At 42.6% G+C, this 72,089-nt stretch overlaps 1 protein-coding gene and 1 long non-coding RNA gene across 7 annotated transcripts; one reads left to right on the top strand and one right to left on the bottom strand.

Moving 5' to 3' along the window:
* The first annotated feature begins 29,527 nt into the window (after positions 1–29,527).
* Positions 29,528–61,244, top strand: LOC112235812 (liprin-beta-2). Of its 6 annotated transcripts, none has more exons than XM_024404335.2 (24): positions 30,955–31,320; positions 33,785–33,871; positions 36,199–36,312; positions 38,505–38,636; positions 40,189–40,476; positions 40,838–40,930; positions 41,730–41,838; positions 42,061–42,093; positions 42,701–42,762; positions 50,725–50,800; positions 52,473–52,597; positions 52,833–52,900; positions 53,019–53,079; positions 53,226–53,267; positions 53,463–53,586; positions 54,789–54,924; positions 55,089–55,217; positions 56,926–57,076; positions 57,774–57,885; positions 58,060–58,148; positions 58,767–58,889; positions 59,047–59,172; positions 59,368–59,556; positions 59,734–61,244. In XM_024404335.2, exons 1-24 carry the CDS (start codon positions 31,273–31,275, stop codon positions 59,935–59,937), a joined length of 2,721 nt encoding a protein of 906 aa, XP_024260103.1. In that variant the 5' UTR covers positions 30,955–31,272; the 3' UTR covers positions 59,938–61,244. The 6 variants fall into 6 exon arrangements, with proteins under 6 accessions (XP_024260107.1, XP_024260103.1, XP_042177041.1 ...); XM_042321107.1 differs by lacking the exon at positions 30,955–31,320 and adding an exon at positions 33,497–33,708; XM_024404339.2 differs by lacking the exons at positions 30,955–31,320; positions 40,189–40,476; positions 42,061–42,093 and adding an exon at positions 29,528–29,758.
* On the bottom strand, positions 46,239–56,588 carry LOC112235813. Its single transcript, XR_002951127.2, has 5 exons — positions 55,930–56,588; positions 52,783–52,871; positions 52,438–52,592; positions 47,069–47,240; positions 46,239–46,659 (listed from the first exon to the last, which is right to left on the bottom strand). It is a non-coding gene; the product is annotated as an uncharacterized LOC112235813 (long non-coding RNA).
* Positions 61,245–72,089: the final 10,845 nt, after the last annotated feature.

The following is a 72,089-nucleotide window of genomic DNA, read 5'->3' as shown; positions in this document are numbered from 1 at the left end:
TTCTGAAACTCGTCAGCCTATTCTTGTTCTGAGAAATGAAGGCTATTCCATGTGAGAAATTGCCAAGGAACTGAAGATCTCGTACAATGCTGTGTACTACTCCCTTCACAGAACAGCGCAAACTGGCTCTAACCAGAATAGAAAGAGGAGTGGGAGACTACGGTGCGCAACTGAGCAAGAGTACAAGTACATTAGAGTGTCTAGTCTCGTTGTCATCCTGTCCACCACAGATTAAGATTTTTACATGGCCATTTGGGGCTTCTTTACACTCCACCTGCCACACAGTGATGATATCTCTGTTAACTCATCCCACCTAGGGAGGCCAATGGAAATGTATTTTTTCTTCCATGATTTTTACTGTATCATTATATCAAGGCAAGACATTGCCTTTTACTTCAGGTCCCACATCCCATGGGATATAAAACACACCATCTCATGGTCTTACTGCTTTAACGCAGCTCGTCAATACTGCTCTTTCACAGGTCATTAACATACGACTTTTACACAGCCATACACTATGCTGTATAGCACATAACACTGCTAAGCAGGGCATTAACATGGACCACCATAAAGAGAGAGTGTGTATCACCTCTACCAGTAGTGCTGGGAACAGACAGAGACTGGTGCTACTGCACTGCTACTGCACTGTAGAACATCCTCTTCCATATCTGCTCCCCATTACATTCAGCTAGCTGCAGTCTGTTTCTTTTTTATTGTCCATGATCCCTGTCTTCTCCTCTGTATAGCATATAGCATCACTCAGGCCAATGGTTAGAGTTGCTGTGATGTAGATAAGGCCTCTCATCCCTGACTGATATAAACCAGGCCATTAGCTAGCTGCGCTGCTGTTGGATGTTGCCGTGCTACAGATGAATAATTTAGTTACCATTAGTATGCGCAGTGTCACAGGTCTCTCTGAGCACCTTTATGACAGCCAGCCTGCTGTCGCCTCTCGTCTGGTTAACAACCATGACCCATGGTCCCTCAGTCCACCTACACCAACCATTACTGTATGACAATAGGGTGTGTGGTTGTGACGCATCTGTCTGTCTCTGTCTCTCTCTCTCTCTCTGTGTGTGTGTGTGTCTCTCTCTCTGTGTGTGTGTGTGTGTGTGTGTGTGTGTGTGTGTGTGTGTGTGTGTGTGTTTGTGCGTGCATACCTGCAAACCTCTCGTTAGGGGTCTGAGTGAAGTGGATAAACTACTGTGATCCATCCAGGTGCCTACAGAGGTGTTAGCCTATCATGTTGTGTGAGCTTTTATCACTAATCGCCTCAGCGGATGACACACAGAGTAATTATCAGGCTGACATGTAGCACTTAAAAGCTGACACTAACAGGCGCTGAGCCAGGGAGGCTTGCTATCTCTTACGCTACATGTGGCGGCGATTTGCTTTTAATAGTGCAGACATAGAGGAGGTATGAATAGACGTGTTGCCATGACTCTTGCCCACTGGGCTGCATGTATTCACTGAGTCGACTCCTGGACTACAACAAGCATTTATTCTGATTGCCAACAGTAGTAATCTGTTGAATGTGGCACTTGATAATCAACTGTATAATCATACTCATTGTGGAGTGATTGACCTGTGCTCAGCCACCCTCTCCTTGCAACATGATGCAGGCAAATGATGAGAAAATAAACTGCTGCAATAGGGTGAAGGCAGAGGTTGAAAATGAGTACAGGCAGAGAGAGAGAGGTATAGAGAAGGAAAGAGAGAGACATACATACATAGTTGTAGGATTTTAACTTGAGCCAGTTTGCTACAGCAGGAAAATAATTCTGCAGCAACAGGAAATGTGAATTATTATGTTATAATTATTATAATTAAGTAAGATTTTTTTGTGGGGGTTGATACATTGTTTATTTGTGCAAATCAAGTCTGACCTTTTAAAATGGAAATTACAAACTTACAAAGCCTTTTGTAATACAATACATCTTCGCATTTCTTGTTCTGGAGTACAATTCTCAGAAACAAAAGAATGATCAAATTAAGATCCTTCATCTGTACAGACAGACAGACATACAGGCATACAGGCAGACTAGGTCTATAGAAATAAGCTGTTCCAGTGTTTTGGGTGGATATGCGGATAGGTAACTAACCTGATGATGTCACAATGCCCCTTTACCAGGGATGGAGCACTAGTTATTATAAGGGAACATTATGAGGTAACATGTTGCTACGGAACCACACTTATGTCATAATCTCGGACCACATTAAAACTGTCAGACAAGCTCAGGTAGAGGCATTAGCTACATTTGAACGATCTCTCGAATAATAAGTGATCTGATTGATTACAACAGTACACTACCCTGGCGTGACATGGGTCAGAGACTAAGTGACCCTGTCTCTGAGGTATCCCATAGGGAGAAACCAAAGGAGACCCAGGAACATAAAGATAAACCCAAGGAGAAGAGGATCCCTCCAGCCCTGAACTTTCTTCAACTGTTTACGCTGCTGAGCTGCGTCAAGGTGAAGAAAACACCCTTTGATCCCTCCCAGAGTGGTGAGGGGAGAAGGGGAACAACGATAAACGATACGAACAACAATAATGACTCTGATACTGGTGAGTGTTAGGAGGTGTATATTGATTAGTGCTGCTACGTAGTACAATTACTTAGGCTTCACTTGGAGAAAAAAACACATCATGTGTCTTCGAAATGTTTCACTTACAGGCTTGGACAACGCTGCAGGTGATGTGAAAAGGATCAAGGACCAGAGTAAAGGAAAGGTTGGGGGAGAGAAATATTGCATTGAATCTCAGGACCACAAATGCAGACAGCACTAACACTAGTTATTAGGGTGTAACATTTGGACATGGAAACACACTTATCAAATCATATTTGCTGCTAATCAAGCTAGAGCTCATTTGCTACGTATATTCAACATTGATATTGTAGTTTGAAATGTCAGTAGAGTTCTAACTGATGTACTGATTGCGACACTGAGGTCTTCCCTGAGGAGCAAGCAAAGGAGATCCAGCAGAAAGAGAAGAAGAAGTGCATCCACCCAGCTGTGGCGGCCCTGCAGCTGTTCACTCTCTTCTGCTGTGGTGGGAAAGTCAAGCTGAGGAAGACTCGTCCCTCTCAGAACAGACAGAGTAGAAAGGACCAGGACAAAGATAATGCATCTGATACTGGTGAGTGTTATGGGGTGTCTGCTGATTAGATATAGAATGAGATTGGCTCCACTTGGAAGAACGTGTCTTCAGAATCAAAATGTCTATTCTACACAGGTTCAGACTTGTCTGGAGGTGATGTTACAACCAAAAGGGTCAAGGACAAGAGTAATGGAAAGGTGGGGAGGGAGAAAGACCGGACTGAAGTTCAGCTGTTGAAATCATCTCAAGACCACAAACCCAGAAGTACAACACCAGAAACAGACAAGGGAACTAGTTCGGGACAAAGACCTAACTCTGTGAGACAACCAAACATGCTGTATCATATTTTACTTTGAGTAAAAGAACCTTCCCATAATGCTGCATTATCGTTGGGTGTTACAATTGTCTTATGCAGATAAATCGAAGGACACCACGGCAAGTGAAGACCCCTGTGGAGGAAATGTACATAATACCTGACTCTCCAACTTTACCACGTGCCCACGTAAGTTACTGAAACCTTAATTACTATGCGGACAGACAGAGATTCAAACATCCAGACAGTTTCCCCTCTGACCTCAACCTAACCCCCCTTTTCCTCCGCGTAGAGCTCCCTCTCCCAGTTTTCCCTGGCTAGGAACCTGGCCGTCCTCCCGCTGGAGTGGCAGCTACCTGGAGTCCCTCTCCCCACCTCGTCTATGGCAACTAGGACAGAGAGAACGCCATCCTCTACCAACACTTCGACACAGGCACAGACGGAAACACAGACAACAGATATGAACACAGACACACAGACTACTGCCACCTCTCAGAGCCAGATCTCCATGGTCTCATTGAAGACCATGACAGAGGTTCACACATCAGAACCCCTTACCCAGACCTCCACTCCTGACATGGCACTGACTCCTGAGAGCACTACTGATGAGGATGTGAAGGATGACTCTGCTAAAGATTTGATCTCCACCCTAACAGACACCTCTTTGGAGAAATCCATCAGTGAGACCAGCCTGAAAGACCTCATCGCTGAGGATGAGGAAGATGACAATGAGCTGAAGGATATGGCTGCCTCCGCTACCCCTGTTACTGATAATGCTAATGAGGATGCAAAGCCGCTGGAGCTCGCAGCACTTTATGACTACATGTTGACAGCAGAGACCGAGCTGCCTCTGCATCTCTGAAGAGCCAGTTGGCCTACTGAACATTTCAATATAGCAAAAGCTATACTATGATCAATTAATAAAAACATTTTTTCTGCAGCAAATTTTCACTACTGTTGATATGTGAAGCAACTTGTTTAGATTAAGCCTATTTGTTTGAATTCACCAAAAATAATAAATATTACTGGGAACAATCAAACCACTACAGGTAGGGGAGAGTGAATACATCAGCATAGAGTTCATTTGGACAATAATGATCCATAGGCATATTGCATTCTGTACTGTATGAAATAACATTCACCCACAGCAAAATCAGATGTGTTCTATTTTCTCCCTCTGTCCTTCTCTCCCACGTCCTGATGAGGTTTAGATTGTTGTGTCATCCAGCCCTTAAACTCAGGGCCTAATTACCTTTGTTTCACATCAAAGAGAGTCCTCCTGTCACCACATATCTGAGCCACCTGAAGATGCTGTGTTACTGGTCGGTTTCCAACAGACTACAGGGAGATTGGTTAAGTAAGTCAACCTAAATAAGGATGGTGGGAACATCCTCATACTACAGCACATCATTCTCTTTGCTTATTTTACAGGAGGGGAGGACATATTGGTGTCATCAGAGTAATTGATTAGCACACATACCGTGTGTGCCTCATGTTTTCACACATCATGACGTGGTCCCTGTACGATAACTCTGGAGCGGGATCTTGTCGTTTTATCACCTTGACTGGTGACAGAATAGAGAGCTTTGAAACTATTGAATTAAGTGTTAAAAAACCAGGTGAAAAATGCTCCGTTAGAAAATCACTTTGAGAATTTAGGTATTTTACGAATTCTCGCAGGTAAGATTTCTGTCAAACTGCACTTTTCTGTCTCTGTCATGCCTGCGGTCGCCAGCTGTACAGCCTCCCCAGAGTTGCATATTCCAGTGGCCTACATGCAATGATAATGAGATGAGAGAAGTAGTAGCAGCACATGGTTTAGGGCTACAGCCAAGCTGTCTTTCACCTGAGAAACCCCCTAGTTGTACATGAGTGCACACTCCACAATAAAGATCAGCCTGACATCAATATACTGTTGACAAAGTAGATGTGGAATTAAATCAACATAACATAGATACTGTACATGTATGCAATTAAACATAGCGTTTTTGATGATTGTTAATCTAGAAAAGATGCAGAACATATTAACTCTGAAAGGGGAGGGAAAGAATAGAGAGGGGGATGAATGGGGGAATATAGAGGAGAGACAGTAGGGGGGATGGTGAGATGTATCCATCTGTGAATTCCAATATTAATCTACCCAATAAGGAGATCAACGTGTCTCTCACTCAGGTGTACACACAGACATGTAGGTACACACACCTACACACACAAGAACACACACACACGCTCACACCCAGTCCTCTATCCAAATGAAGTGGTCAGGGCATCACAGTGATCTAGTTACAAGAATATTGAGAGAAGCCATTTCTTTCCTCTAGAGACTAACATTGATGAGGTTCACTGGACACACAAACACAACTCCAACAAGTCCGTGAAACAAAAGATTACATCATCATTTTACAGTTTTTTACAATCACTAGGACCCATTTCTCGATACTTAGGTCACTTTTTCAAAACTCTTCGCACAGTTCTCCTCCTAACCTTCAGCTTGGCACAGCAGTTAATTTCACATTCAAATTGCCCTAAAACTACCAAAACACAAACTCAAAGAACAATGACCTAAACAACACTAACAACTGGTAGCATTACACAATGTTTTCTTTACAAAACAAGAATGACACCTCTCTACTGTTTAGAATTCACTGCAGTTTATGTTACAGGAATGTATCAGACATGATGCAATATGCTTCAATATGTTTTATGTCATTTTCTGGCATTGAGTGATTCCAAAATACAAGAATGTGTACATCTACTGATACAGATACAGTAGCAATACTAGTCAATACTGTCTTCTGCATTTGGCCACAGGTGCTCATCCACATCACATCTTATGTCATCTTGGGCAATACACCTAGGAAATAATCTTTTGGCATGCCTGATCCATCCCTGGCAATCTTCTGCAGATATGTCCAGGCATCCAGCATTCATTGCGTCCAGGAGGGACATTTGATCATGTGGATGGTGGTCATAAACCTTCATCCTCCATGAGTAAAATAAGTCCTCTATGGGGTTGAGGAATGGAGAGTAAGGAAGGAGGAAAAGTGACATCATCCTGGGATGGGCTGCAAACCACTCTGACTGCACGGCAGTGATGAAATGCCACATTGTCCCATACAATTACAAACAATGACTGATTTCGCCTCACTGCAACCCTTTCCTCACCTGGCACAACCCTTCCATAGAGGTCACCCAGGAATGAAATGAGACGCTCGGTGTTGTACGGCACAACCCTTCCATAGAGGTCACCCAGGAATGAAATGAGACGCTCGGTGTTGTATGGCCCAATTAGCGGTTTGCAATCCATCAGAGGATTTTGCTGCACACGTTGTGATGTTGTCACCCCTCTGGCCTGGGACATCCACTGTGGCTCTTTTCCCAATCACATTCCTTCCTCGCCGCCGTGTTTTGGCCAAGTTGAAACCAGCCTCTTCCACAAAGATGAATATGTGGGGTGTTTGCCTTGCTTCAATCTCCATGACTCTCTCAAATAAATCCACAAGGCAACACAAGAGTTAGGCTATTACGGTAGTTTACATTATACCTAAAAACATGCCGTTGTGTGCCTCTGCCCTGTTTGTTTTTTTTCAAAACCAGTTCTGTATTTTATAGTCATCTTACCTGGACTTATTGGTTCCTGAGTTGCTTGACTCGTTCAGAGTTCCTCTCAAAAGGGACAGTGTACAACTGCTTCATCCTGACTTGATGTTGTTTCAGGACTCTAGAAATATTTGTTATGCTTACATTGTCTGCCAACATTCGTCCAACACTTTCCTGCACAGCAGTGAAAATCCTACCTCTCCCACCTGTAGGAAGGAGGTAACCGTTGGGTCCTAAGCAGAAAAACAAAAACATTTACATTTACACACAAGTAGGTTTGGAGGCTTTGCTCAATTGACTTCTGTAATGTGCAGTTCAGTCAGATGCCCTTGCAGAATACACGTCTAACTGTTGTTTTGACGGACATTTCTCAGAACAGATGCCACTGTTGAGCGTTGCAGATTTGGCTGCACTCTCAGACCAGCCTCTCTCATTGATAGATCATGATTTATTACATGATTAATTATGGTAGCCCTTATCTCAACTGAGAGGACAGCTCTTGATCTTCCTCTCAGTCTTCCTCCACCACACATACATACTCCTCTCCCTCTCCCACTCCCAGCCACTCTTCTTCCTCTGTCAGCCACTTCTCTGTCTCTGGCTGGGTCCATGTTTACATTACAGTACAGCATTATTCCTAAAAATGTCCTCCAATGTATAGATGGTAATGTAATTGAAAGACTAACACCTGTGTAGGTGTTCAGCTACAATGGGAATCAGCTGTGGTTGGTCTAACTGTTTTGATAGTATTTCATTTTTTAGATTTGGAATATATTTCAATACAGTATTATTGTAGAAATGTAGCAAATGTATGTCTTATTCAATTTTGTGTTATTTTTAGGTTTTGAACTTAAGTTTAACAGTTTTGAAAAGAGTATGTCAACATGTGCAAAATGGCCTGTAGGTACATAGAGTTTTGCTGGTGGTTGTGTCTGAGTGAGAAAAGAGTTCATGAAAATTCATAGATGTAGTCATTGCATTTTGTGCCAAAGCACTGAAAAATGATCCATAGTTTAGCCCACATGGCCTGCTGTTATGCTCACTGTGTGAAGGGTTTGAAAAGGTGACCTAAGTATTGCGAAATGGGTCCTAGCGATTGTAAAAAACTATAATTCAAGTACTTTTCATATGACTGCACAGTTAGATACATATTACTACAGTGAGTACCATTAATAGAGATCCACACTCTTTTCACACTTCGGTAGGCTATCTATGCCAGGGGCTATTCTAGATCCTGAGCTATGAGTATCCATTGACCTGGCCCATCATGGCTTTAAGTGACCAGTCTATCCTCAGGGGGATACTACTGACAACACACTGACAGCCAGGCTCTATTAAGATCTGTCAGCTGCTGTTTTTGCTGTCCCTGTCTTTACCCTGATGGACATGATGGATAGTGTGTGTGTGTCCATATCTGCATTAATGTGTGTGTGCATGCGTTCCTATGCATGCACGCATGGTTGCAAATACATATCTCTCTGTGTGTGTGTGTGTGTGTGTGTGTGTGTGTGTGTGTGTGTGTGTGTGTGTGTGTGTGTGTGTGTGTGTGTGTGTGTGTGTGTGTGTGTGTGTGTGTGTGTGTGTGTGTGTGTGTGCGCGCGCGTGCGTGCGTGCATGTGTGTGTGTTTTGTAGTGTACAACTGAGGGTTGGAAACAGTCAACTGTTTCTCAGTTGCGCCTAGATGCAGAGGGAGAGCAATAAGACACTGATGTTTGAATATTCCGTTAGCAGTCAGAGACATTATAAGCCATCATGGGAAGAAACAGGGGAGAATATATACAGCTTGGTACGAGACACCTATACAAAAAATGGAAGTTATACTCTACTACAGTGTTTCCCAACTCCGATCCTCGAGCACCCCCAACCAGTGGAGGATGCTGAGGGGAGGACGTCTCATTTTGTATTATTTTTATTATTGAACCTTTATTTAACTAGGCAAGTCATTTAAGAACAAATTAATATTGACACTGATGGCCTGCACCAGCCAAACCCAGACGATACTGGGCCAATTGTGCGCCGCTCTATGGGACTCCCAATCACGACCAGTTGTGATACAGCCTGGATTTGAACCAAGGTGTCTGTAGTGACACCTCTAGCACTGAGATGCAGTGCCTTAGATCGCTGCGCCAGTCGGGAGCATAATAATGGCCGGAATGGAATGGTATCAAACGCATCTTCATCTGTTTGATACCATTCCATTCACTCCATTCCAGCTATTCAGCTCCATTCCAGCCATTATTATGAGCCGTCCTCCCATCAACAGCATCCACTGCCCTCAACTACACACATTTTTGTTGTGGCGCTGGCAAGCACACCTGATTCTAGTTGTCAACTAATCATCAAGCCCTTGACAAGTTGAATAAGGCGTTTTTGTCCAGGGTTATAATACCAATGTGTACTGTTAGTGGTACTGGAGGACTGGATTTGGGAACAACTGCTTTGCTACAAAACTATTGAACAAATAAGTGATTGTGAAGCTGACTTCTTGTGATAATATGATACTATTTGATACTGATACTCTTTCTCAGCTCTATCTTTCTCCCTTCCTCTGAACCATAGAGTTGTATTGTTAATTACACAGACATTGCTCTGTCAGTGAGAGCGCATGGAACAGACATAGCATCTTTCCATCCCTACACTGGGGAGTAGGGAGCCCTGAGGACCTACTTTGAAGTTCTCCACAGACTAGTTTATTGGTGGAGCACACTGATGGAAGGTAGAGGGATAGGAGGAGGTATGGAAAGAGAGAGAGGGAGAGAGAGAGCGAGAGCAGCCAATGGAATGTCAGTTCATCGCTCTGATAGGATTATTATAGGACGATGATAGAGATATTAAAGTAATCCACCGGAAGAGCTAGTGTTTTTCCACACCTTCCACTCCTGTTACAGGAAGACACAGTGAGTGAGATTGAACAGGTTGGCAGTATTAAACCCCCATCTCTTTAAATCCTCCTCATCAACAGCAAACAGCCATTCTGAGACACACTTAGATCATTCCTTTGATGATACAGCAGTAGCAATAGAAGGATATAACATCTATAGAAGAGACAGGAATGCTTATGGAGGAGGTGTTGCTATATATTTTCAGAGCCATTTCCCTGGTCGTTTGTCAAGTGTTATTGAAATGTTATGGTTGCAGGATCACTTTGCACATCTAAAGCCTTTCCTCTTGAGGTGCTGCTATAGGCCACCAAGTGCTAACAGTCAGTATATAAATATTTTTTGTGAAATGCTTGAGAGTGTATGTGATGTAAACAGAGAGGTCTACTTTCTTGGGGACCTGAATATTGACTGGTTTTCATCAAGTTTTCATCAAGTCCACACAAAAGGATGCTTCTCACTGTAACAAGTGCCTGCAATCTGGTTCAGGTTAATAATCAACCTACCAGGGTGTTTACAAACACCACAGGAACAAGATCATCCACATGTATTTATTATTACATTTTTACTAATACTGTAGAACTTTGTTCTAAAGCTGTATCCATACCATTTGGATGCAGTGGCTATATCCAGGAAAGTTCCAAAAGCTGGTCCTAAAATAATGTATAAGTGATCATACAAAAGATTTTGCGGTGACTATTACAGGTAAATAGTAATAGTAAATGATGTTAAAAATATCTGTTGGTCTGATGTGATTCATAAGGAGCATCCAGATGCTGCACTTGATGAATTTATGAAATTGCTTCTTCCAATGATTGATAAACATGCAACTGTTAAGAAACTGACTGTTAGAACTCTATGGATTGATGAAGAATTACAAAACTGTATGGTTGAAAGAGATGGGGAAAAAGAAGTGGCTAATAAGTCGGGCCGCACATCTGATTGGCTGACTTAATGCAAATTGAGAAATTATGTGACATGTAACTTGTACTGCTATGACACAAATTATTGATGATTGGTTTAAAGCAATTGATAATAAGAAGATTATGGGAGCTGTACTGTTAGATTTCAGTGCAGCCTTTGATATTATTGACCATAACCTGTTGTTGAGAAAACGCATGGCTTTTCATCCTCTGCCATATTGTGATTCAGAACTATCTATCTAATTGAACTCAGAGGGTTTTCTTTAACCTCTTGCAGCCCCCCCCCCCTACTTTGTGCAATTTCCGCCTGAAGACATACCCAAATCTAACAGCCTGTAGATCAGGCACAGAACCAAGGATATGCATATTCTTGGTACCATTTGAAAGAAAACACTCTGAAGTTTGTGTAAATGTGAATTGAATGTTGGAGAATAACACAAAATAGATCTGGTTTAGATAAAACAATGAAAGAAACCATACATTTTTCTTTTTCTTTTTGTATCATCATCTTTAAAATGAACAAGATAAAACAAACATTCAGATAGGATGATGGGGACAATTTCAGTAAAAAATATAAAAGGGCAACAGTACTTGTGGAAAGTTTCAGAATGATAACTTCCAAAATGAGTGTGCTACATGACATTTATCATGAAGTCACCCAGGTTTCCCACACAAGTAGCCCAAATGTACCCAAGTGGCCAAATTGGTGAAGGTATACATTTTAAAACAAATAACTATATACAAAATACCAAAATGTTATTCTAACACACACCCCCCCCCAAAAAAATAGAGAAAATAAAAAAAAGAGAAAAAAAAAGAAAAAAATATATATACATTTACAAAATAACATGGGTAACTATTTACACACTTTCAATATTTGGAAGACCCTCAGTCCTCTATCAAATCAAATCAATTTATATAGCCCCAGCCTAAAACCCCAAACAGCAAGCAATGCAGGTGTAGAAGCACGGCGTCTAGGAAAAACCCCCTAGAAAGGCAAAAACCTAGGAAGAAACCTAGAGAGGAACAAGGCTATGAGGGGTGGCCAGTCCTCTTCTGGCTGCGCCGGGTGGAGATCACAGTGGTTGTAGAGGGTGCAACAGGACAGCACCTCAAGAGTAAAAATGAACAGTTTAGGGTTCCATAGCCGCAGGTAGAACAGTTGAAATGGAACAGCGGCAAGGCCAGGTGTACTGGGGACAGCAAGGAGTCATCATGCCAGGTAGTCCTGACGCATGGCCCTAGGGCTCAGGTCCTCAGAGAGAGAGAAAGAGAGAATTAGAGAGAGCATACTTAAATTCACACAGGACACCGGATAAGACTCCCATTCGGAGTCAGTGTCACTGTGAAAGAAAATGTTCAGTTAGAATAGTTTCACATATGAGCCCTGTATCAACAGGTATAATAAACAGATATATATAGAGAGTTGAAGGTAGAATATATTATTATATTATTAATACCTGCTAGATCTACTGTCTCTTTTATATTATGACATTTCAGCTAGATCTACTGTCTCTATTATATTATGACAGACCAGCTAGTTCTACTGTCTTTATTATATTACAACAGACCAGCTGTATCTACTGTCTCCATTTCACTTTGGCCATTGATGTGGTCTTGCCCTCTCCTTAACAGCCTTAAATAGGCTATTTCATGTGGGTTGGGGTGGGGCGGCAGACACACGCATCTCACATTTCATGACATTAAATGTTTATATATTGCTTCTAAAAATCACAAATAATATTTTATATTATCAATTTCAAACAAGGGCATTAGCATAATAAGAACTTACCAGTCCAAAACGATGTCCTCTCCCATTCAAAAAATATTCCTCCACAATCGCTAAATGAAGCGTCCTACAACAATCTCTGTCTCACCTTCCCAATCAATTTATTCTAAAATTGTGTGTACATCTGTATATCTAGACTTGACTTAGTCGCCATAATGATTGATATATAAACAGCTGAATCTGCGCGTTCACCAAACAATGCAATGCGTAACATGTGTTTCTCCTTCAATAGCTCATGACTCTCTTTACGCTGGAGCTTACTACATGGGTTGGTCTTGCAACACATAAACATGGCGTATTGCCATATAGCTCAGCTCATTGGCTATCTGCCCAGCTAGATTTCAAGACGATCAGTGGTCATTGGGTTAAAAGACAGTCAATCAACGAAACAGCGGGCAAATCATTGGTGCACAATGATGTCATTACTTGTTGTCTTCAAATCGGTTTCTTTCAGTCAATACATCCCGCGAAATGGCCCATCAGGTTTGATTGTGTTACAAACAAACCAGTTGATTGCAGTGAAACCAAACATGACTGGAAAAGTCACGTTCTGTGTGGGTGATTTACCTGGAATGTGTCGTCGAAAATGGAATGAGACGGAATTCACTACACAAGCGGTTCACAAAATATTTTGTGTTAGGCTATAAAAACGGATTTTATCAAACAAAAGATCATTCACTGTGTAACAATGAGCATTGGAATTGCAAAAAGACGAAGATCGTCATAGGTAAACTATTTATTTTAATGCAGTTTGTGATTATGTTACCCCTGTGCTGGTTAATTTTATTTTATTTTATGGGGCTCTATGCTCAGATAATCGCATCATATTCTTTCACAGTAAATCCTTTTTTGAATCTGACAACGCAGTTGGATTAACAAGATTCTAGGCTTTCGATACATGTGAGACTCTTGTATTTTCATGAATGTTTAATATGACTATTTATGTAGCGATCACCGTATGTTGTGGAATTTCAGCCCGCTACCGTGCGCAGAGAGGTTAATGGATGCTTCTCTAATGTCAAACATGTCAATTGCAGTGTACCGCAGGGCAGCTCTCTAGGCCCTCTCACCTTCTTCTATTCATACCAATGACTTGCCACTGGTGTTAAACAAAGCGTGTGTGTCCATGTATGCTGATGATTCAACAATATAAGCATCAGCAACCACAGCTAATGAAGTCACTAAAACCCTTAGCAAAGAGTTGCAGTCAGTTTTGGAATGGGTGTTCAGTAATAAACTGGTCCTGGACATCTCTAAAACTAAGAGCATTGTATTTGGTACAAATCATTCCCTAAGTTCTAGACCTCAGCTGAATCTGGTAATGAATGATGTGGAGGTTGAACAAGTTGAGGAGACTAAATTACTTGGTGTTTCCTTAGATTGTAAATTATCATGGTCAAAACTTATAGATTCAATGGTTGTAAAGAAATGTCTACTATTTTGACACCACACTCCACAAAGCAATTCCTGCAGGCTATAGTTTTATCTTATCTTTATTATTGTTCAGTCATATGGTCAAGTGCTGCAAAGAAAGGCCTAGTTAAGCTGCAGCTGGCCCAGAACAGAGCAGCACATCTAGCTCTTCATTGTAATTAGAGGGCTAATATTAATACGATGGATGCCAGTCTCTCTTGGCTCAGGAAATGCTGACTGCATCACTTCTTGTTTTTAAAAGAAACATTCATGTGTTGGAAATTCCAAATGATTTGTATAGTCAACTTACATACAGCACTGACACACTTACCCTACCAGACATATCAACAGCTTTTTTAAAATACATTTCCCGGGTCCAGACCTATTTCAAGAAAGCGTACAGTATCATACAGAGCCATGAGTGCATGGAACTCCCTTCCATCTCAGATAGCGCAGCTATAGTGAACAGCAAACCTGGTTTCAAAAAACAAGTAAAGCAAAACCACTTGGCAGAACTCCTCTCCTGCAACTACACACACATACGACATGTTCATATTTCTAAATTTATTTTGTCTGTAATATCTTGTTCGTTATATGTCGGAACCCAGTAAGACTAGCTGTCGCCATTGGTGTCGGCTAATGGGAAAACGAATAAATCAAATCAAGAGGTGATACGCTGTGCTCAGTGCAGCAGTCAGTAAACTGACCATGGTGAACCAGTCCACCTCCTGTCCTGACTGAGCAATTGATTTCTCCACTCTCTGGGAACTGCATTAGCCAGAACACATTGGTGGAGAGAAGGTCAGTGTCATCATGAAGACGGAACGTCAAGTTCACTAAACCCAGCAGTCAATCACACAGGCGTACGCATGCACGTACACACAAGCACAAACACAGGCTAATAGGCAGGAATGACTGCATGCCCATACACATATACAGTGCCTTGCGAAAGTATTCGGCCCCCTTGAACTATGCGACCTTTTGCCACATTTCAGGCTTCAAACATAAAGATATAAAACTGTATTTTTTGTGAAGAATCAACAACAAGTGGGACACAATCATGAAGTGGAACGACATTTATTGGATATTTCAAACTTTTTTAACAAATCAAAAACTGAAAAATTGGACGTGCAAAATTATTCAGCCCCCTTAAGTTAATACTTTGTAGCACCACCTTTTGCTGCGATTACAGCTGTAAGTCGCTTGGGGTATGTCTCTATCAGTTTTGCACATCGAGACACTGAAATGTTTTCCCATTCCTCCTTGCAAAACAGCTCGAGCTCAGTGAGGTTGGATGGAGAGCATTTGTGAACAGCAGTTTTCAGTTCTTTCCACAGATTCTCGATTGGATTCAGGTCTGGACATTGACTTGGCCATTCTAACACCTGGATATGTTTATTTTTGAACCATTCCATTGTAGATTTTGCTTTATGTTTTGGATCATTGTCATTGTTCCCATCAATTTTAACCATCTTTCCTGTCCCTGCTGAAGAAAAGCAGGCCCAAACCATGATGCTGCCACCACCATGTTTGACAGTGGGGATGGCGTGTTCAGGGTGATGAGCTGTGTTGCTTTTACGCCAAACATAACGTTTTGCATTGTTGCCAAAAAGTTCAATTTTGGTTTCATCTGACCAGAGCACCTTCTTCCACATGTTTGATGTGTCTCCCAGGTGGCTTGTGGCAAACTTTAAACGACACTTTTTATGGATATCTTTAAGAAATGGCTTTCTTCTTGCCACTCTTCCATAAAGGCCAGATTTGTGCAATATACGACTGATTGTTGTCCTATGGACAGAGTCTCCCACCTCAGCTGTAGATCTCTGCAGTTCATCCAGAGTGATCATGGGCCTCTTGGCTGCATCTCTGATCAGTCTTCTCCTTGTATGAGCTGAAAGTTTAGAGGGACGGCCAGGTCTTGGTAGATTTGCAGTGGTCTTATACTCCTTCCATTTCAATATTATCGCTTGCACAGTGCTCCTTGGGATGTTTAAAGCTTGGGAAATCTTGTTGTATCCAAATCCGGCTTTAAACTTCTTCACGACAGTATCTCGGACCTGCCTGGTGTGTTCCTTGTTCTTCATGATGCTCTCTGCGCTTTTAACGGACCTCTGAGACTATCACAGTGCAGGTGCATTTATACGGAGACTTGATTACACACAGGTGGATTGTATTTATCATCATTAGTCATTTAGGTCAACATTGGATCATTCAGAGACCCTCACTGAACTTCTGGAGAGAGTTTGCTGCACTGAAAGTAAAGGGGCTGAATAATTTTGCACGCCCAATTTTTCAGTTTTTGATTTGTTAAAAAAGTTTGAAATATCCAATAAATGTCGTTCCACTTCATGATTGTGTCCCACTTGTTGTTGATTCTTCACAAAAAAATACAGTTTTATGTCTTTATGTTTGAAGCCTGAAATGTGGCAAAAGGTCGCAAAGTTCAAGGGGGCCGAATACTTTCGCAACGCACTGTATTTGTGCATTGATTCTGTTATTACAACACCTTGCAACATTCACTGAGATAACACCTCTAGACCAAAGTCCCAAGGTACTGTATATGATTCCCCACCCTAACTAGTTCTGCTTGGTTTCATGTTTGAAGTTAAAATGTTGATCCTGTGACCACAGTGGTGGAGGTCGTAACACAGAGACATGCCTTTATTTGTTTAGCTAATGGCCATCACTAAAAGGAATCCAATAAGCCATCAGGATACACCCTGTGGCCATACAAGTGTCTAGGGGTCTGAAAGGAAGACTGGGTAGAGTGCATGAACACACTGACAGACACACATAGAAGAAAACACACATCGTCCCTCTACAAAACACTTCCTACCAACACACCCACATGTACATAAACCCTATGAAACACATACACACACCCTGCATTTATCTGGCCGCTAATGGTCTTAGCTGGAGGGTGAAGGCATTTGTTATGGTATTCAGGAGAGGCCAAGGTTTGTACATCATCCCTACCCAGGAGGCACCACTCTGATCTCTCCGCGCCAGTCTTTGTGTGCAGCTCTCTGAGGATTCACCCAGGCTCACTGCCCTGAGAAGCAATCTAATCTTCACTGGACTGTATGAGCCTTTCTGCCTTTACAGAGAGCTGCATGGCCAAACTGCAACCGAACACTGAACTAGCAGTTTTGATCATTTTCAAATTAATGGCAACATTAATGATCTTAACTGTCATTGGATATAAAACATATTACACGTGTAACAGTCTTGGGAGGGCAAAAGACCCTGCAACCATTTAAAAGAGAGCGAGAGTGAGAGAGAGTGAGAGAGAGAGAGAGAGAAAGAGAGCGAGAAAGAGAGAGAGAGAGAAAACACGAGGAATCAATGGATAAATGGACTGACATTTTTAAGCGAATCAATTCAGTTACCCCACTCCATCTTGCACTTGTGTGTAGTCTATGTTATGATGTGTAGCCTATGTTAACATGTGTTTACTATGTTATGATGTGTAGACTATGTGTGTAGACTATGTTATTATGTGTAGATTATGGTATGATATGTAGACTCTGTTATGATGTGTAGCCTGTTATGATGTGCAGTCTGTGTTATGATGTGCAGTCTATGTAATGATGTGTAGACTATGTTATGATGTGTAGACTATTTTATGATGTGTAGACTATGTTATGATGTGTAGCCTATGTTTTGATGTGTAGACTATTTTATGATGTGTTTTTTGCTAAACAGTATATTAGACAGAACACCATTCATGATTGCCATGCGTACAACATTTGGTCATTGACATAGTGTATCTAGTCATTTGATGCTCTCTGGTGGCCTTGTAAGGCATAGCAGCACATCACTGCCTCCCCATGCTCTCCTATACAGATAGCAAAGATGGTAGATAATGAAGATGCTACATAAAGACTGTTTGCCATAAAAACAAAAAGATCAAGGTTCCTGTCTGTGTAAGTGGGCGTTCCCTTTCTTACGTGAGAATGCTTTCCGGCATTCATTCTCAAAGATGGTCACAAACGAGAGGCACAGCCCACTTACACAGACAGGAACCTTCACAATTGTTTTCAACAGTGTAACATAAACGCTCTATTACAAATGAATCGGCAACACAATACCATTTCAATTGGGTTATGTGAACACATTACACTAAAGAAGATAAACAGATCCACATACAGTATGTCGCGGTAGTGTGTAATGTACCATTAATTGTAGCAGCCCGCTGGCTAAATGTACATTATAACACTGTTAATGAGCCCTCCTGCCCCCAACAGATGCTACCCATGGGGCAATATCACGGCGAGTGAACATTCTCCCGACGGCATATGTCAATGTAGGTCAAATCAAATACAAATGATGCATTTCAGTCAATACCGAAGACAGATTCATGGATGCAGTGTATGGAATGGGATTCAATTTAAAAACCTGTACTTACTTGAAAGGAAGGAAACTCAACTGGAGATGTAACAGCAGAAGGTATGTTTTGTCGAGGCTACGAGGCCGGAGAGGGGAGAGGACAGGGAAGGGATAGAGCAGGTGGTAGGGGAGGGTGTGTCGATAATATCTCAAATTCTCCAAGTGTAGAACAATGTTATGATGCCGTCTTCCCCACTATAACAGCTATCTGAGCAGTGTTTGTCACTGGACATCCAGAAGGTTGTTTCTTTCCTCTTGGATTGTGTTGAGCGGTGCAGAGGTTTGTGGGAGCAAACACAGTGTATGTACCATATAATTAAAGTGCTTTTGTAATTCCCTGGACAGAAATAAAAGCATGTATTTAGCCAACAACCGAATGGCTGTGACTAAAATAGGCCTACAAGTCAAAACGTTCAGAGTGGATGTCATTATAGACTCTTAGAAAAAAAAGTTCAAAAAAGTGTTCTTCGGGCTGTCCCCAGAGGAGAACCCTTTTATGGTTCCAAGTAGAACACTTTTGGATTATGTGTAGAACCCTCTGTGGAAATGGTTCTAATTGGAACATAAAGGGTTCTTCGAAGGGTTCTCCTATGGGGACAGCCAAATAACCCTTTTAGGTTCTAGATAGCACATTTTCTAATATACCAAAGACCTTGAATTAACTATAAAATAGGATGGTAGGATGATGCAGCACTCTGGTTCTGGTCAAGGACTTGATAAAATCTGACTAATCTGATAGATAAGTTTTGTTGTGGTGCAGTTCAGTTGGTAGGTTATCACTCCTCCAGTGATTGCATCTCTGCCACTATGGAGCCAGAGTGCTATGAAGTAACAACCTTATCTGTGATTCAGTAAGCAGTCTACGTATTGACCCTTGGATGTGTGTGATTACAACACATTGGCAAACAACAGTACCGGTCAAAAGTGTGGACACACCTACTCATTCAAGGGATTTTCTTTATTTTTATTATATTCTAAATTGTAGAATAATAGTGAAAACATCAAAACTATGAAATAACACATATGGAATCAAGTAGCAGCCAAAAAAGTGTTAAACAAATCAAAATATATTTAATATTGAGATTCTTCAAAGTAGCCACCCTTTGCCTTTTCTTAACCAGCTTCAACTGGAATGCTTTTCCAACAGACTTGAAGGAGTTCCCACATATGCTGAGCACTTGTTGCCAACTTTTCCTTCAGTCAGCACAGGTGCACCTTAGCCACGCTCAAGGTACTAAACGATATCATAACCGCCATCGATAAAAAACAGTACAGTACAGTACTCTTCATCGACCTGGCCAAGGCTTTTGACTCTGTCAATCACCGTATTCTTATCAGCAGACTCAATAGCCTTGGTTTCTCAAACTGCCTCGCCTACTTCACAGATAGATTTCAGTGTGTAAAATCGGAGGGCGTGTTGTCCGGACCTCTGGCAGTCTCTATGGGGGCGCCACAGGGTTTAATTCTCAGGCAGGCTCTCAGACTCTTTTCTCTGTATATATCAATGATGTCGCTCTTGCTGCGGGTGATTTCCTATGCTGACGACACCATTCTGTATACATCTGGCCCTTCTTTGGACACTGTGTTAACTAACCTCCAAATGAGCTTCAATGCCATACAACACTCATTCTGTGGCCTCCAACTGCTCTAAAACGCTAGCAAAACCAAATGCATGCTTTTCAACCTTTTGCTGCCCACACCCGGCCGCCTGACTAGCATCACTACTCTGGACGGTTCTGACCTAGAATACGTGGACAACTACAAATACCTATGTGTCTGGTTAGACTGTAAACTCTCCTTCCAGAATCATATCAAACATCTCCAATACAAAATCAAATCTAGAATCGGCTTTCTATTTCGCAACAAAGACTCCTTCACTCATGCCACCAAACTTACTCTAGTAAAACGGACTATCCTACCGATTCTCGACTTCGGCGATGTCATCTACAAAATAGCTTCCAATATTCTACTCAGCAAATTGGATGCAGTCTATCACAGTGCCATCCGTTTTGTTACCAAAGCACCTTATACCATCCACCACTGCGCCTTGTATGCTCTAGTCAGCTGGCCCTCGCTACATATTCATCTGCAGACCCACTGGCTCCAGGTCATCTATAAGTCTATGCTTGGTAAAGCTCGGCCTTATCTCAGCTCACTGGTCACGATAACAACACCCACCCTTAGCACGCGCTCCAGCAGGTATATCTCACTGGTCATGCCCAAAGCCAACATCTCTTTGGCCGCCTTTCCTTCCAGTTCTCTGCTGCCAGTGACTGTAACGAATTGCAAAAATCGCTGAAGCTGGAGACTTACATTTCCCTCTCTAACTTTAAACATCAGCTATCTGAGCAGCTAACCAATCGCTGCAGCTGTACATAGTCCATCTGTAAATAGCCCACCCAATCTACCTACCTCATCCCCATGTTGTTTTTATTTACTTTGCTGCTCTTTTGCACACCAGTATCACTACTTACACACCATCACCTGCTCATCATCATCTGCTCATCTATCACTCCAGTGTTAATCTGCTAAATTTGAATTACTTTGCTACTATGGCCTATTTATTGCCTTACTTCCTCATGCCATTTGCACACACTGTATATAGACCTTCTTTTTTTATTTGTGTTATTGACTGTACGCTTGTTTACTCCATGTGTAACTCTGAGTTGTTGTTTGTGTCGCACTGCTTTGCTTTATCTTGGCCAGGTCGCAGTTGTAAATGAGAACTTGTTCTCAACTAGCTTACCTGGTTAAATAAAGGTGAAATAAGGTGAAATAATAAAAAACTCATTGTCCAACTCATCCCAAACCATCTCAATTGGGTTGAGGTCAGGTGATTGTGTAGACCAGGTCATCTGATGCAGCACTCCATTACTCACCTTCAAAAAGCCTTTACAAAGTCTGGAGGTGTGTTGGGTCATTGTCCTGTTGAAAAACAAATGTCCCACTAAGTGCAAACCAGATGGGATGGTGTATCGCTGCAGAATGCTGTGGTAGCCATGCTGGTTAAGTGTGCCTTGAATTCTAAATAAATCACAAACAGTGTCACCAGCAAAGTACCACACCATCATACCTCCTCCTCCATGCTTCATGGTGGGAACGACACATGCAAAGATCATCCTTTCACCTACTCTGCGTCTCACAAGGATATGGCGGTTGGAACCAAAAATCTCAAATTTGGACTCATTAGATCAAAGGACAGATTTCTACTGTTCTAATGTCCATTACTCGTGTTTCCTCTTCTTATTGGTGTCCTGTAGTAGTGCTTTCTTTGTAGAAATTCGACCATGAAGACCTAGTTCATGGAGTCTCCTTTGAACAGTTGATGTTGATATGAGTCTGTTACTTGAAGTCTGTAAAGCATTTATTTGGGCTGCAATTTCTGATGCTGTTAACTCCAATGGACTTATCCTCTGCAGAAAAGGTAACTCTTGGTCTTCCTTTCTTGTGTCGGTCCTCATGAGAGCCAGTTCCATCATAGCACTTGATGGTTTTTGCGACTGCACTTGAAGAAACTTTCAAAGTTCTTAAAATATTCCGTAATGACTGACCTTCATGTCTTAAAGTAATGATAGACTTTCATTTATCTTTGCTTATTTTTATCTGTTGCTGCCATAATATGGACATTTAATAAATAGGGCTATCTTCTGTATATCACCCCTAGCTTGTCACAACACAACTGATTGGCTCGTTAAGAAGGAAAGAAAATTCACAATTGAACTTTTATCAAGGCACACCTGTTAATTGAAACCCATTGCAGGTGACAACCTTATGAATTTAGTTGAGAAAATGCCAAGAGTGTGCAAAGCTGTCATCAAGGCAAAGGGTGGCTACTGTGAGAAATCTCAAATAGTAAATATATTTAGATTTGTTCAACACTTTTTTTGGTTACTACATGATTCCATTTGTGTTATTTCATAGTTTTGATGTCTTCACTATTATTCTACAATGTAGAAAATAGTCGAAATAAAGAAAAACCCTTGAATGAGTAGGTTTGTCCAAACTTTTGACTGGTACTGTATGTGTTCATTTAGTTTATAGTAGCCTACTGCAGTAGTGGATTTCACTCTGCAACATAGTGGGGGATGCTAGTACAACAGACTGTATAGTGCCAGAACAACAATCTCTCCCTCAATGGGATCAAGACAATGGAGCTGATCGTGGACTACTGGAAAAGGAGGGCAGAACAGCTCCCTATTCACATCGACGAGGCTATAGTGGAGCGGGTCGAGAGTTTCAAGTTCCTTGGTGTCCACATCACCAACAAACTATCATGGTCCAAACACACCAAGACAGTCGTGAAGAGGGCAGGACAACAACTTTTCCCCCTCTGAAGACTGAAAAGGTTTGGCATGGGTCCTCAGATCCTCAAAAACGTATACATCTGCACCATCGAGAGCATCCTGACTGGTTGCATCACCGTCTCTGGTATGGCAACTGCTCAGCACCCGACCGTAAGGCACTACAGAGGGTAGGGCATAAGGCCCTGTAATCACTGGGGCCAAGCTTCCTGCCATTCAGGACCTCTATACCAGGTCAGAGGAGGGCCCAAAAAATTGTCAATGACTCTAGTCACCCAAGTCATGGACTCTTCTCTCTGCTACCACAAGGCAAGCGATACACTTTTCTAGGTCCAAATGGTCCCTTAACTTCACTAGGGTAGGGGACAGCATTCAGAATTTTGGATGAAAAGCGTGCCCAAAGTAAACTGCCTGCTACTCAGGCCCAGAAGCTAGGATATGCATACAATTGGTAGATTTGGATAGACAACACTCTAAAGTTTCCAAACCCGTTAAAATAATGTCTGTGAGTATAACATAACTGATATGGCAGGCGAAAACCTGAGGAAACACCATCCAGGAAGTGCTTTTATTTTGAAAGGCTGTTTGTCCATTGAAAGCCTATCCACCATACAAAGACTTAGGACCCAGTTCATGATCTCTATGGCTTCTTCTACATCTGGCCAGTCTTTAGGCATTGTTTCAGACTTTGAAAAATGAGGGAGATACAGCACTTTCAATGAGTGGACAGTGGACATTTCCATACATGAGTCCAGCGTGTGACCGGAAGCGCGCCTTTCTTGTTTCTCATGGAGTCTTCGGAGTGCAACCATATGAAGATCATCAAAGGTAAGTGATACATTGTATCGCTATTTCTGACTTTTGTTACTCCTCTTCTTGGCTGCTAACTGTGTGCAATGATTTGTCTGCTGGGCGCTGTTCTCAGATAATCGCATGGTTGCTTTCGCTGTAAAGCCTTTTTGAAAGCCTTTTCTGACACAATGGTTGGATTAACAATAAGTTTATCTTTAAGCCCATGTATAATTAACACTTGTATGTTTCATGAATTTTTATAATGAGTATTTCTGTTTTTGAATGTGGCGCACTGCAATTTCACTGGATGTTGGCCAGGTGGGACGCTAGTGTCCCACACCCCCTAGAGAGGTTAAGGATCGAACCCTTACCTTCAATTTTCTCCTAAAATGATATACCCAAATCTACCTGTAGCTCAGGACCTGAAGCAAGGATATGCATATTCTTGATAACATTTGAAAGGAAACACCTGGAAGTTTGTGGAAATGTGAAATTATCATTGCATAATTTAACACACTAGATCCTTGAAAAAGAGACTCTGTGTCCCATTGGGCTTTTCCTGGTTAAATAAAGGTGAAATATATATATTTTTAAATAAGATAATGTTTTTTTCCCCCATCATCTTTGAAATTTAAAGAGAAAGGCTAATATATGATTTAGGAATCTAGGTGCAATTTAGATTTTGGCCACTAGATGGCAGCAGTTTATGTGCACATTTTTAGACTGATCCATTGCATTGCATTTCTGTTCATAACGTTGCATCAAGACTGCCCAAATGTGCTTAATTGGTTTATTAATATATTTTCAAGTTCATAACTCTGCACTCTCCTCAAACAATAGCATTGTATTCTTTCACTGTAATAGCTCATGTAAATTGGACAGTGCAGTTAGATTAACAGTAATTTAAGTTTCCTGCCCATATCAGATATGTCCTGGGAAATGTTATTGTTACTTACAATCTCATGCTAATCACATTAGCCTACGTTAGCTCTACCATCCCACGGGGGGTGTTCACCTTTTCTTTCACATTTTCAAATATATTTTCCAACAGGGCTGTACATTTGGGTGAAGCTTGAAAGATGTTTTGGACACTACAGTTAAAATGGTTAACTTTATTAAAGCAAGGCCCCTGAACTCTCGTGTATTTTCTGCACTATGCAATGATATGGGCAGCGACCATGTAACACTTTTACAACATGCAGAAGTGCGTGTGGTTATCAAGGGGCAAAGTATTGACACCTTTTTTTTAATTGAGAGAGTTTTCTTTAAAGATCATAATTTTCACTTGTATGATGAAGATTTTCTCACGTGACTCGCCTATGTGGGTGATGTTTTTCTTGGCTGAATGATCTGAATCTCAGATTACAGGGACTCTCCGCTACTATATTCAATGCATGGGACAAAATTGAGGCTATGATTAAGAAGTTGGAGCTCTTCTCTGTCTGCATTAAAATGACAATACAGGTCTTTCTGCAATTGTAGGATTTTTTGTGAGCAAATTAATTCAAGCTTACAGACAATGTCAAATGTGATATAGTTGGATATATAGTTGTAAATGAGAACTTGTTCTCAACTAGCCTACCAGGTTAAATAAAGGTGAAATAAAACAAATATTTAAAAAAATAGCGAAGCACCTGAGTGAGTTGGGTGCGCAATTACGCTGGTACTTTCCTGAAACGGATGACACAAACAACTGATTCATTATCCCTTTCATGCCCTGCCTCCAGTCCACTTATTGATATCTGAACAAGAGAGCCTCATCGAAATTGCAACAAGTGGTTCTGTGAAAATTGAATTTAATCAGAAGCCACTGCCAGATTTCTGGATTGAGCTGTGCTCAGAGTATCCTGCCTTGGCAAATCGCGCTGTTAAGACACTGATGCCCTTTGCAACCATGTGCCTATGTGAGAGTGGATTCTTGGCCCTCACTAGCATGAAAACTAAATACAGGCACAGACTGTGTGTGGGAAATGATTTAAGGCTAAGACTACAATACAACCCAACACTGCAGAATTATGTGAATCCTTTCAAACACACCCTTCTCATTAACCTGTGGTGAGTTATTCACAATTTTCTAAATAAAGGCCAAAATTGTTGATTTTTGTTGTATTATTATTTGTGCCCTGGTCCTCTAAGAGCTCTTTGTCTCTTCCCACGAGCCGGGTTGTGACAAAAACTTACACTCATTCTTTTGTTTAATAAATTTATCGTATAGTGTGTGTGTGTGGCCGGCTTACAATGATGGCAAAAACAACATTTGAGAGTGCGCTGATCCTGGTGCTAGAGGGGGTACGCAGATGGAGGTTGAATGTTTGAAGGGGTACGGGACTATAAAAAGTTTGGGAACCACTGGTGTAGAGGAAAACAGTTTCTACCCCCAAGCCGTAAGACTGCTGAACAACGAAACAAATGGCCACCCAGTTATTTGCATTGACCCCTCCCCCCCTCACTGCTGCTACTCTCTATTTAATATCTATGCATAGTCATGTTACCCTTACCTACATGCACAAATGAGCTCGACCATTCTGTACCCCAGCACATTGACTCAGTATCGATACCCCTGTATATCGCCTCATTATTGTTATTTTGTTGTGTTACTTTGTATTTTATTTTTTACTTTAGTTCATGAAGTAAATATTTTCTAACTCTATTTCTTGAACCTTATTGTCGGTTAAGGGCTTGTAAGTCAGCATTCCACGGTAAGGTCTCAACCTGTTGTATTCGGAGCATGTGACACATACAATTGGATTTGATTTGGAAATAGACCAAATAAGAGGATTACACGATTACATCTGTGAACAGAGGATGTAATACAATGTGGCAATGTGCATTAGGTTTAAAGATGTATATACATTTCCCTGTGAGTAGGTTTGTGTGTGTGCGCGTGTGCGTTTAATTATACAGCAAATAGTCCAAAACAGGTTGTAGTGACAGAGATGATGGCTCTCCATTCTGTCTACAACATCCATAGGGTTTTCACTTGGACTTTGTTATGACAGCCACTGGTCCATGTTTGCATTGGTTATCAGTATCCAACTGTCTGTCATCCTGTCCTCCTACAGTATGTCCGTCTGTCAGTACAAGGCTCTTATGTGTCCTCCAAATAATGCCCTGGTTGTGCTACCCTAGTGTAGCCAAGCTTGACAGCTCTTTAAAATCATGGTATTCTGTGTTGTGTCTGACTGTCTGATTGACAGTGACATAAGGTAAACTGTGGATGCTATACAGAAATGATTGTGACTGAGTCCTGCTGGTCAGTACCATATTTATACTGATTCAACCTTGTTTCCAGTAAGGCAGTATTTTATAACTTCTGTATTCTCAGGCTGAGGTAAACATAAAAGCCATAAAAATCATACCAGCCATGAAAAAATAAAGAAACACAAGACAATTAAGAAATATAGAAATATTAGAACGAGCAATGTCAGTCCAGAATATAAGTATCTAAGGTGTAGGCAAGAGTACTGGGTGGTAGCCGGCTAGTAACAGTGACTAAGGTTCAGGGCAGGGTACTGGGCAGAAGCCAGCTAGTGGTGACGATTCAACAGTCTGATGGCCTGGAAATAGAAGCTGTTTTTCAGTCCGTTGGTTCCAGCTTTGATGTACCTGTCTCCACCTTCTAGATGGTAGCAGGGTGAACAGGCTGTGGCTTGGGTGGCTGAGGTCCTTGATGATCTTCTAGGCCTTTCTGTGACACTGGCTGCTGTAGATGTCCTGAAGGGCAGGCATTGTACCTCCAGGGATGCGTTGGGCTGACCGCACCATCCTCTTGAGAGCCCTGCGGTTGTGGACGGTGCAGTTGCTATACCAGGCAGTGATAGGACAGCGTGCAGTGTGAATGTGCACCCGGCCCGCCACAGGAGTCGCTAGTGCGCAATGGGACAAGGACATCCCTGCCAGCCAAACCCTCCCCTAGCCTGGACGATGCTGGGCCAATTATGTGCCTCCCCATGGGTCTCCCGGTCGCGGCCGGCTGCGGCAGAGCCTGGACCCGAACCCAGAATCTCTAGTGGCACAGCTAGCACTGCAATGTCGTTTTTTGGGAGGCCCATAAAAACACAAACAATGCTAAGGTTGGTATTCCATCCCAAGTGGAATGGACTGCTGACAATGGCAAGAACTCCGCCCGCAAAATGAGAGGAACATTTAAAGCCAAAAGCCACATCCATGGAGGATATTTACATGGGAAAAAGGGCTGGGGCAGCTGTTGTTGTTGTGCTCTAACTTTGATCTAAGAGGTAAAGAGTACTCCCTAAAGCTCCAGTCATCTGAGTGCTGATTAGAATCTCTTTGACTGATTTTACATTTTAGTTCATGATTGAAAACTGTCCCATCTCTTACTCGCCTCCATTCGGCTCCTTCTGCCCCTCTCTGTCTCTCTCAAACCCTCCTCTCACCGGCTCTACTCTCACTCGCCGCATCCGCATCCACCTCCTCCTCTCTCTATTTCAATTTCTACTAGTGCAAGGTGATCCAGTGAGTAACAGTGTATGAAGTAGCCCGTTGCCATGACGTCAGATGCCAGCCACATGCTGGAGGCAGCCTTGGAGCAAATGGATGACATTATCGCTGGTAAGTTTCCATTTTATTAAGACCTCCTCAAAGACAACCCGGCTTGCAATTACTGCTCTCTCTAGACTGGTATTTGACAATGTCTTGAAGGTTTCAATGAGATTTAAGTAGATTAACTTAGGAATGTTACATTGTGTTCAGTTCTTTCTAAGCATAATCTAAAAAATGGTTTTACTTTAGATTTGACATGAAATGAGGAAAGGAAAGTTCCTCTTGTGATCTTGAAGTTTGAGATCCTGGGATTGAGTTTGTTTCCATCTAGAGCAGATTTTACCGGGGGAAACTCGCAGGTTTTGATTAGATGGTCCTTGTCAGTAGGCTACTGTATATCAACCTTTCTGCTAGTTTTTTAAGCTGCTTCTCTTCTTCCCCCACTTGATCTATTCCATTCATACTCTATCATTTTTATTAGGTTTACATTTAGATCATTTAGCAGACACTCTTATCCAGAGCAACTTACAGTCAGTGCATTCAACTAAGGTCCATAAATCCACATGTCACAGTCATAGAATGTAAAAACTTCCTCAGTAAAGCAGCTGTCAGCCAGATCGGTGCTAGAAAGACAAATACAACAGTAAGGTTTGATTTATTGTCTCTTCATCCTTGTCTGTAGTTGTCCACTTTGCTCTATAACTAGCTCTCTCTCCATGTTGTTCAGCTCTCCCTGTTTTCTTACAGGGGTAATACATTCAATCACCACTGTTTGTCACAACCACAGCAGTATATCTGATGACTCTGTTGGGGTTCCTAATAATAGAGATAGCATAGTGCTAATGACCCACAGCACACTGCTCTAAGACTGAGAAGATAATGACCTCACCCATAGAGATAGTCATACAGGCTAGCATAATGCTAATAATGAACATTCTAGCAATTCCCATAATAGGCATGCATCTAAGGTGACATGAGATCATGAATATCTATATATGTGCAGACTAGTGCAATATTTAAAAGACCATCAGAGCACAGCATTTTGACCCACTGCCTTTACTCATAGAGGCGGTCAATACAACATACAATGTCTTTACAATATCCCAATAGAGAACACTTTCTTAGCTGACAGCATTCAGGCACTGTAGAAGATAGCATTGTAGTGGGAGTGTGCCCTCTAGTGGTCTGGCTAGGTAGCAGTTGGGTGTTTTCAATTATTTTACACAGTATGTTGATGTATTCAGTGACTCGCTTTGGAAATTCAAACTGACATGAGACATTCATCAGCACGCGGTACTTTCACTCAGCAATCCTGACAGCCTGTTTGTGGAGCGGTCACATACAATATATTCAACTCCGAACAGCTTATAGTAATCCGATTTCAGAAAATCAAAACAAGTCCAAATGGATTGCTAGACTCTTGGAGAGCTAGCGTTAAGGCTCTGATGGCTGTATCGCCACTATGATCTTTGCCCTAACCCTAACCATAACTCTAACTTAAATTATTTCATTTTATTGGCAGGAGGGTTCTGCGAGGGCTTCTTGAAGTTTGGGGCCCAGGGTTATCCCTCCCAGGTTTCGGACTCTGCCCTCATTCCTGCCCTGACCTCAGCCATTACCCCCGACATCAGGGTGCTACAGCTGGTAGAGGATCTCAGGGTAGCCCTGGAGGGCCAGGTGGACCAGGAGTCCATGAGGAGACAGGTCCCCATAGACACAGCACACACCCTGTTAGAGTGGCTGGAGAAGGGAGGGGTGAGTACCGGCAGCTATTGAATCAAGCTCACTTCCAACAGCCAGAAGGGCAGCAGGTAGCCTAGCATTTAAGAGCGTTGGGCCAGTAACTGAAAGGAGGCTTGAGCAAGGTAGATAACCCCCAGCAACTGTTCCCGGGCGCTGGTGTCATGGATGTCGATTAAGGCAGCCCCCTACGCCTCTCTGATTCAGAGGGGTTGGGGTAAATGCGGAAGACACATTTCAGTTAAATGCATTCAGTTGTACAACTGACTTAGGTATCCCCCTTTCCCACATAGAGAGCCTATGATTTCTGAGAACTCTACCTGCAAATAATGTAATGTACAGTAGGAGGCCAGGCAGAATTGCTGGGTGAAAAACTATAGGTCATGTACAGTATTTATAGGGTACATGAAGGCATAAGGTCTGTTTTGTGGTGGTCTTTATTCAGGGGTGGATGCCCCCTCCCATCTCCTCTCCACCCAGAAGTAGGAGCCAGAGCAGGGGTCTCTCATCTGCCACTTGTAATGAGATCCAGAGGTAGCTGCTGCTGCTCAGACTGGGAGCAGTTAGTTCCCCTCCTCCATCCCTTCCTCCTCTTTCTTCTCCTTATCCACTCCTTCCTGCTTGCATTTTGATGTTGGTTTTATTTGCACATAAACTTTATCACATACTTACTATGCACATTCAGGGTAAGGAAAGGAACATCTGATACTCTCCCCACCTAACTCCACTTCAACTACTCTATCCCCCTCCCTCCCCTTCCTATTCTCCCTTTCATCCTCCTCACCTACCCTCCATCCCTTCCCTCCCGCCTATTTAATCTCCTCTTTCTCTTCCTCCTCCCCCTCCTCTTTGTCTACCTACCTTTCTTGGTTCGTACCACATCTGTGACAAACATGTATAGCAAAATGCTCCCTCTCTACGGTGCCCCTTTAGAGAGATCACAAAAGTAGCTACATCGAGGGGTACTTCAGAGAGAGAGAGAGAAAGGGGGGATACAGACAAAAAGAACCAAGTGATAATGTTTGTGTATGAGACGGAGAGGGAGAACGATGAAAAGAGAGAGATGGACAGCAAGAGAGAGAGAGAGAGGGAGTGTGTTTGTTTGTGTGTGTGTGTGTGTGTGTGTGTATGTGCGTAAGAGAGAGAGAGAGAGAGAGAGAGAGAGAGAGAGGAGGAGAAGAATACTAGTCACTTCTCAGCCTGCCTCTGTCTGGGCTCCAAACCGCACAGCCAGGGTCCGAACCAGACACAGCACACCACAGGGTCCCCACTACAGTCTCTCTGCAGCAAGAGAGAGGGAAGGAGGGGAAGAGGAAAAAGATAGAAGGAATCAGGGAGATCAACAGTGATAAAGTATCTTTCTTCCTGAGCTCTACTCTATTAATCAATCTCTTGTCTATCGTGCTCTTGCTTCCTTTTTTGCTCTCTCTCTCTCTCTCTCTCTCTCTCTCTCTCTCTCTCTCTCTCTGGATAAGTTACAGTGTAGAGTTTGAGGGAGGATATAGTCAAAGCTACAATGGGCCAACAGAATGGAGTATAACATAGATTTTTATAAGCATTTTGCCTGGCTGAAAAAGGTAAGAGACTTTGAGGTTTCACTTTCATGCATTTTCCCTGCTAATACATCTGTACTGCATCTGTATAGAAGAATCGGGTTATTGTTATTACAGTGACATTCCTTGCATACTGGAGATGCACATGGAGAAAGATGTGTGTTGTGGAGTTGCTCATTGTAACACAGTTAGAAACATTGATAGTATAGACTCACCTGTTTTGACCGTAAGCTGGAAAGTTGTGCGCCGTATTGTCCTAAAAAGCAAAAAGGCAGTAACTGCTCGTAGCGTGGAACTGAGAAAATGGCTTTAATTTACCTTGGTTTCACAGTAACCTTATGCAGTTGCTGCTACCATGACCCCCATGTTCTCCAAAACACAATAAAATATAGGCAGGATACTTGTCCACATGATTAAGCATTTATTTAATGTAGCAAAAATACCTTGTTTATTTTCTCTTGTTCGTACTGGTTACCCATGGGAATCCAACCCTGGCATCTACCAATTGAGCCACACGGGACCCAACTCTCCCTGCGATTCTTTACTGTACAGGAATAATATAATATTTTACTTATTTAAGTTTATTTTATTTTTATGTTTACAGGGACGTTCAGTAAACGTGTCGGTTTAAGCCAACCCAACTAATTTTCAACTGCAGTCCCTGGGCAGGTTCTTAAAACAATTACAATACAGACAAACAATGAGCGGTGAGCACATGCAGAGCAACATAGAACAAGCAACACGTAGCATGCAGAACAATAGCAAAAAAAAAGCAACAAAACAAAATGCATAAAAGCAACAGTGTTTCCACACCTCACACGCTACAGACAACATGGAAAGCGGTAATAAACAGCTGGGGATTATGTTCACAAGCATGACTGGCCTTTAGCCATGTCTCTGTTTTTTGTGAAGGTGGGATAGGTGGCGCATTTGTGTGTGTCTGATGGCAGTGTGTTGAAGACATGGGAAGCTCTCACAGAGAAAGCAGATTGACTGATTGAGATGCTGTTCCTTAATGGAGCTATACCCAAAACTCTGCAGGTGATTAGGATTGGATGAGCTTCTACATAGCCTTCATACATGGTACGATAACAGGAAAACTTTATTTCCGTATAGTTCAATTAGCTATATGGCTAACCTGTCAATCCATCTGTTGAGGAACTTTTACTGAATTTCAATGAAGAATGTGTAGGCTAATCTGAGTCTGTGGCTAAATGGATGTTATCTAGGATAGAAGGAAAACATTTAAACGTGTCAGTGAATGGGAACCAGATCTGGTATGGTGAGCTTGTGCACCAGGCGTAACCTGTTTCACGGTCCCTGCGGCCAATCAGCAATCAAGGTCCCAGTGACCAATCACTAATTAGGGGCAGGAAACATGTGTCGGGAGATACTGGGATGCGTGAAAGGTAAACACCAGACAGGTCAAGAGGTCATAGTACCTGAGGAGAATAAATGAATGGATGAATGGATGGGCAACATGTGTTTTCACTTCAGACTTTGTCCTTCCTCTGGGGGCACAGTACAGGAAGCACCTGAAATAGACCTGATAGAACTAGACTGGATGTAGTTATGATCAGCCCATTCCTGAATTCTCCTTCACCATCTTGTTGTCATTAGGGAGACGTTTTTAGCTCTTTGCTGGCTGATCCCATCTGGACCTCGTTGTCACGGATTAACTTGGACACAAAATGGCCTGATAGATGATAATATACAAAGGCTTTTTCTCTCTCTTTTACCAAACTGACTTGCTTATTTGGACTTGTTTACAGGATGTTTATGTTGCGCAAATATTTGTTATTTGCAGCCCTTGAAATAACTGAAGAGAATGCATTTGCATATTCTATTGTTCAAAAGATATATGGCTAAATGCATAATTTGTCTTCTTTTTCCTATGACTCTTGAAGGAAGTTAAACTCCGGCCACATGCTGTGGATTCTGAATCTTCAACAGTTAGATCTGCAGAGTGTTCGTACATTGTCTATTAAAGGTTTAATGGTATTTCACAATTACTGTAAACCACTTGAGCTGGTTGGCTCAGCCTCAAAGTTGCTGTGCCACAAACTTTCCATGGTTGTGGTTTAAAAAAGTCTGGATTTCTCAGCAATTTCTTCTAATTTGGTTTCATACATGAACGGCTAAGCCATTATTTAGGAAGGCCTGAGGTCTTGCAACCTTGGTTCGAGAAGCAAATATCAACTTCTTAGAATACTAAAATATTCATCATCATTTAATGAAAGCTTAAGAAGCATAAACCTCTTACAGAATTCCACACTCACGACCTTCTCACCCCACGGCCACAGTAGGTTATATGAAATGTGATACCAATGCTGTGTGTGTGTGTTCTTGTTGTTCTCTCCAGAGTCTGAGCTTTCATTTCAGGGAGCCCTGGTTCAAGGTAGAGCTGACACTGTGGGTAACTCCTCTCACTTCACAGTTGTACTTGTACTGACCACAAATTGACCAGTAACTGACCGCTCCTCTGCAGGTAAACCAGCAGTCCCCTGTGAACGGCGAGACTAACCAAGAACGATTGACACGCTTAGAGGGAGACAAAGAGTCCCTTGTCCTCCAGGTAAGATTACCTTATGTCATAAACAGTGTATGCATGTGTATGTTTTGTATTTGCCATAATGTATTTGTGTATTTTTAGCTATCTGTGTCAGTAGGCATGTGTGTTTTTAGCTATCTGTGTCTGTAGGCATGTGTGTTTTTAGCTATCTGTGTCTGTAGGCATGTGTGTTTTTAGCTATCTGTGTCTGTAGGCATGTGTGTTTTTAGCTATCTGTGTCTGTAGGCATGTGTGTTTTTAGCTATCTGTGTCTGTAGGCATGTGTGTTTTTAGCTGTGTCTGTAGGCATGTGTGTTTTTAGCTATCTGTGTCTGTAGGCATGTGTGTTTTTAGCTATCTGTGTCTGTAGGCATGTGTGTTTTTTTTAGCTATCTGTGTCTGTAGGCATGTGTGTTTTTAGCTATCTGTGTCTGTAGGCATGTGTGTTTTTAGCTATCTGTGTCTGTAGGCATGTGTGTTTTTAGCTATCTGTGTCTGTAGGCATGTGTGTTTTTAGCTATCTGTGTCTGTAGGCATGTGTGTTTTTAGCTATCTGTGTCTGTAGGCATGTGTGTTTTCTGTAGCTATCTGTGTCTGTAGGCATGTGTGTTTTAGCTATCTGTGTCTGTAGGCATGTGTGTTTTTAGGCATGTGTGTTTTTTTTAGCTATCTGTGTCTGTAGGCATGTGTGTTTTTAGCTATCTGTGTCTGTAGGCATGTGTGTTTTTTTAGCTATCTGTGTCTGTAGGCATGTGTGTTTTTAGCTATCTGTGTCTGTAGGCATGTGTGTTTTTAGCTATCTGTGTCTGTAGGCATGTGTGTTTTTTTTAGCTATCTGTGTCTGTAGGCATGTGTGTTTTTAGCTATCTGTGTCTGTAGGCATGTGTGTTTTTAGCTATCTGTGTCTGTAGGCATGTGTGTTTTTAGCTATCTGTGTCTGTAGGCATGTGTGTTTTTAGCTATCTGTGTCTGTAGGCATGTGTGTTTTTAGCTATCTGTGTCTGTAGGCATGTGTATTTGTAGCTATCTGTGTCTGTAGGCATGTGTGTTTTTAGCTATCTGTGTCTGTAGGCATGTGTGTTTTTAGCTATCTGTGTCTGTAGGCATGTGTGTTTTTAGCTATCTGTGTCTGTAGGCATGTGTGTTTTTAGCTATCTGTGTCTGTAGGCATGTGTGTTTTTAGCTATCTGTGTCTGTAGGCATGTGTGTTTTGCGGCACATTGGCATATAAAGGAGTTGTAGTAATGTTTATATACCCCTCACCTACAGCAATTATTATTTCAATTCAGCTGAAGTTGAATCCCCCGAGTTGAATATGAGCCTACTGATATACAAGAGGATACATTACACTGCATTGGCCCCCTGGTGCCCTCAATAAAATATAAACAGTAGTAGCTCTATCATGTATCAGTCATTACAGAGGGAGGGATAGAGAGAGGGAAAGAGGGAGAGGAAGAGAGACAAATAGAGAGAGAGAGAAAGAGAGAGTGAAAGAGAGGGAGAGGGAGAGAGATGCTTCCCCTCGCTTTGACAATGTTAACATGTACTTCCCCTGCCAATAAAGCTCCTTGAATTGAATTGAGAGGGGGGTGATTAATCCAGTGTTGTTGTGTTGTTTTGTTGAACAGGTGTCAACAAGGGTTAGGAACAAGGGCAGTACTTCTTGTGTGTGTGTGTGTGTGTGCGCTCTGTGTGCGCGTACTAGTCCTCAGGGCTGTTGAGTAAGGGTTTTTCTGCAGTCAGGTCCAGATTTGCTGGCTACAACACACCTCTGTTCATTGACAGATGTGATGTCTTGTTGTTGTGTATAGGTCTCATGTACACACTAACATGTTCCTCCACTAAACTCCATCTGATTGGCTGGTTGAGCCCCGCCTTTGTAACCGATTGGCTCTTTCCCTAGTTTGTTTTCTCAACAGCTGTATCTATATCATGAGTAGTGCAGAGCCGGCCTGATGAGTTGAACTGAGAAAACTCATGAAGGACAAAGAGTCCTTCATTCAGCTTTGTAAATATTTGTTATCTGGCAGTGTGAAGGGTATATCAATTAAGGAGCTGATATGTTGTGAAATGGATGGCAGGCAGAGAGAGGTGATTTTAATGACTGAGAAAGTGCATGTGGATGTTGGGGTTAGATAACTTCCCAGGTGGAGGGTGGAGCCAGGAAAGGGGGAAGAAGGGAGGGAGGGAAGGAAGGAGCAAAGGCAGGGGGGGAGAAAGAGAGTGTGGGAATTAAGCATGAACAGAGGTCAAGGGGGTTGTCAACATTGAAAGGAGGGTGTCAGAAATGTTGAAGTATTGCTGCCTGCTAGTGTGACTGAGTTTCTCCTCCATTCCACACACACACACAGGTGAGCGTTCTGACGGACCAGGTGGAAGCTCAGGGAGTAAAGATCAGTGATCTGGAAAGTTCTCTGGAGGAACATCAACACAAGCTCAACTCTACAGAAGAGATGCTGCAACAGGTAAGGACCTCACACTCTGCTCCTCTTCCATTCATACAAACCTTTGAACTGCAACCTTGTCTCAGTTTAGACTGGCTTCAGTATGATATCAACTTCCTCGTTTTGTATGGTTATCAGGTTCACTTCCATACAGTTCCTGTTCACTTCCAAACAGTTCCTGTTTCTATTCAAACAGGGTTCTGAAAGTCTGCATCACAGCAGCACAAATATCATGCCTTCTTCCTTAGACTGACATCATGACATCATTTGCATTATGTATGACTAGAAAACTTTCAAATAATGCATTTGTGAGTACAGGACGTTTAGATTTAGACACACTGTCTCCTAGCAGGCTGTCTAGACATGCTGAGTCTCATGCTAGACTACCTCCTAGAGAGTCCAGTCTCCCAGGAGGAAATTCCTCCGCAGGATTCCAGTGAGCCAGGCTCTAGATCTCTGTGACAACCCAAATATTTAGGGTGGTCTGTTCCCATCCAGGACTGATTCTTGGAGTGGAGCATCCGTCTGCTCTGGAAGGTTTGGTCATGGTGCTCTGCTCTAGGGCTGGTCTGTCTGGGTGGGTGTGCACAGGACAGAGAGCATAGTCGGTCACACCCCTAACCACCCAGATGAGGTTGGACACATCACCTCAGGCTGGGAGGGGGGTTGGAAAGAGGGAGTGAAGGGACAGAGAATGAGAGAGAAATGGAAGAGAAGGTGTAAAGGGACAATGAGAGAGTAAATGGATTGAGAGATTAAGAAGCAGTGAGAGAGAGAGAGCAGGGATGAAGGGAGTGCTCTGTCATCAGTAGAGGTGGTGTCCATGTCTTCCACTCCTGTGAGGTGCAGTGGAGTTCAAACTCAGAGCAGACATGGAAACTCAGTCAGAATCAAAGATCCTCTTTACAACTGAGCTAAGATAACTTCATGACAGCAACATCTTTAGCCTTCATGCATGAAAAGGACTATTGTCAGTCCATACAAACTGGAAACTGAGGTAGGACAAACTTAGCATACTTTAAGTTGTAAGTTGTTTTTGCTACAGTATATCATCCTTCCAAGGAGAGGCTTTCAACTGCTACAAAGTTCTCCCAAATAAATTCTGTATACTATGCAGACTTTGTTAGACTCTTCAAATGCCTTCAATGCATTTCATTTGGTAGCCATTGCAAACTTCAATTCTGTTGCAAAAAGTGTATTAAACAGAAGTGGGAGGGACTGACCTGAATTTGTCCAATTGAAATTTTGTTTTGTTCTGTTTGTTTCCATTTGGTTCTTAAACTGTAAACAGTTTTCGTATTGAATACACCCCTGGTTAACTCTGTACAGCAGAGTTGTTTTGAAGGGCCGGGTTTGTTTCCATGAGATTTGGTCATTATGAGGCTTTGGACCTGAGCCGCAAATCTCTTACTAGTGACACAGCTCTAATATTTTCCATGTGCACTCTCCCAGAAACCTCTCAGAAACCCAACTCTTTTTGCTTCAAAATAGCTACATTTTTAAATGCCCATGGTCGGCCTGCCTCAGTGCTTCGGATATTTTCTTTGGACCTTTCTAAGGCTGTGTTTACGCAGGCAGCCCAATTCAGATATGTTTTCACTAATTAGTCTTTTGACCAATCACATCAGATCTTTTCACATCAGTGCTTTTTCAGAGCTGCACTGGTCAAAATACAAAAGAGTGAAAAAAATATCAGATTTGGGCAGCCTCTGAGAATTTGCACCTGCCTGAACTCAACATAATTAGCTGTTGAGAGAAATGGGGACTTTCAAAGGGGACAGTTTTTCTGATAAAGAGGGATAATTAGTGTATCAAGCAAGGTCCTAATCAGCATGTTTGATTGATAGCAATCCTCATTCAAATAGGAAGGCATGTGCTGAGCCTCTACAGTACTTCTATTTGTTGTTGTATGGGAACTGTGGGCTCTTTTACACTCTCCTCTGCATGCTTTGTGCTTGCCTTTGAGAGGGGCAGTAAAAATAGTGCCCAGAAGCTGTGTATATTTAGCTTTGTGGACTGCGTCTGACAGCAGAGGGTTTGTCTGACTTTGAGAGAACTGAGCAGAGCTAGACGATAGCTTATTTAGTGTCCAGAGTAGAAGTTCTGTTTGGGATTGGTGTCTTTGTACTACTGTCTCTAACGGTCAGTGTGTGTGTGGTCTTTAACCATTTGCATGATTGGTGTATTAACACGTGGGTTTCCCCTGGTGGTAGGAGCTCCTTAGCAGGACGTCACTGGAGAGTCAGAAGTTGAATCTGATGGGAGAGGTGTCCTACCTGAAACTGAAGCTGGTGGACATGGAGGAGAAACAGTTTCATGGAGTAGAGAGGCAGCACAAAGCAGAGGTAAGGACACACACACATAAGGAGGGATGATGAGTAATACTAAGCTTAGGTATGACTGAGGAGGTCAGAGTTGAGTCCCTGAGACAGACTAGCATGTCTGTGATTACAACAACTGGCAGGTTTTTATTTGTTTTTAGACTAATGTTGCGCTTGAACAAGTAAAGTGAAGTTGAATTCTGTCAGGACTCTAAGGGGGTTTGTTTCATATCCCTTGTCACATCTGTTTAGTGAAGTGAGCTTCACAAGGAAATGACAGGAGTGTATGTAGAAGTCCTGTTCATGTTTTAGGAGACCCAACCATGTATTCAGCAGTTGACTTTATGACAAACATACTGTTAAAGACTGAGTAAAATGTACTCTACCCTCTTCCTGGACTACATGGAGAGACGTTTCATTCCTAGGGAGTCCTAGCTCTGTTTTTAGTTCAACCTGAAATGTATGTTTGCTTAAGCCCATATGGTATGCTGGGTTACCTACACCCATCACCACATGAAGGTCCAACATCTTCCTCCGAACTATTGCAAAACATGGCTTGTCAATGAGCCTTTGTGCCCCAGAGCACATCCATACTATGTGAAGCCGTGCTGGCATGATGGCTGACTGGGTAAACCTGAGGGTGAGTAGACTTTAACTCGGCGACAGGTTTTACGTTTTAGTCTACAGTCCTGATGTTGTTGAAATCATGACTGGCCTATTGTGTGAGATGCAGAGGAAGGTGTTAAATGAGGTAACCCCACCCCTTTCAAAATTGAGTAGCATAACACTTTAGACAGGAAATGATCCATACCTGTGGTTTGTAATGTAGAGGATATTCAGTAGGTTTAGTAATTTAAGGACATGTGGTGCAATAGTCTTTCTGCTCTGGTCATGTATACACACTGCCTTCCCTATGACTGCTTTCTGGAGAGAATGAAACCTCTGCTTTGAACATTCCACTGATGTGCCATGTGTGACCATTCAAGCATACAGTATGCATGTGAATACGCACACACATTGACACACTCACTTTGGAGGCCTCCCTGCTCTGGAGCAGTCACTAAGCTCATGGTTATATATAGCTGTGGACAGCTCTCCATATATCTGTCGTATCCTCTATACTGGACACCATGTGATACTTCCACAGTCCAGGCATAGCTCTATGGTTGTTTACGCTCTAAGTATGAGAACTTGCCTTGCTCTAATGGACTAGACGGTTTCTTTCATGTGGCAGTAGCATATACACGTGTGTGTGTGTGTGTGTGTGTGTGTGTGTGAGTGAGATTAGGTACCTCCTGTTCTCACTCCAGTAGGTCATAAGCATATTTACCCTGACAAAACTATTTCACAGGCCCAGAGTGTGTTTAGACCTTACAGAGCTGTTTCTCATTGTGGTTCTCTCAGACATTTAAACCCAAAACAGTGCATGGCTTTAAACATTCCATTTATTATGTAAAAAAATGTGTTAGTATATCGTTGAGGAACACCACACACAGTCCTTCCCTTTTTTTCATTCTTCCTCTCATTCTGTGTTTATTTTAATTTTCCTTATTTCTCTCTTCCCTTTGTGTGTCAGAGTGTTGTAAACTTGATTAGTGAGCTGCAGGAGCAGATGTGTAGGTTTCAGCAGGAGATCAATTGCAGGATCCGGGAGAAAACAGGGCAGGCTGACAGCAGCCTACAGAAGGCCTGCGACACTTGGTCCACGGATGCCCAAAACCCAGACCAGGGGCTCGCCTGTGATGGTAGCCCAGAGGAGGTACACGACAGTGGGCTGGAGGAGCCTCCTGACGTGATCCCATTCTCAGGTGTGGAGAATAGCTCCAGTACTTCTGAGGAGCAGTGCTGCTGTGGAAGCGAGAGTGTAGGCAGAGAATGTCTGCATGACCTTTGATCCTAAGCATGTAGTCGTCCATCACTGTGTATGGCATGATCCCAAGGCTCTGACACTTAGATCTGTGCTTGCACTAAGGAACCCCTCACCACCAAACTTGCACATGCATAGTTCATGAGACCCAATGCAATCCCATTTAGTGTGTAGATAAGAGGGTTGTACTGCATCATTTTTAAGAGGCATTTCATTGTGGTGTTGTGAGAATAGTTAGCAGATAGAACTCATGGACTAATTGACAGTCTCCAGACTATTAAAACAAGCCATTATCTGTTGACGTACATTTGTGACAATGACATTTACAAGTTGTATATCCTCTTATCAATGTCCCCAGGTCAAACTTCAAGAGCTCAGACTTCTCAAGGAGAAAGTAGACTATCTTGAAGACCAGAAGTCCCAGTATGAGAGGAGACTCAAAGCAACAAAGGTATAACAAACATACGTTAGCCTACCTCCTCTCCTGTTATGTCTAGACTGTACTAGTAGTGCCCAGATTCCTCTGCTAACTGCAGTTTTCCTAAACTCTGTCCAATCTGCTTTTCTGCCCAGTTAGATGAGTCATACAGACACGAAAGTCATTCACAAAAGCTTATTTTCTTTACAAATCTGCTGACCATTTTCTTTGTAGAAATGGATTTAAATGGTGGCACATTCCCTTGGTGGTTTCTCTTGGCGGTTAAACAATGCTTTGGTTAACACACCCCATTTCCATACCTCGGTGGCTCTCTACCTGGCTCACTCTTTCACTCCCTTGCACTCCAACTCTCAATTTCACCTTTTCCTGAACTGCTTCATTGAGCCATTTTTTTAAAACTTTCACTCGGGACAGACATGAATCTCCTTTTTGTTCATATGTCTTTGAACTTTAATCACTGCTAGTCTAACACATTTTTGACTACATTATCAGGCTATATATGGTCATGTGGGTTGTGGATGCGTTACTATGAACTTCAGTCTGCCCTATATAAACATATAGCCTGCTCTGGAAAGATGAACCAGCCAAATCATGTAAATATCAGCTTTGGATTTCAAGCTTGAGTGTGTACTGATAAGCATTTTGCTGTACCTACTACAACATCTGCTAAACAGTTTACACCACCAATAAACATTGATTTGACTTAGTCTCCAACAGTTGTAGGAGGAATATGTTATGTATGTGCTGTCTTTCTGAGAGCATAAGAGTGTGTTAGCTTATGCATGCTCCTGATTCCCCCCCAATCACACAGGCAGAGCTATCAGACCTCCAGCAGCTCCTGCTCAGTAAGAATGCTGAGATAGACAGCCTGCACACACAGCTCCTGGCCAGACCACTGTCCACTGAGACCTCGGAGAGAGGTAAGCACCCAACCAAACGCTTCTTCCAAACGGAGTAACTTTAATACAGGGTTTGTTCTGTAATGAAGGAACAATGTGTCCTTTCTTGGTGACTTGTCAACAGGTTTTTGTCAGTCATGGATCAATAACATGCTGCAACAGTGGCAGCAAAAGGTGTGCCTGCATGCGAGTGGTGTCTAACAATGGTTCTCTCTCTCCACATTGCATAATTTCCACTGTTAGAGGATATGTACAGGAGAAGGCTCAACAACAAGCGTAAGCCTTAACACTATTTAACAACTTTAACACATTGCTTTCAACCTCACCATCTTATCCCTTCCCTAAATGCACTCCTTTCACACTGTCTTGCATACCCTGTTGTGGGGCTCCAAGAAAATCAAACCCAGGAATGTACCTTGGCTTCCTCTGTCTGGCAACATTTTAATGAGCTCACATTTCTTCAACTGAGTATATGGAATCACTGATCAGAATACAGAATTTCCACTGGGAAGGGACTCTTGATCTGGTAATGTCAGCCAACTGGTGTCCAGTACCATAACCTTGATATGACATTGTGCTCTTGCTACTAGTGGTACACTGTAGTTGAGTGATTAAGTTTCATTTTCAGAAGATGTCTTTTCCATTGCACATGGCTGCCTGTGTCAACTTTCTCTACTTCATTTCTGCTTTATTGTATGGACCTCTAGCTCATACTGTTGACTTTCCCTGGCTAGATAAGACATTTTCCATCTGAAGTTCTGCGCCATCTATTTTACATATGCCTAAATGGGGTAGAAAATGAAAGATTGCAAACACATTGTCATATTATGGTACTGCATACATGGGTACATGATGGCAACTACAGTGTGACTCCTTTCTACAGACCAGGAGCTCCAAAGGTTAAAGACTGGGATGGAGACGCTGCTGGTTGCCAATGATGAAAAGGTGAGTAGGCGGCTGTCAAAGGTTACTATAAATCTGTTTTTCTCTCTTGGTCTAGTAGTGAGATGTAATTTGGCATCACAAAATTGAACAGTGTGATCCCATTGCTTTGTATATAGTTGAGTACCATTGTATACATTAAAAGCAGTGTTGGCATACACAGCACAACCGTCATTACTGTTTGGATGGCAGGGGCTGCTGGAAAGCCGATGGTGTATGTATCCGCACATCAGTAGCACCACCCACAGGCATTAAGAGCACAGTAGGGCTTTTGTACTCTTACAGTTGCACGCACGGGTGGAATCTTGGGTCTTTGAACAAATGTGCCTCATGCTCGCTCGCTCTCTCAGCAGCCATCCATTTTAGGCAAAGCCACAATTAATGAGTCCTGAATATGCCAGACCTAATTTTGGAGTTTGGTCCATGAAGAGAAACTAGACCAGGGCACTGGCACCACTTCAAATCACACACTCTGTTACCACTACTCTGCTTTCCAGCTGTGCCCATGTCACACTCCATACTTCTCAACTCTTATGTTAAAAGCATATGGAGAAAGCCATTTATAGTGCCTTGCTAAAGTATTCAGACCACTTGGATTATTTCACATTTTGTGTTAGTGGGATTAAAATCTGACAAATAAAGTTTGATTTGATCCATGCGCCGAAAAGAAGTGGGAACTTTACCGTGGAATGCTTACTTACAAGCCCTTAACCAACAGTGCAGTTCAAGCAGAAGAAAATATTTACCAAGTAGGCTAAAATATAACACAATAAGAAGGACAATAATGAGCGTATATAGCGGGGGTAACGATTCAGTGTACAGGCTAGTTGAGGTCATCTGTACATGTAGGTTTGGGCGAAGTGACTATGCATAGGTAACAAACAGCGAGTAGCATCAATGTACAAGGGGGAGGGGAGTTCAAAGTGAATTGTAAAGCGGTCTAATGGCTTGGTGGTAGAAGCTGTTCAGGTGCCTTTTGGTCCTAGACTTGGCGCTCCGGTACCGCTTGCCGTACGGTAGCAGAGAAAACAGTCTTTAAATTGTGTGACTGGAATCTCTGACAATTTTATGGGCTTTCCTCGGAGACCGCCTATTTATATGGGTCTTGGATGGCAGGAAGCTTGGCCCCAGTGATGGACTGGGCCGTTCGCATTACCCTCTCTAACACCTTACAAAAGCAAAGTTTGAAGGACACAATTATTTCAATTAAAAATAATTATTTATTACCTTGTCAACATCTTGACTGTATTTCCTATTCCTTTTGCAACTTATTTTATGCATGTTTTCATGGAAAACGACAACATTTCTGAGTGACCCCAAACTTTTCAACGGTAGTGTGATTTAAAAGAAAAATTCCAACAGGTTATGGTCAATAATATCAAAGGCTACACTGAACTTTAACAATACAGCTGACACTTATCAATTTCTTTCAACCAACCATCGGTAATCTGTCAGGGCACTCAACGTGTACTTCACTTCTCTTTAAGCATGCTGAAAGTCTGTTAACTTGTTATGGCTGCAATCCCCCTATTGGGATAAGTGTCATCAACAACTGCTGAATAGCATAGCGCTACATTCAATAAATATTACTATAAATATTTATATTCATGAAATCACAAGTGCAATATAGGAAAACACAGCTTAGCCTTTTGTTAATCCACCTGTCGTGTCAGTTTTTCAATTTATGCTTTACAGCGAAAGCAATCCAAGCGTTTGTAAGTTTATCGATCGCACGATAAAACATTAAGTACACTTAGCATTAGAAAGCTTGGTCACAAATCAGAAAAGCAATCAAATTAATCATTTACCTTTGACTTTCGGATGTTTTCACTCACGAGACTCCCAGTTACACAACAAATGTTCCGTAAATATTATTTTTATATCCAAAATACCTCCGTTTGTTTGTCGTGTTATGTTCAGAAATCCACAGGAAAGAGCGGTCACGACAACGCAGACAAATTCCAAATAGTTTCCATAATGTCCACAGAAACATGTCAAATGTTTTTTATTTTTCAAAATAAAAGCCTGAAACTGTCTGAAGACTGACACCTCGAGGAAGCGATAGGAAAGGGAATCTATGGAACATGGAGTTTTCAAAATAGAAGCCACTTCCTGTTTTCATTTTCCTCAGGGTTTCGCCTGCAATATCAATTCTGTTATACTAACAGACAATATTGACAGTTTTGGAAACTTCAGTGTTTTCTATCCAATACTAATAATATGCATATATTAGCAACTGCGACTTAGGAGCTGTCCGTTTACAATGGGCACCTTTTCATCCAAGCTACTCAATACTGCCCCTGCAACCATATGAATTTAACAGAGAAATAGCGTTTTATTTGGTCAAACACAATTTCTTTCCAACAGTTTGCTATGAGCTGGCAACAAGCTTCTAGGTCTGCTGTTAGAACCAGTAAAGGCCACTTTACCACTTGGGTAGAGGAATTACTTTGGCTTCTCTCCAGGCCTGAGGACAGACTTTCCTCTAGGCTCAGATTAAAGATATGACCGATTTGGCTATGGAGTCAGCTACCATCCTCAGTAGTTTCTAAGTTGTCAATGCCAGGAAGCTTGTCATTATTGATCGATAACAATGTTTGCACTACTCCTACACTAAATTTACATTTTTTTTAATGCATGAATACCATGGCTCATTGTTAGTTGATTGGCATTTCCTGCCTAAGTTTGCCCACTTTGCCAATAAAGTCATTCAAATAATTATGCCATCTGAGTTCCTTTCCATTTATATGATTGATCTTGGCTTCATAATGCAGTTTCTTGTTCTTTTTGACTTTAGTCACAATTTCTCAATTTGCAGACAAACTTATTGGCCACTCGTTTCACCCCATCTCTTTCAACCATACCGTTAAAAAAAAAATCCTTATCAATCCATGGAGCCTTAATTAAGAAACTGACTGTTAGAACTATTAACACGTGCATGTTTATTAATAATTGGAAGAAGCATTTTCATAAATTCATCATTTGGATGCTCCTTATTAATCACATCAATCAATCCAATTTATTTAGAAAGTCCTTCATACAGCAGTTAATGTCACAAAGTACTGTACAGAAACCCAGCCTAAAACCCCAAACAGCAAGCAATGCAGGTGTAGAAGCACGGTATCTAGGAAAAACTCCATAGAAAGGCCAGAACCTAGAAAGAAACCTAGAGAGGAACCAGGCTATCAGGGGTGGCCAGTCCTTATCTGGCTGTGCCGGGTGGAGATCACATAAGACCAACAAATGTATCTAACATCCACAAGAGTCAGAGCAAAATCTTTTGTATGATCTCTTATACACTATTTTAGGACCAACCTTTGGAACTTTGGCTTTCCTGAATATAGCCACTAAATTGTGATCACTGCAACCAATGGGTACGGATACAGCTTAACATGTGTATGTTAGCCTTATTCTAAAATGTATTCAATTGTTTTTTCCCCCCCTCAAATGACAAAGCAAAAACCTTTTTTTGTTTTTCCATAAGTATTCAGGCCCTTTACTCAGTACTTTGTTGAAGCACATTTGACAGCAATTATAGCATTGAGTCTTCTTGGGTATGACGCTACAAGCTTGGCATATCTGTATTTGGGGACCTTCTGAATTTGTGGATCTTCTGCCGATCCTCTGAAGCTCTGTCCGGTTGGATGGGGAGCGTCGCTGCACAGCTATTTTCAGGTCTCTCCAGAGATGTTAGATCGGGCTCTGGCTGGGCCACTCAAGGATTTTGAGACTTGTTCTGAAGCCAATCCTGTGTTGTCGTAACTGTGCTTAGGTCGTTGTCCTGTTGGACGGTGAACCTTCGCCCCAATCTGACGTCCTGAGTTCTCTGGAGCAGGTTTTCATCAAGGATCTCTCTGTACTTTGCTCCAGTCAGATTTCCCTCAATGTTTTTTCTCAAATCTAAAAAAACAAAACAATTTAATCCGTTTAAGAATAAGGAAGTAACGTCACAAAATGTGAAAGTCAAGGGGTCTGAATACTTTTTGAAGGCACTGACTATACAGCAACATATCCCCTAGCATTTGTCTCTTCTATATGTTTTTCCCTTGTATTGCTAGTGCTGTATCATCAAATAAATTATCTAAGTGAGTCTCAGAAATGGCTAATATATGAATTATCTGATATTGATTTCATTAACCTTATTTCTAAGGCTACATATATTAATATGGGCTAATATATGCCCTTTCCTGGGTAGATTATCAGAGAGACATAATACTGAAAAGAGCAAACCAAGCAATTGAAAAAAATATACATTCAGCAGTCCATTAATAAATTAAGGTGCGTGTGCTGCAGAGTTGAAGCTACAAACCCATCGGCTTGGGTCTCCTCATCCCTTCCAGGCTTCTGGGAGGGAAGGTGGGCAATGGGCCTGTCAAAGTGGATATAAGCAACGTCTCCAAGCGCTCTGCAGCTTTCACGGCTGGGACAAGTTATTTCCTCTTCTGGCGCACAGCTTCAGGATAGTCCCCGTGGAGGAAGATCTACAGTTGAAGTCAGAAGTTTACATACACCTTAGCCAAATACATTTAAAATCCATTTTTTCACAGTTCCTGACATTTAAAGTATAAATTCCCTGTTTTAGGTCAGTTAGGTTCACCACTTTATTTTAAGTCAATGTCAGAATAATAGTGATTTATTTCAACTTCTATTTCTTTCATCACATTCCCAGTGGGTCAGAAGTTTACATACACTCAATTAGGATTTAGTAGCATTGCCTTTACCATTGTTTGACTTGAGTCAAACGTCTCAGGTAGCCTTCCACAAACTTCCCACAATAAGTTGTGTGAATTTTGGCCCATTCCTCCTGACAGAGCTGGTTTAACTGAGTCAGGTTTGTAGGCATCCTTGCTCGCACACACTTTTTCAGTTCTTCTTCTATAGGATTGAGGTCAGGGCTTTGTGATGGTCACTCCAATACCTTGACTTTGTCAGTAAGCCATTTTGCCACAACTTTAGTAATATGCTTGGAGACATTGTCCATTTGGAAGACCCATTTGCGATGTTGCTTCAATATATCCACATAACGTTCCTACCTCATGACGCCATCGATTTTTGTGAAGTGCACCAGTCCCTCCTGCAGCAAAGCACCCCCACAACATGATGCTGCCACCCCAGTGATTCACGGTTGGGATGGTGTTCTCGGCTTGCAAGCCTCCCCCTTTTTCCTCCAAAGTAACTATGGTCATTATGGACAAACAGTTCTATTTTTGTTTTATCAGACCAGAGGACATTTCTCCAAAAAGTATGATCTTTGTCCCCATGTGCAGTTGCAAACTGTAGGCTGGCTTTTTTATGGCGGTTTTGGAGCAGTGGATTCTTCCTTGCTGAGTGGCCTTTCAGGTTATGTCGATATAGGACTCGTTTTACTGTGGATATAGATACTTTGTTCCTGTTTCCTCCAGCATCTTCACAAGGTCCTTTTGTTGTTCTGGGATTGATTTTCACTTTTCACACCAATACATCATTGCTAGGAGACAGAATACATCTTCTTCCTGAGCAGTATGACGGCTATGTGGTCTCATGGTGTTTATACTTGTGTACTATTGTTTGTACAGATGAAAGAGGTACCTTCAGGCATTTGGAAATTGCTCCCAAGGATGATCCAGACTTGTTGAGGTCTACATTTTTTTTTCTGAGGTCTTGGCTGATGTTCTTTTGATTTTCCCATGATGTCAAGCAAAGAGGCACTGAGTTTGAAGGTAGGCCTTGAAATACATCCACAGGTACACCTCCAATTGACTCAAATGATGTCAATTAGCCTATCAGAAGCTTCAAAAGCCATGATATAATTTTCTGGAATTTTCCAAGCTGTTTAAAGGCACAGTCAACTTAGCGTATGTAAACTTCTGACTCACTGGAATTGTGATACAGTGAAATAATCTGCCTGTAAACTGTAGACAAGGCAGGTCACAGGGAAGATTCAACATGACAAACAGCAGGGATCAAGACAGCCACAAACCCGGGACAACCCTCTGTCCCAGCCGCAATGGCTAACCGCATCGCGGACTGCATTCAAGCCCTCAAGGAATACACAGCTGCCTTGATAGGCAGCTAGGTAAATAGAACTTCAGACCTGGCCTTAGTTGGCAGGATCACTGGACAGAGACTAGCAGTCCCAGCAACTGATGCCAACAGCATTGTGAGATCCAAACTAAAATGTTAGCTAGCTACTAGAACTTTCCAATACACTTTCAAAACAACAAATCGAATCAAATTATTTGTCACATACACATGGTTAGCAAGCATTGCTACACTCGCATTAACATCTGCTAACCATGTGTATGTGACAAATAAAATTTGATTTGAGCAGATGTTAATGTGAGTGTAGCGAAATGCTTGTGCTTCTAGTTCTGACAATGCAGTAATAACCAACGATTAATCTAACATAACAATTTCACAACTACCTTATACACACAAGTGTAAAGGGATGAAGAATATGTACATAAAAATATATGAATGAGTGATGGTAGAGAACGGCATAGGCAAGATGCAGTAGATGGTATTGAGTACAGTTTTTTTATATATATGAGATGAGTAATGTAGGGTATGTAAACATATTAGGTGGCATTGTTTAAAGTGGCTAGTGATTAAAAACAATTACATAATTTGTTCCATTATTAAAGTGGCTGGAGTGGAGTCAGTATGTTGGCAGCAACCACTCAATGTTAGTGGTGGCTGTTTAACAGTCTGGCCTTGAGAGAGAAGCTGTTTTTAGTCTCTCGGCCCCTGCTTTGATGCACCTGTACTGACCTCGCCTTCTGGATGATAGTGTCTCGGGTGGTTGTCCTTGATGAACTTTATGGCCTTCCTGTGACATTGGGTGGTATAGGTGTCCTGGAGGGCAGGTAGTTTGCGCTGCTGCGCCGTCTTCACCACGCTGTCTGTGTGGGTAGACCAATTCAGTTTGTCCGTGATGTGTACGCCGAGGAACTTAACTTACTACCCTCTCCACTACTGTCCTGTCGATGGGGGTGCTCCCTCTGTTTCCTGAAGTCATCTCCTTTGTTTTGTTGACATTGAATGTGAGGTTATTTTCCTGACACCACACTCCGAGGGCCCTCACCTTCTCCCTGTATGCCGTCTCGTCGTTGTTGGTAATCAAGCCTACCACTAGTGTTGCCTGCAAACTTGATGATTGAATTGGAGGCATGCATGGCCACGCAGTCGTGGGTGAACAGGGAGTACAGGAGAGGGCTCAGAACGCACCCTTGTAGGCCCCCAGTGTTGAGGATCAGCGGGGTGGAGATGTTGTTACCTACTTACCCTCACCACCTGGGGGGCGGCCCGTCAGGAAGTCCAGTACCAGTTGCACAGGGCGGGGTCGAGATCCAGGGTCTCGAGCTTGATGACGAGTTTGGAGGGTACTATAGTGTTAAATGCTGAGCTGTAGTCGATGAACAGCATTCTCACATAGGTATTCCTCTTGTCCAGATGGGTTAGGGTAGTGTGTAGTGTGGTTGTGATTGCATCGTCTGTGGGCCTATTGGGGAGGTAAACAAATTGGAGTGGGTCTAGGGTGTCAGGTAGGGTGGAGGTGGTATGGTCCTTGACTAGTCTCTCAAAGCACTTCATGATGATGGAAGTGAGAGCTACGGGGGGGTAGTTTAGCTCAGTTACCTTAGCTTTCTTAGGAACACAACTGAGCTCTCCCTCGTTTTGTGTTCAACAGGAAGTGACAGTGGTTATTGCAAATTAATTGACAAATATGTCCTAATCCAGCTTTGCAAAGCTCTTAGATTTACCCTAAACTCACAGCTGTAATCGAAGCCAAAGGTTTTTCTGACATGGTTCGACTCGGGGAGCTGAACACTTACACAACAATGTTTACTTATTACATTTTTTTCCCACTTTGGCATTTAGTTTTCTGTGTAGATTGACAATTTAAATTAATTTTAATCCCACGTTGTATCACAATGTGAATAACTACTTTGCAAGGTACTGTATGGATTCCTCTCCCTGTTACAGGACCGGCGTATTGAAGAGCTCACACTGCTCTTAGTCCAGTGCAGACAGTTCAGAGACGTTGCGACTCCAAGACAAGGTACCAACCTCCCCTAACATACTTTGTACTACTCTAGTTATTGATTGTTTTAATGAAAAGCCACCAAAGGGTAAAACATTCCTTACATTCAAATGTACAGTGGGGCAAAAAAAGTATTTAGTCAGCCACCAATTGTGCAAGTTCTCCTACTTAAAAAGATGAGGCCTGTAATTTTCATCATAGGTACACTTCAACTATGATAGACAAAAAATCCAGAAAATCACATTAAGATTTTTAATGAATTTATTTGCAAATTATGGTGGAAAATTAAGTATTTGGTCAATAACAAAAGTTTCTCAATACTTTGTTACATACCCTTTGTTGGCAATGACAGAGGTCAAACGTTTTCTGTAAGTCTTCACAAGGTTTTCACACACTGTTGCTGGTATTTTGGCCCATTCCTCCATGCAGATCTCCTCTAGAGCAGTGATGTTTTGGGGCTGTTGCTGGGCAACACAGACTTTCAACTCCCTCCAAAGATTTTCTATGGGTTGAGATCTGGAGACTGGCTAGGCCACTCCAGGACCTTGAAATGCTTCTTACGAACCCACTCCTTCGTTGCCCGGGTGGCGTGTTTGGGATCATTGTCATGCTGAAAGACCCAGCCACGCTTCATCTTCAATGCCCTTGCTGATGGAAGGAGGTTTTCACTCAAAATCTCACGATACATGGCCCCATTCTTTCCTTTACACGGATCAGTCGTCCTGGTCCCTTTGCAGAAAAACAGCCCCAAAGCATGATGTTTCCACCCCCATGCTTCACAGTTCAAACATGACGAGTTGAGTTTTTACCAAAAAGTTATATTTTGGTTTCATCTGACCATATGACATTCTCACAATCTCCTTCTGGATCATCCAAATGCTCTCTAGCAAACTTCACACAGGCCTGGACATGCTGGCTTAAGCAGGGGATCACGTCTGGCACTGCAGGATTTGAGTCCCTGGCGGCGTAGTGTGTTACTGATGGTAGGCTTTGTTACTTTGGTCCCAGCTCTCTGCAGGTCATTCACTAGGTCCCCCCGTGTGGTTCTGGAATTTTTGCTCACCGTTCTTGTGATCATTTTGACCTCACGGGTGAGATCTTGTGTGGAGCTCCAGATCGAGGGATATTCAGTGGTCTTGTATGTCTTCCATTTCATAATAATAATAATTGCTGCTTACCTATTGCAGATTCAGTCTTCCCAGCCTGGTGCAGGGCTACAATTTTGTTTCTGGTGTTCTTTGACAGCTCTTTGGTCTTGGCCATAGTGGAGTTTGGAGTGTGACTGTTTGAGGTTGTGGACAGGTGTTTTTTATACTGATAACAAGTTCAAACAGGTGCCATTAATACAGGTAACGAGTGGAGGACAGAAGAGCCTCTTAAAGAAGTTACAGGTCTGTGAGAGCCAGAAATCTTGCTTGTTTGTAGGTGACCAAATACTTATTTTCCACCATCATATGCAAATAAATTCATTAGATCCTACAATCTGGATTTTTTTTTCTTCTCTTTTTGTCTGTCATAGTTAAAGTGTACTTATGATGAAAAATTACAGGCCTCTCATCTTTAAGTGGGCGAACTTGCACAATTCATGGCTGACTAAATACTTTTTGTCCCACTGCATAATGAACTAGAGAGAGCAGAACATTTCCATTACTCACGATGGTATGAAGCAATGACACTCTTTCTTTGATAGCTCCACCCACTATCCTCTCAATATCCAATGAGAGTACTCAATCGAGCAGCAGTGAGGAACGGGAGCATGGAGTGGTGATGAGGACAGTTCCTTCCAGTGTACTCCCAGAGAACAAAAAGACTGAGGTGGGTCAGAGGAAGGGGAATGTTCAGATAGGGGAAAAAAATGTTTTCTCAGCCCCAAGCATACACTGACAATTACTCCAGTTTTCAGTATCGGCACAATATGAAGGTAGAAAGTGCCTTTTGGATTAAAACATGTTTGATCCTGCCCAATATGGTTCAGAAGCCTCATTGTCACAATGCACTACCGTCATATTCCTCGCTCCCTGTCCTCATCTCCGTCTCTCCTCTGGTCCAGATGTCCTTCAGCAGTTCATCCCCACAGCTCGTGTCCCACCTGCCAGCCCAGAAGGAAAGAGAACTCTGGTGAGACTCTGGGAATAGAATGCCTTTTCTGGGACTTCTTTAAGAGCTCTATGGGGCTGCACTAACCAATATCATTCATTGTAAATGGAATAATCAGATGATAATATATTTTTATCAGGACACATCCCCGACTTTTATCAAGCAGTATGGACAACCTACAGAACGGATCTTCATCGAAGGTAGGGGGGACATTTTCACTTGACACCATTTACTGCCCAGAGTGAGAATATCTGTCTAGAAAGGCCATTACACTTTTCTCCCCAATCTGTATCAAGCACTGACTCCTTGTCATCTAATGACTGTTCTTCACCTTCCCTACCTCTAGCATGTAGTGGTGATTCCTGTAGAGGCTGAAGTGTCTACTGAGGTATTATTACTGTGAACAAAACTCTTCACTTTCATATCTAACCATTACTGTTCTTTATTGTGTTTGGGTCACACTTCTGACCACATTATTGTTTTGTCAATTAGCATTTTATAGAAAATAAATCAATTAATCAAAAGTAACATAAAACATTTTCTATTGGTCTAATTGTTTCATTAGTCTGTGTTTGTTCTCCAGAATAGGCCTGTAGATAACCGATGCCAGACCCTGCCGGTGAAGGCCTCCTTCCCAGAGCATGAGGGAGAGTGCAGTGAGACACAGAGCCAGAGGTCTCCAGAGGGGAGTGAAGATGGAGACTCAAGTAAGCCTAAAGAAGCATTAACCCCCCCCACACACACACTGTCTATTAGTGCTTCAGACACCTTCACCTCAAGATATACTTAGGTTTCACTGTATCTTATGTTGCATGGTGGACAGACCTGCTCTGAGAAACCATATCTGCTTAGTTCTGGCCCCTTCTACAACACAGAGCACAAAGCCTCAGATAGCTGATCAGACCAAGACCTGGTCCTCCATTTTGAGACCGGGAAAATACACATGTCTCTGATCAGTGGCTAGTGGCACTTTGATCAAAGCCAATAGCGGCGAGGCCCCAGCCGGAGCAAAGGATATTCCTGACTGCCTGACATATACCATGTTCACAACCCCACCCTCTTTCTGGTCGACCACACTGAACCCAACCCCATCCTCTCTCTCACAGACCACACTTACCCCAATTCCACCTTCTCTTTCTAAATGACCACGGTCCACACAACCCCACCCTCTCTCATGGACCACACTCACCTCAACTCCACCCTGGACTTTGGAGTGGCAGGAATCAAATGAATTATGTGCTGTGCACATAACCAGGCACAGGCCCAGCAGCTGGAACCCCTTTCTATGTGCCCTCACTCCTTTTGGGTGGTCAGTTAGAGCCAAAGGCCTCCAATACAAACATGAGAAAGCAAAGCTACCAATCCCCTAGTGGGCCTATGAGTGGGTCTTACTGGGGTTCGACACATATCGAAAAATACATTACAGACAAAATAGTTTACAATTGACATACACATGTTAATGATTTTCAATGTGTGCGTGTGCATCTATCAGTTACATACATGTCTGTACATGCACAAGTAGGTCAAATGGGGGAGAGAAGTTGTGCCGTGAGATGGCACTAGTCTGAGTTAATTAACATGTTTGTGCTATTTCTCTTCACAGGCTATTGGCAATAAACATAATTCAGTCATTAAGATTCAAGTCTTTTTGAAGGTTCACCACCTGTATGAAAACATTTTCACCAAGATAACATCAGCTGTTTGTTTTGCAGTCCTCGAAAGAAATGCATTTTTTGAACGAGTTGATTGTTTTTATTCTTGCATTTGCACATTTTCAAAAGAAACTCAAATTAAAGCTTAACCAGAACCTTTGCCCAGATGTCAACTTCCGATTTTAAATGTTTCAATGATAGATATACAACTAGAAAATAAAGATAATTTTTGTTGATCTTTCCCCCCCTTCTTACAGGAAAGACAGAGAAAATGGACGACACCTCATCCTCTGATCTTTCACCCCAGTCTTCAGGGGCGGAGTCAGGTCAACGGACTATTGGCTCACCAGAGCACATGAAGAACAATAACAGTATCAGAAAGCTCTGGGGAAAGTGAGTGGTATATATTCTTTAAATATATTTTAAAAATAAAATATATACAGTAGATTGAGCATATACCTCACCTAAAATGGCACGCTTAGGAATGTGAATGACGCCAAAGTCTTGAATATTATGTACAGTATGTCTATGAAATCAAATACGGTCCTCTCCTCCAGGATCAGGCGGACCCAGTCAGGGGGTCTGCAGGGGGAGGACCTGGAACCAAACCAGTTTAGGAGAGGGGGGCTGCGTGCCACAGCGGGGCCAAGACTGACCCGGACCCCTGAGTCTGGCAGCACTGTTCGGTAAGACTGGATTTGGGGATAAGTCCTTGACACCACCTAATTCCCCAATAGATTATTGGCATGAATTAACAATGTAGTAACATTTCTACTAACCTTAACCCCTACTCTAACACTTATTCTAAACCTAACCGTAACCTTAGCAAACAGTTGCTTATCAACAGATGACTTGTTGATAGTATGACCATCTATACAAATAAAGTGTGACCAACCGCCTCGATTTGATCTTATGTATAACAATTTGAAATGGTGTTGTTTTACATTACATAAAAATAGCATAACTGGTTCATTTTAACACCAATACACCCATGCATTTAATATATATATACATCTAGAATACCAGGGAATTAAAATCAGCTTTCTAAACAATGATTTTGCTTAGTTTCTGGCTTGTTAGGTGTAAACGGCACCGTGAAATGGTTACTTGCATAGTGGAGTCTTTTGTTGAGACATGTAGCTAGCTAAACAATGAACCATAATCCCAACTCATAACATTACTATCCTGTATGAATCTACAGGTAGCTAAAGCTAACAAGCTAAGTTCAATGTTAGTCTATAACTAGCAATGCAAATAGCTCTGAAATATGAAAACATTACTACACAGATCATACACACAATGCTAGCTAGCTAACACTACCCTTTAACGGGCAATGAAAACGACATTCTAACAAAATTAGAAATGTAGAATATCTGAAAGCTTGCTAGTCTCCCTTACCCGTATACATGGATGGATGCTTCTCCCTCTTTGTCACAAATGCCACGGTTGCCCTTAGTTTGAAAATGTAATCCAGACAGGTGTTTTATTCAACAGCCTTCCTTGTTCTCTTTGGCTCCCTCTGCATTTGTAGTCAAACGCCATCATACTCTGCTTCCACCAGGCATTCCACTGATTTAAAAACTCGGTCCTCCAGAAAGTGGAGAGCCTTAGCAACACTTGTGCAGATTTTTGTGATATCTTTCAAAAAAGCCACTTTAGAAAGGATTACCTAGACATATTTAGCAGCTTATGTTATAGACAGAGTGCTACATGACAGCACAATCGGAAATTATCTCTCAGCATGTCCAGCCCAACCATTCTCTCAGCCAATCATGGCTAGCGGCAGGTAGCCTGGCGGGTAGGAGCGTTAGCCAGTAACCAAAAGGTTGCTGTATTGAATCCCGAGCTGACAAGGTAAAAATTCCAAAGCGCCGAAGACGTGGCTGTGGATTTTAAGGCAGCCCTCTGCACCTCTCCGATTCAAAGAGTTGGTTATATGTGGAAGACACACTTCAGTTGAGTGCATTCAGTTGTACAACTGACTAGTTATCCCCCTTCCTGTCTTTTCCATGGTTAAACCAACTCGTCTCGTAATTTAACAAAAACTATTTTTTTTTACAGACGGAATACACGTTTGTTTTTAAGGCACATGAAAGTTCACATGTTCCAGAAGGCATTTCTGCCAAAAAAAATGATTTTGATAAGAAAATATATAAATGACATTCAAATACCTCTCCTGTGAAGTAGTGACGTTACGAGATACGCCTAGTTTCCTGAAATGAGTCACACATGTTTGCTACTGCACCTGTTTCAAAATAGGCCATACTGTTCATATCGTATAGATGTATAGGCCATCTACAATATATGTAGACAGAGAACCTTGTTTTGCTTCTCAGAGTTCTCTCTCTCTCTCTCAAGCATTCTTAATCTAACTTCTCTCATTCTGTCTATCAGGGATATGAACACACCATTCAGCCAGTGGACCAGAGAGCAGGTGTGTGGTTGGCTGGAGGATTATGGTCTAGGCCAGTACGTCAACCTGACCCGGCAGTGGGTCGACAGCGGACAGACGCTCCTGTCCGCAAGGCCACAGGACTTTGAGAAGGTTAGCTGTACATAGTCCATCTGTAAATAGCCCACCCAATCTTACATAACTCATCCCCATACTGTTTTTATTTTATTTACTTTTCTGCTCTTTTGCACACCAGTATCTCTACTTGCATATCATCTGCTCATTTATCACTCCAGTGTTAATCTATTAAATTGTAATTATTCGCTTCTATGGCCTATTTATTGCCTACATCCTCGTGCCTTTTGCACACACTGTATATAGACTTTATTTTTTCTACTGTGTCATTGACTTGTTTATTGTGTTATTGGCTTGTTTATTGTTTACTCCATGTGTAACTCTGTCTGTGTCACACTGCTTTGCTTTATCTTGACCAGGTCGGAGTTGCAAATGAGAACTTGTTCTCAACTAGCCTACCTGGTGAAATAAATTAAATAAAAATGGTAAAAGAATTGAGGGAGAGAGTTGCTACTCTGAACTTAAAAACATACAGAATGGTTGCTTGTATGGTGTCTATATATTAGGACAGCCTCAGGGTCACAAGTAGGTTGTCAGTCACTCAGAACTTTTCAGTCTCCGCAGGATTCCATATGGACACTGTGTTGTCATAATACTCTCTGGAGAACATGTAGCACTGCAGGAATCAGGATCATGTTCTGAACATATAAACATTGATTGGTAAAACCTTACATGGGTTTGAGAACTTTATTTGTACATTTTTCTGTGTCCACAGGAAATGGGAATCAATCACCCGCTACACAGGAAGAAATTACAGCTGGCTCTAAGGGGGTTCAGTACTAAAGCCCTGGAGAAGTCCTCTGAGCTGGACCACATCTGGGTTACACGTACGTCCACAACTTAAACTGTACTATTAAAATCTACTATATTCAGACATGACCAGAAATGTCATATTTGAGATGCACAATGAGTCAACTGCATTGTCTGTAGGATATTTTGCTGGAAAATGGTCCTTGTTTAAAAGGAAGTTAAAATGGTTAACTCTGATTGGTCACATGCAGGATGGTTGGATGACATAGGTCTTCCTCAGTACAAGGACCAGTTCCACGAGGGGCGAGTGGATGGCAGGATGCTCCAGTATCTCACTGTGGTAAGGCTAAACAATCATGTCTTTTTAAGTGAATCGTACAAGAAATGTTGAGTGTAAATGCTCTCATTTGATATCACCATTTTATATATAAAAGGGTTCCCATACAGTGAATACGCCCTAGCTTTCCTACTGAATTACAGGGAATACGCCCTAGCTTTCCTACTGAATTACAGGGAATACGCCCTAGCTTTCCTACTGAATTACAGGGAATACGCCCTAGCTTTCCTACTGAATTACAGGGAATACGCCCTAGCTTTCCTACTGAATTACAGGGAATACGCCTAGCTTTCCTACTGAATTACAGGGAATACGCCTAGCTTTCCTACTGAATTACAGGAATACGCCCTAGCTTTCCTACTGAATTACAGGGAATACGCCCTAGCTTTCCTACTGAATTACAGGGAATACGCCTTAGCTTTCCTACTGAATTACAGGGAATACGCCCTAGCTTTCCTACTGAATTACAGGGAATACGCCCTAGCTTTCCTACTGAATTACAGGGAATACGCCCTAGCTTTCCTACTGAATTACAGGGAATACGCCCTAGCTTTCCTACTGAACTACAGGGAATACGCCCTAGCTTTCCTACTGAACTACAGTATCTAAACTGTTTCCCAGAATGACCTGCTTTTCCTGAAGGTGACCAGTCAGCTCCATCACCTTAGTATAAAGTGTGCTATCCACGTCCTCCACGTCAACAAGTTCAACCCCCACTGCCTCCGACGCAGGCCTGGAGAGGAGGTGAGAGGGTGGGAACCCTGAGGTGGGGGGAGGAGGGAAATGAGTGACTGAGGGGAAAAGTTGGAATGATGGATGAGAAATTAATTAAGATTTGTTTAATGATAAGATTTTACTGCTCAGTGGAGGAACTGTCTCATTTCACTCTCTCCCTGGTCAGAGGAACCCCTCTCCCTCAGAGGTGATCCAATGGTCCAACCATCGTGTGATGGAGTGGCTTCGGGCGGTGGACCTGGCTGAGTATGCACCCAACCTACGGGGCAGTGGGGTCCATGGAGGTCTCATTGTGAGTGGACTGCACCTCAGAACCATGCATGCGTCCCAATTCCCCAAACTTTTCTGAAGTGTGCAGCTGCAAAACCCCCGTCATCTGCAGGAACACACTTTGGAAGAAGACAGGAGAATCGGGATGCAGCACTTATAAATGGTTGTGTTCCTACCTGAGTGAGCTCCAGCCCTGTCCTCTACCCCTGTACTTTAGATTCTGGAGCTGCGGTTCAGCTCTGAGACCCTGGCCATGCTGCTGAACATCCCCCCTCAGAAGACCCTGCTCCGCCGCCACCTGGCCACCGCCTTCACCGCCCTGGTGGGGACGCAGGCCTCTCTGGAGAAACGGGAGTATGCCAATGCCACCGGCCATGCACCCCTCACTACCGCCGCCAAAGTCCGGGTACGACTGCTGTGGGCCTGTGATTACCCTATAATGTGCTGTGAATACTCTGTACATGTAATGACATCTGCCTAATTTTCATGTATTCAGTTTTAGAAAAAATCCACAGTAGTTATTGTTCAATGTACAAACTGGGTACAAAGGACCCAAGCTTAAGCTCTTCCTGTATTATTTCAGCCCAAGAAGCTTGGTTTCACCCACTTCAGTCACCTGAGGAAGAGGAGGCCGGATGACTTGGCGGACTACATCTGCCCGATAGACAGTGGGGGCCTTTCAGCCATGAATGGGTTTTCCCACCTACCGTACGCAGGGGTCCGAGGCCTTAGCCCCATCCTGGACAGAGAGCCAGAGAGGCGGGAGCAGGTGGGGCCCAAAAGCTGACACTGACACTCCTCTCAGCCATTGACTGCAAATCTTATGGCTTTTAACCCTGCCCCACATGTCTATGTAAACACGCCCCCGTTCTCCCTGAATCAAGGTGCTGATTTTGTGATTTGGGGGAAATTCATTGATTTTATCACCAAATGGTTATTTGCTGGACAAGCTACAGTGTGTGTGCATATAATGATGTGGATGTACTCATTGGGTATTAGCTGGACATCCTGTATGATAATTAGTTGGATTTACTTACTTATTTACTGGATATGCTTATCAAGTAATTGACCTGGATATGTTGAAATCATGACTGACCTGACCGGCTAAATGAGGATTCATAATGTTCCGGTTGTATAATGGTTCCCTTTGAAAACCGCTCTCTGCATTCCTGGATAAATGAGATGGATTCACCTTTCCTATCTTCTGCCATTGCTTCAGAACATGACCCCTATGTGTTACTGACCATTGTAGCCTTCCTCCTTACCTTGCTGGATTTAGGGTAGCTTAGCTATCAACGGCCTTTCTTGAGTTATGGTACAATGTACAAAAATGAATACCAATTATATAAGCTTGTTTGATTTATTCTGTGTTATATTTAATAACTGTAAAAATTCACAAAATACAAGGTGCTGTCATGATAATTCAGGTTTGCACACAATACCCAACTCGGTTAGCCTATAATTATATATTGAAAATAAAAATAATTTGCAGGTGCTTGCTTTTTGTATGCTGCATGTTTGATAGTGTAGTTAATTTTAATTGTAGTCCTAAATGCATTATTTATAGTGGTGAAAGATGATAGGGGTACTGGCCAAACTGAACAATGTTGACTCTTTGAAGCAAAGTGCTCTTGCTGACTCCACTATAACACACATCATGGATTATAGACAATCATAATGCTACAGCTGCTTCAAACAATTATTCCATCAATGCACACCTGAATTTACAGCATTGTTACATGTATACTATCATGTGACTGGTAAACCATGAATGCTAAAGTTTTCAGATTGCTGATTAATGTTCCATCAGGCATCGACTGAGGACAGTTCTGTCTCCAGCTCAAACTCTGAGAACAACCTGGTGAGTTTTAGCATTGTTTTTCAGAGAACTGAAGATATGTCATTTATCATACAGTATGTCATTTTCCCTCATGGTGTGTGTGATGCTATGGCTCAAGTTACAATGCTACAGTAGGTGGAGTATAATTCCGTATGTTGGACTACTGTTGCATACCATGCTCCTCTCCATATTGTTGCAACATTATTGTCTTCATTGTATCCTCAGGTCCATCATTAAAGTCATGTGTTAACGTCTGTATAGTCTACATATGTGTTACTCCAGTGTAAAGAGACAAAGCTGTGACCAGATTCTGCTTTGGAACTTGTGAGAAGCAAAACTCAACCCAGCAGAAAGCCCTCTGTGTGTTCACCCTCGTGACGATCAGAAGTGGAGGATGGCTCTGAACTGTATTTTTAGGTCAAAACCCCACACCATTTATTCAGCTATGATAGAGGGAAATCGGTGTCTGTAAAAACATATATACAGTGTATCAACGCAACTTCTTGGATCAAAAATGTTATTCCGTTACGGAAGTCACTCAATTTCATACTTATGTCAAAAATAAATACATCGAAAAAGGCAGATGTATCCAACAGTCGGATTGGAAGAACAAAACATGAATGACCAGTTCAGACACTATTAGTGCCAACATCTTAACATACGGTCATCCTGTTTGTACTTTATCTTTATTGGGAAAGAATAAAATAAATAGGAAAACATTCAACAGCGCAATCTACATTAGGACTTCTCTTGCATTTCATAATTAGTAGTTGGAGGAATGTCACATGATTTACCGAACTTCAGACAATCATCTCACTCCTCTACTTGTCCACGACAGATTTTGTAGACATGGCAGCAAAAGTTATTCTTCGTCTGTTCAACGTGAACAATTATATCTCTGTCAAAGAATAGTTCATTACTGTCTGAAACAAGAAAAGAGGGGAAAAAGTAAGTCCTGTGATCTGTATGATTGGTCTAGCACTGCCCTCTACTGGTTTAAAAAGGCAAGGACATGTCTCAGGATTGGAATCCCTTTCTATTTGAGTTTTATAGAATTTAATAAGGAAGGAAGGATAAGCCTGTTAAACAAGTATTTTACATGAAAGGCTCAGTGTAAAGGTAAATGTTTCCACCTTTTTTAATTCTCATTACAATCCATATAATATACATTGTCTATATCAAGTGTTTGACCTCGTTTCCTGGTTAGTATCTACAGAGATGGCCGCCTCGCTTCGCGTTCCTAGGAAACTATGCAGTTTTTTGTTTTTTTTACGTGTTATTTCTTACACTAGTACCCCAGGTCATCTTAGGTTTCATTACATACAGTCGAGAAGAACTACTGAATATAAGATCAGCGTCAACTCACGATCAGTACGACCAAGAATATGTTTTTCGCGACGCGGATCCTGTGTTCTGCCTTACAAACAGGACAACAGAGTGGATTCCATGCAGCGACCCAAAAAAACGACTCCGAAAAAGAGGGAAACGAGGCGGTCTTCTGGTCAGACTCCGGAGACGGGCACACCGTGCACCACTCCCTAGCATTCTTCTTGCCAATGTCCAGTCTCTTGACAACAAGGTTGATGAAATCCGAGCAAGGGTAGCATTCCAGAGGGACATCAGAGACTGTAACGTTCTTTGCTTCACGGAAACATGGCTCACTGGAGAGACGCTATCCGAGGCGGTGCAGCCAACGGGTTTCTCCACGCATCGCGCCGACAGAAACAAACATCTTTCTAGTAAGAAGAGGGGCGGGGGCGTATGCCTTATGGCTAACCTGACATGGTGTGATGAAAGAAACATACAGGAACTCAAATCCTTCTGTTCACCTGATTTTAGAATTCCTCACAATCAAATGTAGACCGCATTATCTACCAAGAGAATTCTCTTCGATTATAATCACAGCCGTATATATCCCCCCCCAAGCAGACACATCGATGGCTCTGAACGAACTTTATTTAACTCTCTGCAAACTGGAAACCATTTATCCGGAGGCTGCATTCATTGTGCTGGGGATTTTAACAAGGCTAATCTGTAAACAAGACTCCCTAAATTTTATCAGCATATCGATTGCGCAACCAGGGGTGGAAAGACCTTGGATCATTGTTACTCTAACTTCCGTGATGCATATAAGGCCCTGCCCCGCCCCCCTTTCGGGAAAGCTGACCACGACTCCATTTTGTTGATCCCTGCCTACAGACAGAAACTAAAACAAGAGGCTCCCACGCTGAGGTCTGTCCAATGCTGGTCCGACCAAGCTGACTCCACACTCCAAGACTGCTTCCATCACGTGGACTGGGAGATGTTTCGTATTGCGTCAGATAACAATATTGACGAATACGCTGATTCGGTGTGCGAGTTCATTAGAACGTGCGTTGAAGATGTCGTTCCCATAGCAACGATTAAAACATTCCCTAACCAGAAACCGTGGATTGATGGCAGCATTCGTGTGAAACTGAAAGCGCGAACCACTGCTTTTAATCAGGGCAAGGTGTCTGGTAACATGACCGAATACAAACAGTGCAGCTATTCCCTCCGCAAGGCTATCAAACAAGCTAACCGTCAGTACAGAGACAAAGTAGAATCTCAATTCAACGGCTCAGACACAAGAGGCATGTGGCAGGGTCTACAGTCAATCACGGACTACAGGAAGAAATCCAGCCCAGTCACGGACCAGGATGTCTTGCTCCCAGGCAGACTAAATAACTTTTTTGCCCGCTTTGAGGACAATACAGTGCCACTGACACGGCCTGCAACGAAAACATGCGGTCTCTCCTCCACTGCAGCCGAGGTGAGTAAGACATTTAAACGTGTTAACCCTCGCAAGGCTGCAGGCCCAGACGGCATCCCCAGCCGCGCCCTCAGAGCATGCGCAGACCAGCTGGCCGGTGTGTTTACGGACATATTCAATCAATCCCTATACCAGTCTGCTGTTCCCACATGCTTCAAGAGGGCCACCATTGTTCCTGTTCCCAAGAAAGGTAAGGTAACTGAGCTAAACGACTACCGCCCCGTAGCACTCACTTCCGTCATCATGAAATGCTTTGAGAGACTAGTCAAGGACCATATCACCTCCACCCTACCTGACACCCTAGACCCACTCCAAATTGCTTACCGCCCAAATAGGTCCACAGATGATGCAATCTCAACCACACTGCCCTAACCCATCTGGACAAGAGGAATACCTATGTGAGAATGCTGTTCATCGACTACAGCTCGGCATTCAACACCATAGTACCCTCCAAGCTCGAGACCCTGGGTCTCGACCCCGCCCTGTGCAACTGGGTACTGGACTTCCTGACGGGCTGCCCCCAGGTGGTGAGGGTAGGCGACAACATCTCCTCCCCGCTGATCCTCAACACTGGGGCCCCACAAGGGTGCGTTCTGAGCCCTCTCCTGTACTCCCTGTTCACCCACGACTGCGTGGCCACGCACGCCTCCAACTCAATCATCAAGTTTGCGGACGACACAACAGTGGTAGGCTTGATTACCAATAACGACGAGACGGCCTACAGGGAGGAGGTGAGGGCCCTCGGAGTGTGGTGTCAGGAAAATAACCTCACACTCAACGTTAACAAAACTAAGGAGATGATTGTGGACTTCAGGAAACAGCAGAGGGAACACCCCCCTATCCACATCGATGGAACAGTAGTGGAGAGGTTAGCAAGTTTTAAGTTCCTCGGCATACACATCACAGACAAACTGAATTGGTCCACTCACACAGACAGCATCGTGAAGAAGGCGCAGCAGCGCCTTTTCAACCTCAGGAGGCTGAAGAAATTCGGCTTGTCACCAAAAGCACTCACAAACTTCTACAGATGCACAATCGAGAGCATCCTGGCGGGCTGTATCACCGCCTGGTACGGCAACTGCTCCGCCCTCAACCGTAAGGCTCTCCAGAGGGTAGTGAGGTCTGCACAACGCATCACCGGGGGCAAACTACCTGCCCTCCAGGACACCTACACCACCCGATGTTACAGGAAGGCCATAAAGATCATCAAGGACATCAACCACCCGAGCCACTGCCTGTTCACCCCGCTATCATCCAGAAGGCGAGGTCAGTACAGGTGCATCAAAGCTGGGACCGAGAGACAGAAAAACAGCTTCTATCTCAAGGCCATCAGACTGTTAAACAGCCACCACTAACATTGAGTGGCTGCTGCCAACACACTGACACTGACTCAACTCCAACCACTTTAACAATGGGAATTGATGTGAAATGATGTAAATATATCACTAGCCACTTTAAACAATGCTACCTTATATAATGTTACTTACCCTACATTATTCATCTCATATGCATACGTTGATACTGTACTCTATATCATCGACTGTATCCTTATGTAATACATGTATCACTAGCCACTTTAACTATGCCACTTTGTTTACATACTCATCTCATATGTACGTATATACTGTACTCGATACCATCTACTGTATCTTGCCTATGCTGCTCTGTACCATCACTCATTCATATATCCTTATGTACATATTCTTTATCCCCTTACACTGTGTATAAGACAGTAGTTTTGGAATTGTTAGTTAGATTACTTGTTGGTTATTACTGCATTGTCGGAACTAGAAGCACAAGCATTTCGCTACACTCGCATTAACATCTGCTAACCATGTGTATGTGACAAATAAAATTTGATTTGATTTGACCTATGCAGTTCTGTGTGGATGCATAGTGCAATGCGTTCTATTTGCTGTCTAGTTTACTAGTGCGGCACCAATCGCCAACCTAATTCATTACCACTTCTGTGTAAGTGGATATGGAGAGAAAGACCTAGAATGCATGTTGTGGATGAATTACTGTCTATGGTACATTTTCTTTCTCTCTCTCTCTCTTGCATCAGTTTCATTGACCATCAAGGATGTATTAAAGCATCTCAAAATAAAATGCCTCACATTTCCAGTATGCATGAACCAGAATATTGTTGAAGGTACAGAACCAGACTAGGGTTATATGACAATACATGTGAGTAGCCTGTATCCTGGCTACATTACCAACCTAGCTGATCATAATAACATGGTCAGCTAATTATCCCCATCTTCCTATGGGTTCATTCAATCCCCACCTCTTCCCTCAACCTCTTACCCAGGTTATCTGGTGAAATAACGGTTAATAATGAATAGCATATCAACCAAAGAGATAGCTAGAGGACTCATCTTTGTATCTGTGCCATTATAGCATCTGTGACAGCATAGGCAGTGACATTGAGGCAATCTCCATTTTGAAGTAGTCAATTTTCTTCTTTATGATTGGCTGATCCCTCCTCATGACCCGGTTGGGCTTGACTCCAACAGGAAGGATCAGCCAATGAAGTTGGAAGTCCCACCCAGTTGACTATGTCAGAGAGCAAGAGGCGAAGCAACAGGGATAACTGGGCCTAAAATCTGTGTTCTCCAGCAGGTGCAGGTTTTTACATTTTTTCCACTCACCAAGCGAGGAGTTTTTGTTTGTAGGTCTATGACAGGCTTATTTGCTATGTGTGTCTTACCTGATTGAATAGAAGCTTCATAATACTTAGGTTGTACGGGTGTATGGATATAAGTAGGACATGTGACATCCTGTCATCCTTGGCCAAGATTCAAGTCAGTATTGACAGATGGTGTGGAAACCGGCCACTAGGGGCAACAGTGAGCGCTGTTACCTTCAAGTAAGTTTCAGTTTTGCTGAGTGTTGTGGATGGTGATGGTGGATGGGTGTTATTTCAAAAGATGCATGTTCAAATCCAGCTATAGAAAGTTGTTTTTAAATTTTTTGTTTTAAGCCTATCCCAAACATTAACCCTAACCTTAACCATTCGGTGTTAATGCCTAGACTTAAAAATCATTAAACTAAATAATGATTTCTATCATCCTGAGGTGTAGGTTACATCTCACTTTCCAGAGTTCAAACTTGGATTCACAGAAACCCTTTGTTCACGTGCAGCCAATGACATTGTCTGCTTTGGTATAATGCTGGGACTTGTGGATTTTATAGCTCTAACGCAGTTCCACCTCTGACACGTCAAAACAACCCCCATGCGCAGGGGTGCAACTTTGGTTTTAAAAGCAAGGGGGACGTTCATCTTATTTTATTGTCCAGTCAGATAAACACTCCAAAAAGCCGACGCTCGGACGCGTCCGCATAGTCCTGAAGCACACCGTTTTCTCAATTTGTATCACATTCCAATGATAAAACTAGGTTGGGGCAAAAATGCAATTTCAGGATGTGTGTGGGGGGGGGAATCTGGTCAATATAATGGATAATCTGTGACTACATTAAAATGGTGGAAGGCTTCAATGGCGCTATGCATGCCTTTGAACCACTAGAGGCATCTATCATTCTCTATGGCTGCAACCTTTTGGCAACGTCTCTAGCCCCATTCATACTTGGTGCTCACATGCATTATTTGTCCTGATTTGTTTCCTCATCCTGATTGTGCCCACATATGTAGACCGGTGTAGACCACATGGAGGTTGTCAGGCATTGTGTCTGCATATCTCACAAGTGTAGACGCAACTGGACAGTCAAACCATTAAAAAAATCATTAGCCCACCCTCAAAATCTGTTCACAATGTGGACGAATAAGAGACACACATTTTAATGCCAAGTGAAGAAGTGACAAATCTTGATCCGATAGTGATTGGTTCATCTTGATCGGATGACCATAACCACATGTGGGTGCAAAGGATTCTGTTTCAGTGGTTGTCCTAATGTCTTGCAGTTTGCCAGTTGAGGACAGTGGTCATGTCCCCTCTGGAGCCATCTCCTCCTAAAGCCACCTCCCATCTAGAGCCCTCTGCTTCTGCAGTCTACAGCCACCTCCCCTTTGGAGCCTGCTCTTCCTGCAGTCACCACCCCTCTGGAGCCCTCTCCTCCTGCAGCCACCTCCCTTCTGGAGACCTCTCCGTTAGCAGTCACCTCTTGAGCCCTGTCCTTCTGCAATCACCACCCCTCTGGAGCCCTCTACTGCAGAACAGCCTCCAACTAGACCAAACAATCATTTGTGAATCTTTTACCTCTGCATATCATTAGTTCTCTAACGAAGGACATCCAGATCAATGATTGGAAATGACAAGATCATAAATAAATGAGTCCCACCGATAGTGTGCCACACCAATCAATGGCCCATGTTAAATGCTTATTAGAGGAAGAGAGAAGGAGGGAAAGGAGTGGGTGTGGAGGATGGGATGGTTGGAGGGGACAGGGATGAGGCCAAGGGGAGATTGGTCTGCGGGTTAAACTGTAGGAGGTTGTCTGTATGTGATTGGCCTTATACATGTGGTAGTTTCAGTAAAGTTTGGCAACGGCGGTAATGTAAAAAACATGTTGGACTGTGAAGATTGGACTGATGTTCCACACCAGCAGGTGTCAGTGTTGTCTGTAGAATACAGTATGTTGCCGTGACAAAGCCTACTAACACCACTTATAACACTGAGTTATGTCGTTGATTGCTCTTTTTCTACAATTATGGAATGTGCTGTCAGCCCATTATAATCTCTCAAATGCCACAACTAAGAGAAATGAGTGTCATCAAATAACCTTGACTGAAAGTGCCCATTGTCATCTAACAAAGGTTGGACCTTTCTGGAAGTAAACACTTTATAGTCGATTTACACAATTCTTGTCTTTCAATGTTTCTTTCAATGTACTTTATAATGGTAGTTCCCAGTCCTGCTGGTGTTAGTCAGGGCATCAGCGGGGTCATGGTAATACTACCTCTGTTATAACCCCTCATCTCAATGTTCCTTTCCCCACGTACTTTATAATGTTAGTTCCCAGTCCTGCTGATGTTAATCAGGGCATCAGCGGGGTCATGGTAATACTACCTCTGTTATAACCCCTCATCTCAATGTTCCTTTCCCCACGTACTTTATAATGTTAGTTCCCAGTCCTGCTGATGTTAATCAGGGCATCAGCGGGGTCATGGTAATACTACCTCTGTTATAACCCCTCATCTCAATGTAACACATTTGTCAGGACATACGTGATGACAACACCCCCCAAATGTCTCTCTGACGGGCAGGAGGTGACTGGGGGTGTGACGCCAACGCAGAGGACACGTTTGGATGTCACAGCACAGGTCAAGCACGAAGGCTCATCTTGCGTGGTCCGATGGACACTTATTTAACGGGACGTCACAGTCAGGATGGTCATTGGCCAGAAGACAGATGCCCTAATCGGATCAGACACAGTGTTTCAACTCACCCGCCCAAATATGGTGGGGACAAAAGAGCATTCTGTGTGGAAACAACCTTAAAGCTGGAGGGTATGCCTTTGAACTGCTCTGTAAGTGTTAGCAGTAAGTAGAAAGACCTTTCCTCTCCTCCTTTTTGGCCTGTTTCCCTCCTGTAATTGTGTGTGTGTGTGCTTGTGTAGAGGGAAGGCCTTGTTTATAATGGTGCGTCTTAGCTAATTTCGGTAATGTGATCCAGCTCCCATTGGCTGACAGTTTAATGACTATTATTTGTGTCACCCTCTCTCATAAAGCATTGGCTGTAAATGGCAGTGTGCAGGAAACTAGGGGATGAATGACAGCACGCCTTGCTATATGATATCTATTGTTTTAATTAAGTGAAAGTGATTGTGACATTTATTGGATTCCATGTTACTTGTTAATGGCAGTTGGGAAAAAAGTCTGAGTAAATTATCATTGCTTATATTACATAAATAATTTGTAAACCCTTTGCTAATGATTAGACATTATTCTCCCACTGTGCTTGTCCATTCACTTGAAATATATCACATATAAAAACATTGGATCGGTAATGCTTTGAAAAAATGACCGTCTTGACAAAGTCTTATTGCGCTTGTAAGTGTGCCTGCTTGCTTGCTTGCTTTTGTGTGTGTTGTTGGTGTTTTACAATTGTTTAGACTTTTTTTGATCAAACCTGTGTTCTTTCTGTAAAGAGCAAACTTGCATTCTCTATCAAGAGTTACTGTTAGAAGTCCCAGTAACAACCAAATTCCGAAACACCTCCCTTCATCACCCTGTCGGTGTGTCTGTCCTTTTGATCCTTGAGCTCCCTCAGATGTCTGGAGCGGAGCGTGATCATGTTGTTGTATGATGTCACTGGTCGTTCTCGTCAACAGGCTTGCCACCAGCTTGCCAGTTTGGGGAACATATTCCTTGGCAGGGTGGCACGTTCGTCACACACTGGTCGCTGGGCGAGCCAAGGTCGGATCTGTCTCCCGCACACTAGTGTTTTCTGACAGGCCTGCCACAACGATGAGTGCATAATGCGGATGCGGCCAAGCGGCCTGCAAGCCAAGCCTGACATGCCATCAAAAGGAGCAGCCAGACGTCCGCGTAAGCCTCCTTTTGCCTTGTCAAACCTCACAGCCTATCTTGTCCTATACGGCTTTGCTGTGTCAAGACCTCTGTGTTTCCGTCCAACCTGCCTGTCTGTCTGTCGCAACCTTCACTGTATCAAATGGAGCAGTCCTATCTGTGTGTCTCTCGGCTTATATTTTGTGTTTCTCTAGCATTAAAGCTGCAATATGTAACTTTTTGGGCGACCTGACCAAATGCACATAGAAATGTGTGTTATAGATCTGTCATCACTGAAAGTAAGTCTAAGAAGTGATAGAACAGATCTATGTCACTCTTTCTATGCTTCCTTTGCTTAAGTTTCATTTTTGCATCTTTTACTTTCAGTGTTGTTCACCAGCTTCAAACAGCTGAAAATGCATTATTATTGGTTATGGGAAAGATACTTCACAGGGATTTAGATGGTACAGTGATTCTCTACACTATACATACTTATTTTGTCACTTCAACTGAAATTAGGCAAACTATTATTTGTATTTTTTATTTCACCTTTATTTAACCAGGTAGGCCAGTTGAGAACAAGTTCTCATTTACAACTGTGACCTGGCCAAGATAAAGCAAAGCAGTGCGACACAAACAACAACACAGAGTTACACATGGAATAAACAAACATATAGTCAATAACACAATAGAAAAAGTCTATATACAGTGTGTGCAAATGACATGAGGAGGTAAGGCAATACATAGGTCACAGTAGCGAAGTAATTACAATTTAGTAAATTAACACTGGAGTGATATATGTGCAGATGATAATATGCAAGTAGAAATACTGGTGTGCAAAAAAGTAAATAATAACAAAATGGGGATAAGGTAGGTAGATTGGGTGGGCTATTTACAGATGGGCTGTGTACAGCTGCAGCGATCGGTAAGCTGCTCTGACAGCTGATGCTAAAAGTTAGTGAGGGAGATATGTCTTCAACTTCAGCGATTTTTGCAATTTGTTCCAGTCATTGGCAGCAGAGAACTGGAAGGAAAGGTGGCCAAAGGTGTTGGCTGTGGGGATGACCAGTGAGATACACCTGCTGGAGCGTGTGCTACGGGTGGGTGTTGTTATAGTGACCAGTGAGCTGAGATGATGAATTCTTATTTTAGAAACCAGGAAATGGCTGAGCGATTTCTGCATAGGGCATCTTTTATGTTTAATATCAATTCCCAGTTAAAATATACCAAGTGAATTCCTTTATGTTGTCTTATTCTTCAAAATGGAGTTATATTTCAGGATGTTTAGAATTAGCAATTGGAATGTGCCTTTTCAGTGATTCTCCAACCTCTGCCTGTCCATATGTCCTTCCCTCTACCAGTGGTCTGAATTGGCCTGTCTGTTGTTCTGTCCAGCTAATGGCCCAAAACAAGCTTGATGGGGTATGATTCAGAGGACTAGCTGAGATCTGTTATGATCGGCCGCCCGAGGCACCCGAGGGCCTTTTTACAGGCGCCCGAGACAAATCCCTGTCATGTGTGCTTAAGAGCTGAAAAAGGACTGGCCTTTTTGCTGCCTGAAAAATGCAGTAGGAACATGTTGAGACAGGAGAGAGATCCGTCACGGAGAGATGAGAGAATTATAGAGACATTTAAGGAGTCCTTCAACACACAAGAGATCGAGCATCATGTCATTGCTCTCCGAGGACATTTAGCAAACGCTGCACACAGGCCTTTAGGAATAGGATATATGCACTGTATCTCTCCCACTCGTGGAATCTAATGGGACAACATAACCACAGCCTACTGTACAGACAGCATCATTGAGATTTGATTGATCCACTCAGACAAAGGAGTTGA

The sequence above is a fragment of the Oncorhynchus tshawytscha genome, linkage group LG04 (genome assembly GCF_018296145.1).
Source record: "Oncorhynchus tshawytscha isolate Ot180627B linkage group LG04, Otsh_v2.0, whole genome shotgun sequence".
Taxonomy (NCBI): Eukaryota; Metazoa; Chordata; class Actinopteri; order Salmoniformes; family Salmonidae; genus Oncorhynchus; species Oncorhynchus tshawytscha.
This window is presented reverse-complemented; position numbering and strand designations above follow the sequence as displayed.

Excerpts from the sequence above, each read along its gene's own strand:
- LOC112235812 (XM_024404335.2), top strand. The coding sequence starts at position 31,273 with ATGGAGTATAACATAGATTTTTATAAGCATTTTGCCTGGCTGAAAAAG. Across the intron at positions 40,477-40,837 it reads GCTGCTGTGGAAGCGAGAGT|GTCAAACTTCAAGAGCTCAG; the intron begins GTAGGCAGAGAA and ends CAATGTCCCCAG. Across the intron at positions 59,557-59,733 it reads CTACCGCCGCCAAAGTCCGG|CCCAAGAAGCTTGGTTTCAC; the intron begins GTACGACTGCTG and ends GTATTATTTCAG.